Source organism: Lampris incognitus, chromosome 5 (assembly GCF_029633865.1).
Source record: "Lampris incognitus isolate fLamInc1 chromosome 5, fLamInc1.hap2, whole genome shotgun sequence".
NCBI classification, from domain to species: Eukaryota; Metazoa; Chordata; class Actinopteri; order Lampriformes; family Lampridae; genus Lampris; species Lampris incognitus.
In genome coordinates, this window is record NC_079215.1 from 26,924,635 (window position 1) to 26,977,730 (window position 53,096).

General features: G+C 42.8%; 2 protein-coding genes across 5 annotated transcripts; one reads left to right on the forward strand and one right to left on the reverse strand.

Annotated features, from left to right (window-relative positions):
- Nucleotides 1-1,082: 1,082 nt before the first annotated feature.
- On the reverse strand, nucleotides 1,083-13,941 carry LOC130112816 (peroxisome proliferator-activated receptor gamma coactivator-related protein 1-like). 3 transcript variants are annotated; one of them, XM_056280313.1, is made up of 12 exons: nucleotides 13,887-13,941; nucleotides 12,419-12,520; nucleotides 11,715-11,873; nucleotides 10,573-10,659; nucleotides 7,670-9,584; nucleotides 7,448-7,501; nucleotides 3,836-4,889; nucleotides 3,511-3,738; nucleotides 3,307-3,391; nucleotides 3,087-3,208; nucleotides 2,051-2,202; nucleotides 1,083-1,784 (listed from the first exon to the last, which is right to left on the reverse strand). In XM_056280313.1, the coding sequence occupies exons 1-12, from the start codon at nucleotides 13,908-13,910 to the stop codon at nucleotides 1,684-1,686; spliced, it is 4,083 nt and encodes a 1,360-aa protein (XP_056136288.1). In that variant the 5' UTR covers nucleotides 13,911-13,941; the 3' UTR covers nucleotides 1,083-1,683. The 3 variants fall into 3 exon arrangements, with proteins under 3 accessions (XP_056136288.1, XP_056136287.1, XP_056136286.1); XM_056280312.1 differs by lacking the exon at nucleotides 13,887-13,941 and having other exon boundaries at nucleotides 7,448-7,495; nucleotides 12,419-12,800; XM_056280311.1 differs by lacking the exon at nucleotides 13,887-13,941 and having other exon boundaries at nucleotides 12,419-12,800.
- Nucleotides 13,942-20,617: 6,676 nt separating this feature from the next.
- Nucleotides 20,618-45,272, forward strand: ldb1b (LIM-domain binding 1b). Of its 2 annotated transcripts, none has more exons than XM_056279516.1 (11): nucleotides 20,618-20,773; nucleotides 33,274-33,376; nucleotides 35,556-35,600; nucleotides 35,899-35,974; nucleotides 36,080-36,182; nucleotides 36,342-36,514; nucleotides 37,044-37,166; nucleotides 37,270-37,353; nucleotides 39,056-39,179; nucleotides 41,784-41,932; nucleotides 43,107-45,272. In XM_056279516.1, the coding sequence occupies exons 1-11, from the start codon at nucleotides 20,746-20,748 to the stop codon at nucleotides 43,335-43,337; spliced, it is 1,239 nt and encodes a 412-aa protein (XP_056135491.1). In that variant the 5' UTR covers nucleotides 20,618-20,745; the 3' UTR covers nucleotides 43,338-45,272. The 2 variants fall into 2 exon arrangements, with proteins under 2 accessions (XP_056135491.1, XP_056135490.1); XM_056279515.1 differs by lacking the exon at nucleotides 20,618-20,773 and adding an exon at nucleotides 27,746-27,807.
- The last annotated feature ends 7,824 nt before the right edge of the window (nucleotides 45,273-53,096 follow it).

Here is a 53,096-nt window from a genome sequence, read left to right on the forward strand (position 1 = left end):
TTTTTGATGTCGTCATGTGGGAGGTGTGTTGGGAGTGTCTGGCTGGGAGAGCTGGCGCTGGATCGGCTGGGAGGGCTTGGTCTGCTTCGTCCAGTTGCCACAGGGACACTGGCCCCTGCGTGGAGCTGCGCCCGAGGAGGAAACGTGGAGGGCAGTCTGACAGGACGTATTATCGGGGCAGGCTAGGCTAACTGCTAGACCATGCAGACCGGGGGTTCCGACAGTCATCCTGGCTGGCGTTTGTTCCCTTTGACATTGATTTTTTTTTTTTTTTTTGGTTTGGATATATGTGTTAGTTAGTGTTCTTGTAGTTCTTAAATGTGTTTTTGTCTGTATGTTTCACTGCTGTGGGGTGGGGGAAATGACAAAGTGTTCTTGATTCCTGATAGCTGATGGAATCTGGAACTGGATAATAATAGAAAATAACAGAATTTTTTTTTCAGAATACATATTCGAAAAAGTACGAAAATTGGTGAATAAACAGCATTGTGAAAATGCCAACATACTGTAGGTGCCAGTGCGGAAATGTGGGCCTACATCATGTAGTCTCATGTAAGATAGTCATCCCATGCCATTTTAATAATCATACCATGTGCATCAATGAGATTTTAGAGGAAGTTATATTAAGGAGTTTCTCACCAAAAAAGAGACATTGGCTTGTCGTCTCTCATCAGTGGTAACCCTAAGCAATGCAAGATCAACAGTTTTTATCAGAGACGACATAAGACTATATACTGCACACATTGCAGTGTTGCTATTGAAGACACCTGATTGCACAGCATCATAGCCTGTTTCAACAGTTGTCAATGAGCAATACGTACTTTGTAACTTGTTTTCTATGTACCTACAGAGCCAAATGATACGCTGATTAATGATGTAAGGCATTATAAACTTGATAGGCTATCTCATGTTGGGAAGTTCCAATTGAATAAAAATTAAAGAAAAAATGACTTGCTTTCAGCACAAAAGAAGTCCTTTATGTTTCTGAGCCCTTGCAGTTTGTGATGTGCAAAAATGTAGATGTAAGGAGTCATTAACATGTAGACAGATGTCTAATTTTCAAACAGTTTTTTAAGCTCATGCACATTGCTTGATGGTTCATGTTCAGGAAAAGGTCAATAGTGTGTTTATTATACTTAACACTTTGGAGCTGTCACTGAAATACACTTACAAAGCAGCCTATTCCAAAACAAGAGACGTTCGTTTCTGTCAAAAATTTATATACAAATATAAGAAACTTAAAAACACTCATATGCAAGACAATAATACTTTCAAATCAAGTCATTAAAGATATGATAAATTCTTTCAATTAATTGTGCTACAATGTTGTACATGTTTGAAAGTATGTTATTTTTCACATGCATGGTTAAGTCAAAAAATGAAACAGAAATACAGTAAAAATACAGTTACTCGCTGGAGGGACTACATGTCCAATCTGGCCTGGGAATGCCTTGGGATCCCCCAGGAGGACCAGGAGGGTGTTGCTGGGGAGAGGGATTTCTGGAGTGCGCTACTTAGCTTGCTGCCACCATGACCCCGACCCCAGAGAAGCGGATGAAGATGAATGACTGAATGAATGAAATACAGTTAAAATATAAAAGTGTGCTACAGAAGTGAGCATAGAGCCCTCAGGTTTCGAGTGAAGTCGCTCTCCATCAACTCTTGCTCTTCTTCAAATTTCTGCTATCTCTTTAAACATTTCTGGGCTTGCTTCAATAATGAATCAAAGTCAAGTTGCTGAAACCTGTTGTTGGCAGGAGTTGGGTCTGCATCCCTACTGGAATCTAAGGAGGGCAGGACAATATATAGAATAACATTAATGCTTAAACTCCCATAAATTTAAAATCTCTGAATCAAGTATATAAGCAAGTAGAAATTCTGCTGCATCAGTGAAAGGCTTGTGTCACATAAATAAGCCTGTTCATTCAGATGGTCAACATGATTCCTGCCTTTAGTACAACATACATCGCAAAAGTAACAGAACTTGAAAAGATGCTAAGGAGGCAAAGTAAAATCGTGTACAAATGCTTTTTTCACTTAAAACTCGCACCTAGATCAGCATAGTCTGATTTGCAGAACTGTCGTCGCCCACCAAAGCAGATATCCAATGGCAGCTCATCAGGCATTCTCAGTTTACTGCCGTTTTCAACGGCTGCAAATGCATCCGCCATGTTATAGAATGTGACAAATCCATAGTTGTCACTATGAGACACAAAGACAACACATTATGTTAGGCATTTCTATATAAGCCAATACTAATTTGTACTAATTTACAGGATTGGGAAGAATACTTTTGAAAAGCATTTAGTGCCTGAATACTGAATTCACTGTTCTAAATGTAAAATGTACTGTATTCAGTTGCAATATTCAAAATTAGTAACCTATTCAGACTGCATTTAGAATACATCTTCAAAAGGCATGTGTGAAACAGTTGTGCTGTATCATTTATATCATCTATGTCACATTTTTGCTTATTCCTTGGTGGTACTGGTATCTCCATGCCATTGTCTCAATGTACTGACCATCTGCTAATTACTACTGTGCTCAACTGACATGTTGCCTGCCATGGAGTGCTTTTCAGTTGACCTCACCTTGCAATTATTATGTTGCATGAATGACATGTAGGCTATTACAGAGAAGCGCAAGTGCAGCCTACACATTGGAACTGCGTGCAGACACACCACGCATGCATGCACTACATGAACTATGATGCATAGTGAACCTATTGCAGCAAATTAGATGTTTTCTATGTGTTTTATCACTGCTGAGTTGCACATTGCAGCCTACGACTTTCCCTCCATTTGGTTTTCAATTTTCACGTGAGCTCGCCTGCAAATGAAATATGAACACAGTCTCATGTGTAACACCAACGCTGATTAGGAGGAAAGTATTCTAAAAGTATTCTGCTCAAAGTTTATAAGGAAACTGTAATCTGAATATTAGTGTTTTTCAAAATTTAAAGTGCGCTGAATACAGATACTTCATTTCTGCATTCTGAGTACATAACACCATTACAACCCAACCCTGAATATTCTGTACATTGAGGTCAAGAAAAAACAATTATAAATTTTCTCCTGCATACTTACCCTCTGTCCCGGAAGTGAAGTGAAACACATTCTACCTCTCCAAATAGAGAGAAGCGTTCTTTTAGCTCTTTGTGTGTCATATGCCTTTGGATACGGCCCACATATACCACCCTGCGTTCTTCCTGTTGGAAAGATTTTGACCAAGATATTTATTAGTATGAGTGATGAAGAACTAAAAGTGCTCCTAAATAAGCTTAAAAGAAAAACACCTTATACCCACTATAGCTTTTAGTTTCTCAATCCTTTTCTCATGCAGTCTTTTGCACCTTCTGGACTCTGTGTTGCTTTTGCGACAATACATTGGGCTGGGGAAAAAAGAATGAGATGAGCAAACATTGTACTGCAAGATTTAGTGGCGCTAGAGAGGGACACATGTGACATGCTGACTTTCTCCAAATGCCCACTTGAATTATCGCTCACTGACCTGCACACATCTCTCCAGTGTTTGCGATGGTTACGAGGGGATGGTGATCTTGATCTTGATGGAGACCTGGACTGGGACTGGGACCAGGACCTGGACCTTGACCTTGACCTGCTGGACTGTGATGTGGAGTAGGACAACCTGTACCTCCGAGGTGGGGAATGAGTGATGGAGCGTGAGCGAGAACAAGATGATGAGCAGGAACTGCTTTCTGAACGCTTGGGGCGGATCCTGCAACATAGATGGATTTAAGAAAGAGGGATGATGTATATCATGACAAAAAAGCAAAAATAATAACAGTAAATGGAACAATCCAGAAGACAAATACCTCTTTCTTTGTGGAGAACGAGACCTGGACCGGGAGGAGGAACATGATGATGAAGATGATGAAGGAGAGCTCAAGCTTGAATCAGACGGAGGGGACCTTCTCCGGTATTTCTTGGTTGCTTTCCTCTCCCTCCCTCTGTTAGGAGGGCTGCGGGGGAAAACGGGACGGTGTGGCTTTTTCCTGTCTTCACTGATATCACTATAAAGACCAGACTCCTGCATAGCCACGGTGCTTTCTGAAAAAGTCTCTGAACCAGCCCATTGGTCCTCTGAGGGATGCTGCAGCACACATTCAGAGTGATTAACAGGCTCTACAGTGGCATGTGTTTCACAAGATGTAGTGTATTTCTGACATGCAGTAGTAGCATGTGGATCAATGGCATTTGCATGCATTTCATTTGTGAGGCTCAAAGTACCCTTAGTGGAAGAAGCCTGATTTTTACTACACAGCATAGCATTTATAACCAATTGATCCTTAGATACACAATAGTCATGGTCAAGGAATACAGATACAGGTAAACATCTCTGAGCAGAGGTGTGGGTGGCAGGAGATTTTGGGGGACTAGTGTGTGTCTTCTTGGACAGTAAAGGACGGGGGTCTATTAGTTGAATGGCTTTGAACGTGGGACTTTTAGGTTTTGCCAGCTGCTTCCTCTGAGCTGGTGAATGAGAAAGCTGCCAGGGATGTTTAACAGTAGTGTGGTCAGGAGTGCCAAGAATGACATCGATGCTGAGAGATTCTGGTATTTGTGCAGATTCCACCGTTTGAAGAGGTTGTACAATCCCAAGGGGTTTTGCAGTGCCAAGCATTTCTGAAGTGCTACATAATTCTTGAGCTGGAATCTCAGCAGGTACCACAGATGGTATCCCTACTTGTCCATGGGGTATTTCTGGTTCCACAGTTTGAGTTTCCTCAAGTCCTGTAACACTTAACAGCTGCAGGTTGACAGACTGAGGTGGACTAGCCAGTTTGGGAATGCTAGCTAAACCTGGTGGTGAAGTGCAGAGTCTTTTTTCATTGTTTAAGAAGCCAGCACACAATAACCCATGAACTTCTGGAAGAAAGAAAAAAATATCGAGTTACGACTTCACAATCAAACAACACCCTGATATCCGACTGACAACTTTAACACAGTATCAATGGAGTTCTCATGCACTCAACAATTTATCAAAGCAAAATTCAATTAACACACTGCAGGGCAATTCAACTCTGCCTCTGATCTCTTGGCCAGTGCTTTCAACTGGAGAATGAGACAAACCAGCTCATAAATTGAGGTAGTCCTAAACTCTTCTACCCTGACTAATGGCAAATGTTCTATATTTAGACGTGGCTTTGTTAAGTTTGTCTCTCTGCCTTGGTGCTAGAAAAGATGGCGTGCCTGGGTGACTCTGTTTTTACTTTCACTTTGGGTTTGTGTGTTCTGTCAATGTGTTGTAATGTTCACCTTTTATTCTACTACACCCTTAAACCTACAACCTCTCTCCTCCATTTTTCTTGTGAGTCAATAGCCATGTTTCCATTAATTGTCAAATGAAATTTTTTTTTCCTTTTTCTCCCCAATTGTACCTGGCCAATCAACCCGCTCTCTAAGCCACCCCGGTCGCTGCTCCACCCTCCCTGCTGATCCGGGGAGGGCTGCAGACTACCACGTCTCCTCCGATACATGTGGAGTCGCCAGCCGCTTCTTTTCACCTGACAGTGAGGAATTACGCCAGGGGGATGTAGCGCATGGGAGGATCACGCTATTTCCCCCAGTTCCCCCTTCCCTCTGAACAGGCACCCCAACCGACCAGAGGAGGCACTAGCGACCAGGACACATACCCACAGCCAGCTTCCCACCCGCAGACATGGCCAATTGTGTCTGTAGTGGCGCCCAACCAAGCCGGAAGTAACACAGGGATTTGAACTGGCGATTCCCGTGTTGGTAGGCTGCTACGTTACCCAGATGCCCTCGTCAAGTGAATTTTATACAAGTTTTTGAAATGTCACAAAAAAGAAAAAAAAATGCAAATTAGGTGTGTTTCCATCAACTGGTTTGGAACGAATAAACTAGGCTACGCAAAGCGTAGTTTCATCAGAAGTTGGTGGTATAGGCTACATTACGCATGGCTGTCATAAACAGAGTGGAAGAAGTAGAGGTTACAAATTAGAAACAAAACCAGTCGCCTTGGCCAGGTCTTCAGTAATTTGTTTCAATTGGGAAAGTTGTAATTGTTCTTTCATGTCCGCTATTATTGGCCATGTATCATGCTGTCCGGAGATGAAGAAAAAGAAACGCATGTTATGGGAATAGCCGAGAAGTCACCGACAGCATGAACAGCTGATTAGTGACGTGAGTTAAATGTTCGCTACATCATAACTTATTCGGCAATGGTGTTTCCAGATGTTCTGCTCAGACGCTTAACTTGTTAAAATAAACATAAAAGCAACACACCAAAAGCATGAAACACATAACATTAATCATTATAATGCGACACTTCAAAATGCACATAAAATACATTATGGAAACACGGCTAATATGCAATAGCAAACTCAGTCTTAGTATAAGGAAGAGGTGACCTTACCTAGCTTGTGTGGTATAGCCTGTTTATGGCAAAATTTTAGCAAATCTAACTGATGAAACACAATGATGCATCAGCTGTGATTCTGATTCAATTCTGACTCTGTTATGAGAGAATTAATTTAATAAGCCAAACAGTTGTGGTCTCCAAATTCATTTGTTTCTGCTTCCAAATGAAAATGTTCTAGACACCTGTGCCACCAGTGGAAAAGATTCATTGGAAACCTGTGCTTGCTCACCCACTGTGTTACTACTAAAGCTGCTCTCTAAATTACATGCCTCGGAAAGCTGAAAAGGCATGATCACTAAAGGTGTGTTCATATTGGGCATTTTTTTCTAAGTTGCCAGCGTCTTTTTTTTTGCATTAAAACCCATGGAAATGCAAATGTAAGGCGGGTAGGAGGCATCTGCTCTTGAAACAGCACTCCCACAAGTTGACAACAGCCGAACTTTGATAGAAAAGCGCTATGACATGAACCGCTTTTTTAGCAGCCAACCATTCACGCCGAAGACGAGGGTTGATTATGTAGCATTATGCGGGAGCTTTTCTGTTTCGCATGACATCAACAAAAATGGTGGTGCTGGTGCCAGTGGAAAAGCTGGGGCTTGCTGCAAGGGAATAACACAAGCTGTTTGAGAAAAGGTACCATAATACAGGTCACAAGAACGTCATCTGGGACCAGATCAGTTGTCTGTTAGACATTTCTGGTAATTGTTTGCTTCTCATGCCAAGAAAGCCAGAAGTTGTTAAAACAAATTGACGAAATAATAATCAGGCTGGAAAAGGCTGCTGAACCGAGTGGTCCATTGTTATGGAAACAATAAGTGCATCGCACAATCCACTTTTTTTCTCACTTCATCAAAAAAGACATAAAAAACACCCAATGTGAACACCTCCCAAAGACACTCTCTCACTCAGCCCCCACTGAAGCTGGACACATATGAAAATAGAGATAAAAGAAGTTACCCCAGTTGAAACAAAGTGAACACAATCAAATATGACCTCAGTAACTACCTATTCTATAAAATGTGTTACCAGCATAGCTATTCACCTTGTGTTTCCTCAAATTGTTCCAGCAGGCTGGTCAGATCAGGGGCTTCTATTCCTTGGTAGATACGAAAACAGACATGTAAATAATTAACCACCTTTAGTTCTCAATTATTCTAAATGTTTAATACACATAAAATGTGCAACTTCTGGAATTTCTGATGTATCGATCTTACTCATGTCCAACAAATAACATGTACTTAACAGCTATGAGACATCAGCTTACCTGAGTCATCTGTTTGGGTCTTAGCTGTACAGCTAAGATGGACAGGGGAGGACGGTTTCTCAGAGGGCAGGCACCAGATGGATGTTGAGATTTGCTGTATTGGGATGGCTGTGTTAATAGGTGTGGGGGGCTGATTTGGTCCAGAAGGACACTTTTCTTGTTTTGTCGTGTCTGGATTTGAGGATGGAATATACTTTGGAAAAAGTATTTTATCTTCGGTTTGGATTCGACTGCATTGTTGAGATTGTGGTTTTGTGCACTGTGAAATAGGTTTGTTTATTGTTGGGGTCGGGCACTTTGCTGGAGACCCAACAGAGACAGGACTTTGATTTAGTGGATGTTCCAACATTTTATTGTTGTTTTCCTTAGGGATGTATGCGCCCTGTGTGTTAGGATCCTGGTTTAGTAATGATTCCTTCGATTTTGGCTCCAGAGAAGACAACCCTCTTTTAGGAGCTTGGTTGGAGAATGTTTTCTGTATCTCTCGCAAGAGGCTGGTGCTCTTAAGGTTAGACTTCCTGTCAAGGAACCACGATTTGCGTTGAGGTTCAAGGGAGGGCTGGGTAGTGGTTGGTGATGCTGGTTTGCTAGTGCTATCCCTGGATGACTGAATAACAGGCAGCGTAAGAAGGACAGGATTAGGAGGGTCACTACTCAGCAATAGAGATGTTTTTTCTGGAATTATCCTGCTTTGAAAAACATCTACACATGCTGTAGCTGAAAGACTTGAGACTGGACTGACAGGTGAGGGGATTTTGGATTCAGTCCTTGGGCACTTCCGTCCAGTATGATGTAAATGATTTGAAGGTTCAGCTTCCACAGAATTGTCCTTGGAATGTAATGAGGCATGACAGGATGAAGTTTTGTAATCTGAATTTTTGACTCTGTTGGAACGATCATTACAGATTTCAGTGGCAGATGTGTGAAGGTGTTTTGCCTCTGGTCCCCATTTGTTAGGTCTCAGTCCCTGTAAACAGGGGATAGGTGTCAGCTCTTTGGGGGGCTCGGGTAGGGAGGGCCACTTGGTGCTGTAGTTCCGTTGTCTCTCCACCAGGGGCAGTCTCTTCTGGCGGAGCTGTCTATACTGTTGCAGACTGAGAGGTTTGGGCTTTGCCTGTGATGGCAGAGTAAGTAGCGCCTCAGTAACTTCAGTTTTGTCCTTCCTGGTCTCTGCTGGGGCTGCTGAAAGGGTCTCTGGTGCCTTGTAAGTGAGAGTTTCAAGTGGTCTAGCACTGCCAAGTGGACCTAAGGCAGTTATTTCGCTTGGCTGCTCCTTTATATCTCTTGTCAGCTCGTTTGGATTGGACATGTCTTCCGCAGGGGCTTCAAACGAGGTCACCTGAACCGCACCAAAGCTCACTTTTTTCTTCTCCCTGGATGGCAGCGTTATGGATGTGTCCCGATTCACCAACACACTCTTTGGCACCGCAACTGTACGTTTAACCCCCTCTTCTCCTGTCTTTGTCTCTTTCAAAGGTGCCTCGTCATCAGACATGTCAACATTTATCTCTTCGTCACTGTCCCCAGAGGGTTTCTCATACTTCAATATCTCTCCCTGTGAGGATAATGTGTGGTCTGTGCTCAGTTTGTCCCACAAGGAGGAATTGTGTCTGGGTGTGTTTACCCAACCTTTCCCCTCTTCCTCCACGCACAGGCGGAGACAGTAGGGGTGCATGAGTTTCACCAGGTTGACTAAAGACATTGAGGTGAAGACCTGTATTTCAGCCTCTGGTTTCTGAGGTTCAACTTCAAGCGAATCTGTCAGTGATTTCTGATGGGGGTGCAGGACTCCGTGTGGCTGTCGGCAGCCTTTTCCTTTGCTTCGGTCTTCTCCAGTTCCATGACTCCCGTGCGTGAGGACAATATTTTGGGGTCTCAGTCGATGCCTTCTAGGTCTACTAGCATTGGATTTTCTCTAAGAGGTACAAAAGACAAACTTTTTTTTAAAATCAAGGGCAGAAATGCCTTAAAAGTATTTATGATCACATTAATAAGGTTTTTTTAACTTTGATAAGTATAGAATAATTATTTTAACCAAACATAACTATAGCCAGCCTGAGTGTTTATTTTCACTCTTTAACACTAGAACGACCGGGATTTCACCCCGACCTAAAACGACCATGGGCGGTCAAAATGACCACCGGTTTTTAAACTCTATATTCTGTCAAGATAAATACCCAATTGAGATATAAAGGCATTGCATATGTTAGTATGTCTGTTAGGGAACGACTGACACCAGAATTAACATTTTAGCAACTATAATACTATTTTTAAACAATTTAAACTTCAGAGAGACATGGTCGAACTTGAATAGCAAAATTGAAAAAGTGAAAATATTACCTGAAAAACAAAACGGAAAACATATTGCTAATCTACCAAATGCAAAAAGGCCTATAAAATGTGAAATGTAAAAAAAGACATTTACACTCTATATTCTGTCAAGATAAATACCCAATTGAAATATTAATGCATTTCATATGTTAGTATGTCTGTTAAGAAATGACTGACACCAAAATTAACATTATTAACATTAACATTAACATTATGTCTGCACCGGAGAATGCTAGTTTGTTTCTAGGACAGAGAAATTAATGTCGCGAAGGAAATGATGTGACCAACACACATCATAAATAGTGACATGACACGCACAATCACGTGCAAATTACATGTGGTCATTTTGATCGGTCATGGTCGTTTTAGGTAGATCTTATCATAACTTTTTTTTGTGCAATTGATCTAAAACTCATTTTAATGCAAATATATAGAATTTCAGGACCATTCAGTAAGTGGCAGGTCTGTATCTTTTTCTTCCACAAACTTATTAAACTTTGAAAATCCAAAACGGTCAAAATGACCGGCTTGGTCGTTCTAGTGTTACATAGGGATTAGGTTGAGTTTCATACCTTTACTGATGACAAAAAGGACTTGGAGGAACTACAAAGAGGGTCTCTCACAGGTGGAGATCCAGCAAGATTGAACAGTGTTCTCAACTGAAACACAAAGAGAAGAGGAGTAAAATTAAAACACATGGACAGTTGGTGAAGCAGTGGTGCTTGGTTGTCTTTTTTGTTACCTTCAAATCTGATGCACATTCAACAAATCCCCTTATTCTTGTGCATCCACTACTTAACAAATTAAGGTTGTCTGGGGATAGGCGTTATTTTGTGTGATGTTTATTCTAAAATACCTATATATTTTTTTTTGGACTTTTCCCCCTTTTTCTCTTCAATTTTACTTGGCCAACTACCACACTCTTCCAAGCCATCCCGGTTGCTGCTCCACCCCCTCTGCCAATCCAGGGAGGGCTGGAGACTACCACATGCATCCTCCGATACACATGGCATTGCCAGCTGCTTCTTTTCACCTGACATTAAATTTAACTCACGTACACTCAATATATGCAACCCTTTTGGTCGCAGTCTAGCGCTTTTAACAATAATAAAAGTAATGATCTATTACAGCTTGGTTACAATTGCAATAAAACATAATCAAAAACAGTATTGGCATTAGCTAACGTAACCAAGGTTTGCGTTTAAACATTTGGAATTGTCAAAACTCAATTTCTAACCACCTGCCACAGCCACTTAATACCAGCCCATTTTCTGATAAGCCTATGCATGTAACTTTAGTAGTTGGCCTACTTTTACTGTGTTGCATTATTTAGCTGTGCATTGTTGTTTGCAGTCAGTGCATAGAATTGTTATAAACATAATAACGTTGTCCACCATGGTTGTTAATCAAGTATGATAGTTGGTCAAATATTAGCCTTCCCCATCCTCAGCCACCTATGAGTGACTAGATTTATCTTAGATGTTTGTAAGGCACAATCAGACCGGAACAGTTTCAATCCGACAATAAATTATTTTTTCCCTAAATGTCCATTAATTGTGCTGTCGCAGCAGTGCTGCCTTTGAGGGGGAAAAAAATCACTCGCAACTTGAAAAAAAAAATGGTTGCAAAATATGACCAATTGGTCGCAGTCTGGAGCCCTGTTCCTTGCCATTAATGTGTACAAAGCCTCTTTCTAGTCTTTGAGTGTACCCACCGGAGAACTGTTCCTGTGCTCCTGGTCAGTGAGGAGCTCATGGTGGGGCAGTATTTTGAAGGGAGACAGGGCCCTCTCATCATCTTCCACATTGTCCAGTATCTCGGTAAGGGCTGTCAGCAAGCTGGAATCGGTCCCTCCTTCCATTTCGATGCTATCCTGAAAATGGGGAATCAACATCACAACTGTCAACAACCATCTGTACAAAACATAACAGGACCACATGTTGCCAGGACAAAAAGAGAAAGTACTTCTAGAGGCACATAATCTTTCATTATTATTCAAATTTCACAGTCTTGACATGTCATCAATATGGACTACTGTGAATGGGGTTTTTTTTGTAACTAAACTTATTATTATTCGCAACATTGACTCTCTGTCAACCTTCAAATCCCATCTCTAAATGCACCTTTTCAAACTGGCATATTCAGTCTGATCCACGCTTCAATGAGTTTTGTGCAGAGGATGATTTTATACTTATCTGTTGTATTAACTTTTTATTGTCTACCCTGCTTTGTTTTGACTTTATGCCATCTGATACAAGTGCTGCTTGTTTTTTTAACTGTATTCTGTAAGGTGTCCTTGAGTGCTCTGAAAGGCGCCCAAAAATAAAATGTATTATTATTGTTATTATTAATAGGTTCTCTGGAAGAGCTGCCAGTGATGATGAGGTGTGATGTAAAATTATATGAAATAATCCTCACCTCTGCAGCAACAGTTGAGTCTTCAAAGATGGCCAGAATTGAGTGGTCCATACAGGACTGTGCTTCCATCCTCATACCATCCAAAGCATCTTTGCTCACAATCTTCCCATCCCAGAAGATCATGTAAGAATGAAGTACGTAAACGGTCAACTTAGGTCTTTGAATTTTCCCACCAATGCACATAAGCTTGCACTCACACAGACAATCATGTATTCAGCTACGTTCTACTTGACAAGAGTTTAACAGGGTGTACTATATGTCAGACTCTCCCTGGGTGTGCCTACAGGACAGAAAACTGGCAGCAATTAGATAATAACTTTAGATTGTCTTTGCAGACTGCCATTTCCACACCAACGTAGTTCTCTGCAGTGCATAGACTTATTCTGTAATTCAAATATTTCCATGGAAAAACACTGAATTCAGTCAGGCAGAATGTACTTTATTTAAAGGTAGCATGGTGATCTGACCTTGAAATACTGCAGTTGTGTGCTTTAGCAATGCCAGTACTTTGAATGAATACTTTTTGAAAAGAAAAACCCAAGTACGTATATTGTACCATCAAATGGCACGAGTTGGGAAAACACACATGTAGTGCTGGGTGATATGGAATATAGAATATATTACTACCGTGATAATCATAGGGGATTTAACATAATATCCACATATATAACAAGATCTGTAAAACATGCATAGTTTTCAAATACTCCCTTCAGATATTTCAAAACATTTTGTGAAAAAATTTTGGTTACAGATCATCGCTATCCCTAACGTGGACAACATATCGTGATATGAATGTCCGACTTCGATAACCCATGATAATGAATACACAACTACAGACACGGGAGCACATCAAACCAAGCCGGCGGTCTGTGCGTGTGGCTGTGGGGGCGGGGTCTGCCGCTTGTCCATCATCTCTACGAACCAACAAAAAACCTCAACCAGCTTCCCGGGGGCCGGCCGAACATAGCCCAGAACTGAACACGGTATAAAACACGTGAAAATGTTCGAAATAAAACACATCCGGCAAATGAGTAATTTCCGGACAGGATTAAGCGGAAATACAGAGGGCAACCGTTTCGGACATCCACACTTGACTGACATTGTCGATCGATGATCGAGGCTGTCATTTCTCTAAGGACATCGTGTTCCTAATAAAAACACGATTCAAACTTTGTTTTTCGACAAACATGTTTACTAACGAGGCACTATTGTATTTAAAGTGAAATAAAACAAGGTAAAGATGACGAGGTGGAGTCTTTAAAATATTTAGTTATGGCATATGTCCAAAAAGATAAGATCATCTGACCGAGCCAACTCCCAGGCTGCTAACCGAGTAGTACTACTAGCTAGCTAGCCACGTGTTGCTGTGCATGCGGTCTTCACGGATTGTCGTAATGTCTCGGAATCCACTTAAAATTCGCTCGTCGCCTATTTTGAAGTACAGTAAATAAGCAAAGCAGGCTGGTACCTCGTCGAGAGTGTTGTTGGCCATAAACTCGTTGTTACCGGCATTTAAATTCCTCTCATCCCCCCTCCTCCAAGTCGCCATCTTGCACTTCCGCACATGGTCCTCTGACAGGGGCAGGGAAACGTGGTCGATAGTGAAAAGCGGAATACTGATCTGAAATCAGTATCGTGTTTCCCTCTCGATTGGGACGTTAAACGAGCTGACGAGAGAAAATCCGACCCAAGACCAGCTGCACATATGTTTAATACTATTTAAATTTTACGCTCTCCACAGTACTGCCAATAAATATTATGTCAAAACACTCAAGTTTGAATAGCCTTGTCTGTGGAAAACAATTGTTCCGAAATGATGTGCACGAATCCATTGTACTAGAGTGGAGTTCATTAAGGGGGAGGCATAGATAAACGTCAAGGGGCTTGTGTAGGAGTTCAGAGTCCTGCAACAAAATAGACTGGATGACGTAACATATCTTTATACTGAAAGTTGTTACTTGGACTTTTTTGCAAGTGTCGTGTGTAAATTAAAAAAAATCTGCCGTTGAATTTTATTTAATCTTTTATTTCGTCCAGACATCTGGACGTTCAAATGGCAAGCAGGCAGTGAGACGTTATGAACCTGAACGGCAGGTGGAAGCGTACACAAGAATACATTTTAAACACGTATGTTCTAAAGAAAATCTGCAAAGATAAGACTCATTGAAAGTCAGGATTCGTTAAAACTCTCAGATACTAATTATTTCAGAATGAAGTTTTTTTTAATAAATGTAAATTACCCCAATAACTGCATTTAAAGAAATGCATTGACTGCTGACTGATCTTGAAGGTTAATCGTAAATCAGCACTATTTTTTTTATCAATAGGCGTATATATAGTCTTGATCTGTCTATGGTATTTGATTGAACTTCCATGGTTAACAAGCCCACTGAAATGGGTTGACTGACAATCAGCCTAAATAGTCGCCCTCCACCTTGCCATGTCATGAGCAAGGTTAATATGTGATTATTTTTTTTAAAAATCAGAAAAATTATTTAACATTCTGTTAACCTTTATTTTGATCTCACTTGCATGGTCCATCTTTCCATTAAGCATCCTCTCCCTCTGATCCTACATCTTTTCCCTTTTTTCATCCATTCATCCTTACTTATTTCCTGGTCCATGGCCTCTCCTAATCTAGCACTCCTGCTTCTGCCACATCTCTCCTTTCCCCTCCCCTTCCCTCTTGTCTCCCACATCTCTTGAAACACATACTGTCTGAAATGGGGCCAAAGCATTTTAGCCTGAAATGGGTGGGCTGTGAGTGTGTTTGTGTTTATGTGTTTGTGTGTACGTGTGTTGTTGTGTGTGTCTTCAAGATGGGAGTTCTTTGAAAGTGGGTCACCTTTTTCAGCATCTAGCATCCAACCTCCGCGTCATTACATTAACACACACACACACACACACACACACACACACACACATACACATACAAATCCGTTGCCCCCTTTTTCACTCAGGCCTCTGATTTTGGCAGGAAACTCAAAGCACCCTGAAATAGAGAAAAACATACGTTTCTTTCTCCTCTCTCCTCGCTCTCTCTCGTTACGCGGCTCACTCACTTTTTGTTCACACACATTCCACATAATTTCCTCATGGACTTTGGAGCACTGGGCTATACTTTTCCTCTAAACAGGGAAAAGAAGGGAGTTTAAATGAAAAAATGCCCCCCCCCCCTCCTGGCTGTCCATATACTCTCCCACTTGGCTGTTCTTCTCTGGCTCTCCTACCTTCCCTTAACTCCTGTTCCTCTCTCACTCTTGACCTGGAGACAGACTCCCATGGTGCTCTTTTGGTATACTTAAATCTTTTAAAGAAGCCATGAATGATAAGGAGCTTGATATGCTGCTCGCCCCCCCCTCTCTCACTTTTTTTTACTATCTCTTGCTTGAGGTCTATGCACGCACATGTTTGAATGTGCGTCGCTGTGTATCCCACAGCTTAGTCAGTGGAGCATATGACTGTTTTGTATGTGTCTTCCAGTTGTGCAGACTGCTCAGTCACGCAGTCTGTGTGAGTGCTTATGTCTATGTGTGCGTTCGTGTATTTGTATGTGTGTGTGTGTGTGTGTGTGTGTGTGTGTGTGTGTGTGTGTGTGTGTGTGTGTGTGTGTGTGTGTGAACACTTCTGCCCTTTCAGATATAGTGTGACACTAGAAGCAGCAGTGTTATAAAAAGAAAAAGGCAGTCTGATCTTTAACCTGACACCTTCTCTACAGGGAAACAGCCCCCCCCCCAACACACACACACACACACACACACACACACACACACACACACACACACACACACACACACACACACACACACACACACACACACACACACACACACACACACACACCGGTTTGCCCCCACCACACTGTGAAGTATCAGGAGGAAGCGCTGTTGAGTTAAGGAGTCCCGTCGCCACTGCCCTTGGTGTTTTCTCTCTATCCTTTGAGTCTGTTTCCTCTCCTTGCTTTCATTGCAGAAAAGAGGAATGCTTTCCTACACGGCGCAGGGAACATCTGTTAGTGAGAAAGGCAAGGCCTGAGAGGAGGGAGAGGAGGGGAGGGGGGTTAGTGCTGTTTGACACACAGAAAGAGAGAAGGGTTTGAAAAAATTCGAGAGGTGAAGAAGGAGCAAGACAGAGAGAGTGTCTGGAGGAGGTGGACAAAGAAAAGGAGGAAGCGAGCGATCGAGGGGGAAGACGACGATACGCCGCTGGAGAAGATTATCTCAGGAGCAGCGGAGGTGAGAAACTGTCGGGCGCAGGGGAATGACCTACAGGTGCACACGTGTGCTGCACACTCACAAGCTTGCACACACGCATACACACACGCATGCACACACGCATGCACACACACACACACACACACACACACACACACACACACACACACTCAGTAATAGAAGCCGGCATCAATAATGTAGCTGTGAGGAACAGGATGCAGATTCTGCCTTACATAACCTTGTAAGAGTTTACAGAGGACTGGTTTGCTCAGAACAGCCTCTTCCATTCACTGCCCCCCCCCCACACACACACATACACACCCCTCATGCTGGATGCACACAAGATTTCTTGAACCAATTAACCACCACATTTCTCTCTCAGTCACATTTCTCTCACCCCTACAAATATTGAAAACAAAATTTGACCTCAGCCTTTAGAATTGTAGTTTTTGTTTGTTTTTGTTTGGTTGTAGTTCCCTGCACACACACAAAACAAGTTCCCTGTAAAGTACATCGGCCACACTTCCCTGGGTCGCACACAGTCAATGTTTTTTGTAACAGGTTGGCGCTTACGTGACAGGTCTGTGGAGTACGAGTGGAAAAAAAATGGAAACCTGAAAGACCGCAGACTCGGTCGGTCTTAGTCAATTCTCTAAACAAAATGATATAATTGAACCAGCCAAGGCCCCAACTGAACATGTTGTTGAAGTCAACAGGTGTTACCGGGGCTAGGTAGTAAACCAGCTGGGTAGAAATGTGTGCAGGATTGAGTAGTCAGGATAAATCTGATCAAATTGAGTCTTTAAAAAAAACTTACTTGTCCATAACCATTTTATAATTTGATACAATAACATATAGATAGATAAAGAGAGACAAAGAAAGACCAAGAGACAGAGGTAGAAAGAGAGAGGGAACTTTGAGCTTGATTAGTTCGCAATTTTTTTCGCCTCCCTGATATAATTTGTCACATTATCCTCTCACTTCTGGTTTTCACTGTCATTCCTACTCACTTTGCTTTAACCTTCTCTCTGTGTGTGTGTGTGTGTGTGTGTGTGTGTGTGTGTGTGTGTGTGTGTGTGTGTGTGTGTGTGTGTGTGTGTGTGTGTGTGTGTGTGTGTGTGTGTGTGTGTAATCATGCCAAGGTATTAAGTTGTGCATACTTAATATGCATTCATGTTGGAAATTGTAGATTTGTTAAATTCATGTTTGAAACAGTGTTTGTTGAGGAAGTTGATGCATACAGTATATGTGTGAATCACAGTTTGCTTTTGTAAATATCACCGTGTGTGCACATGCGTGTGCATGTGCGTGTGTGTGTGTGTGTGTATAGAAGCTCATCATGCTGTTCTATCCTTTCTCTGCCACATTGCCATGGCGACAGTGCCCTCCCGGGGTAATGGGGGACGAGTGCGCCACAGCTATTTATTCTCTCTTTCTCTTTCTCTCTCCCTCATCCCCTCCATTCATCCGCCACTCTCTTTCCCTTCATTGGGCTCTCTCACTCCCTCTTCATCACTCTTTGCATCTCTCACTGTCTTCGCTTCTCCCACAACCTGTCTGTCTCTTTTGTCTTCTTTTTTTTCACCTCTCTTCCCATTACCCCCCTTCCCCCCCTTTTCCTGCGCTTTCTTCCTCTCCCTGATTGGCTTAACACTCTCCCCCTCAAAATGAGATACTGACTAATGACGGAGAGAGAGAGAGAGAGAGAGAGAGCGAGAGAGAAGACAGACAGACAGAGAGAAGAGGATGAGAGGGGGAGAGAGACATTGACAAAGAACAAGTGCCTTACAAGGGATGTAAAGATATGTGGGGGAGGCAATCTATGCAGACTGTTCCTTCATGCATGTAAGGAGAGAGGGTGATTAAAGGTGCGCCACATAATTCCCCGGTGGGTTTTTTGGAGGGGAACTAAGCAGCCCATGTAAGGTGGTAAAATGGATAAACAGAAGCAGCTTAGGTGTGTACCTTCCCTGTACATGCATGTACTCTCTTGTTGTGTGTGTGTGTGTGTGTGTGTGTGTGTGTGTGTGTGTGTGTGTGTGTGTGTGTGTGTGTGTGTGTGTGTGTGTGTGTGTGTGTGTGTGTGTGTGTGTGTGTGTGTGCATGTTTACGGTGGTGAGGAGGGAATTTGTGTGTGGGCTCATTTGGGGTCGTGACCTATTTAAAGACTTAAAGATTTCAATTCCTGGACAAACACCGTGTGTAAATGTTGTGCACATGTACGTGTGCATGCATGTGTCCACGTCAAACGTGTTGTTGTTTCCAGCAGACACGGGTAACACGTGTTGTCTTCTCATCCATTGCCTCGGTCTGGGAATCGTCACAAACACACACACACACACACACACACACACACACACACACACACACACACACACACACACACACACACACACACACACACACACACACACGAAGTTGTGCAACTATGAAGGACAGACAAACGACATAGAGATCGAGGGAGTAAAGGTTACAAAGTGATAGAGGCAGTTGGAGGAGGAGGAACAGAGAGAGAGAGAGGGAGAGAGAGTGATGAAGATGAGAGAAGGAAAATATGGAGACGGGGTTTAGGGGGATGAATGTCTGATTGGACAGAAAAATGAGGGAGGTGAGAGAGAGACACACTGACATTACTGCAGACAGAAAGACTAACGGAGCGAGAGAGCAAATGAGCGGGACAGAGAGAGAGAGAGAGAGAGAGAGAGAGAGAGGAGAGAGAGAGAGAGAGAGAGAGAGAGAGAGAGAGAGAGGAGAGAGAGAGAGAGAGAGAGAGAGAGAGAGAGCGAGAGAGAGAGAGAGAGAGAGAGAGAGAGTCAAGGCACGTCAATAGCCCCTCCTCTCTCCTCCCTCTTCCTCCCCCTCACCCTCCCCCTGCCCTCACTGCCATGTAGCAGACCTTCGCTGGATGGTAACAAGCCACTCAGACAGTAGTAGCAGCAATGTGCACACACACACACACACACACACACACACACACACACACACACACTGTACATCACTAGATTCCTTTATGACAACGTTCAGATACTCTTGAGCATCATTTAGACGTGTGTGTGTGTGTGTGTGTGTGTGTGTGTGTGTGTGTGTGTGTGTGTGTGTGTGTGTGTCTGTGCATGTGTACATATGCTTATGTCAGTGTGCCTATACGTGTGTGTGTCTGTGTGTGTCTGTGTCACTGTAACAACGACGATGAAAAACAGCCTCTACATCTTTAAAAGGGAAAAAAGACCCACATCACATGGTTGTTATTCTCTCAAATCTGCCTCTCAGGTCACTTTGACAGTCCACTCTCTCCCTCCCTCACTCTAGCACATACACAGATACTCAGTCTCCCTCTCCGTCTCTTTCTCTCTCTCTCTCTCTCTCTCGCTCCCTCTCACTGGTTCTCTCTTGCGCACACGAGGCACTCAGCCTCTCTCTCCCTCCCTCTTCTCTTCCTCCCTCACACACACACATAAGCTCTCAGTCAGTCACTCTCTCGCCGGCTCCCCCCTTTCCTCCTCTCGCTCCCTCTCTCCTCCCACCTGGGCTGTAATTTGCAGGGCTGATGAGGGTGAGGGCAGAGGCAGGACCAGAATCCTTCTCTCTCTCTCTCTCTCTCTCTCTCTCTCTCTCTCTCTCTCTCTCTTCTCTCTCTCTCTCTCTCTCTCTCTCTCTCTCTCGCGCTCTCTCTCTCTCCCTCCAACACAGCGCGCTCTCTCACACACACCACATGCCGTGATTCACAAACAGTGTACAGCTACAACTAAGAGAACCCGATCCTTTGTGCTCTTGTTCGTTTTAACCTCTCCTTCCCTCTCTCTCTTTCTTTCTCCTTTGGTGTCTTTCTCCCCCCCACCCCACCCCACCACCCTCCCTCCCTCCCTCCCTCACTCCTCGCTCCCTGGTGGTGTGTGTGTCTCGTGTGTTTTTGTGTGTGTGTGTGCGTATGCGCGCGCGCGCGTGTGAACCACAGGGATAACAGACGCTCATGTGAGCAGCCTCAGTGGCAGCAGCAGTGACTGGTGAAAGAGGAGGATAGGAGAGGAGGAGAGGAAGAAAAAGAAAAGAGGAGGAAAGGAGGGATAAAAGCCATCACCATTCTGTTTGGATTCAGACCAGACATGTGAGAAGATGTCTGTGGGCGGCTGCGCGTGTCCCGGTAAGTAGCTACCATGTTGGTGGTTGTCGAAAACGGCGGCTCGCTGTTTGCCCAGTGACTGACTTTCTGCTTGGTGTTGTATTTTTTTGGTCACTAAGTGCAGTTGCTGTGGTGTGACCGGGCCAGAGAGAGAGAGAGAGAGAGAGAGAGAGAGAGAGGAGAGAGAGAGAGAGAGAGAGAGAGAGAGAGAGAGAGAGAGAGAGAGAGAGAGAGAGAGAGAGGAGAGAGAGAGAGAGAGAGAGAGAGAGAGAGAGAGAGAGAGAGAGAGAGAGTGGCCCGGGCCCTTAGGGCTCTGCTTGCAAAGGCTCATGGGAGGTTGCCCTTGTGACGGCTGTGAGGATGGAGAGGAGAGAAAACACTAGAATGGATCAACACGTAGTCTTTTTGTCAGCACTTTTTTTTAATCCCCCACCTCTGACAACAAAGGGCTTCTCCTCAAAGCCCCACGAGTCTGTGTTTGTTTAGTTCAGAGAATGTTAAGGGTTTGAGATGAGAGAGGAGAAAAGAGCTCATTGTTTTGCTTCGCCGAGGGCTCCACTCGATTAGCAGTCGGAGGCATCTGGACTCAAAGTTGTTGCTATGAAACCGCTAATGCTAGTCCATTCCTCCGCCGGTTTGTTTGGCCGTTGCTGACAGCGATTGGTTTTGATCGACGGCGGTTCGGGTTAACAGCGGGGTCGAAGTCGGAGTCTCGGATTCATCTTAGGTCGATGCGGCACCAGACACTGTGTTGACTCCTTTTTTCCAACGAAGTTGAGGATATATTCGTGGAAAAAGTGAGGAAAGTTAGGATCCCATTTAAGGAGTTCTCAGAATTAACATGGGGAGGGGGAGGGAGGGGGATCAGACAGCCGACCAAGTGATGTATTCAAAGGGCGAAGTTCACGAGCTTGGCTCAAAGGCTCTCGGGTGATTGATTCATATAGTAGACGTGTGATACGCAGATGATTGTTTCATTCACGTTTTACTTCATACAAGTCGGGATTTGAAACGGCGCAGATGAGAGCGATACCAATCCTTTGGAAGGCCCACAAGTATGTTCTCATTCAGACAAAGCCAAAGGGTTTTATTCAGCAGCCCGTGTTGTTACTCACGCTGACACGACAAATGAGTAATGTACTCAACTGGTTGACTGCGGCTGGTACATAAAGCGTCTTCCTGGAGCACTGTGTCTTTCTCTCGCTGAAAATACACGGTTATGGATTTGTAATGTCCTGGATAAGTAGTTTCCATCGTATCTTTCCCAGCAGTCCTTTCTTCCACCGTTCATAAAAGGAGGTCAGTAAGTGCATACCTGAAGGGGAGAAGGGAAAACAATGGCCTATATGGCGACACAGCGAGCCCATGCTTTCCCTGTTTGCCTTGTCCTGCACCGACGCTGCTGGTTGAAGACAGATTAGAAAGTCACGCAAGCCAGATTTCCATTTTATTTCACGAACGTGAAAAAATCCAAAGCCGATTTCAATCTGTGCATCCTAACGCTGGAGATACGACAGTAATGAGATGGGCTACAGGTGGAATGAATGGTGGCTATGAGGACGTCGTGTGCTGTCATGTGCTCTGTCACAGCAAGGTCTCATCTTAACACATTACACCCATGAGCTGAGAGCCGTGTGGTCACAGTCTGCGAGGACCGCTTCACTTCTGGTGGTCCTCTAATCATTCCATTCACATTTAATTGCCTTACATATTACATCTTTACACCTCTTCTTTGAGCGTTTTTTTTTCATTTTCTATTTCATCAGACAGAAGAGCAAAGAACAGGGGAGAAAGTTCTAGCGATAAACCGAGGAGCCTGTGGTCACAGAGACATACACTCTGCTTTTGATGGGAGGTGTACGTGACAATTGATAAAACTGTGTAGATTTTTGATTGCCCTGTTATCAAGTAAATAACAATAACCACGAAGGATGCGTTAAAATCTGACATATCAACATCAGTTTATCGGGAGGAGCAGCAGAAAAAGTTTTTGAGAGTGGGCATGTCCCATTGGTGTGTGTGTGTGTGTGTGTGTATACATTTCGTCCAACACTTTGACGGATGCAGTATCACCCTGATACGGCCTCCTCTTCTCCGCTCTCTGCCAGGCCACAGTGGCGAGTGTGGTTAGCCCACAAACAGTCTGGATGTGGACGGAGAAGTTTAGCCAGCCACACATCCAAGATCAAGTTACCCCGTGCCAGTTCTGACTTAAATCCTTACTGTGATGGAACAGCTCGCAGACGGTTTGTTCACAGTTTGGGAACGATTTAGCTGACAGATTATTCCATAGGTGGAAGGTTCAGAAGGACAAAATCCACTTGATAATATTGTTTGACGCGCGGTTAACTGCATCGACACACAGAGGGGGGGGGTTGATATGTCTATCCATTCGACCCGGGTACATACATCTTGAGAGATTGAAACAATGGACTTGCGATGTAAACAGGAGGGTGATGAGTTTGGTATCAGCAAGGACAAGCTGTGTGTGTGTGTATGTGTGTGTGTGTGTGTGTGTGTGTGTGTGTGTGTGTGTGTGTGTAGGTGCTTGTGTATTTGCGTACATGTGCGTTGTATTTGCGTGAGCGCACACAGTTTGTCTTGAACACACAAAGTATCGGCTCACGTGGTGCACCTCTGTTCGATAAGCGCGCAAGTGCTTAGTGTCGACGTGTGCGCGCATGTGTGTGCAGTGCCCCGTGGCATTAAGGCAAACTCTGCCACCTCAGCCATTAAATGAGGCACCACAGCGGAGGTGGGAACATTTGTTTAGAGTCGGCCTTAGCTATCTTGCGGTCAGATTGCATTCTTAATCAACTTGGTCATGGAAATTTCCAAAAGGACGTATGACCGCACTTTTTGTGTGCTCCACTTTTGCTCGCATATTGTTTGTTCTCGCTGTAGCGTTGCCCTCGTGATTTTACTTTCATTTTCCCCCCATCTTCCTTACGAAAACATTTTTGTTTTACACTCGAACAAGAGAAAGGTGAAATTGCCATTTTGCGCGTTTCTGATGCAACTGGCGGATGCTGAAGTGCACGAAAGGCTCAGATGCTTTGCTATCATATTGGTAACTACAACCTCAAAGGAGAACTGCAAGGGAACGCTACCTTGCATATTTCTTTTATTTTGGTTTATTTCCTCACAAACAAGTGTGTGTGTGACAGGTAAAAAAACATTCACTGACCTATTTCAGTATAAATGCAACATGGGGTCACTAGTATAGGATCATTGCGACAGCAGTGTGATCCAGTATGATCAGTTCAAGTTCACCCTGACGAGACTGATGCCGTCTTATCTCCTTGTTCACATCTCGTCTCCTGTCTAGTCTACTTTATCTCACATTTGATTTAGGACAATACAAAGTGGGTGAAAAGGCGCTGCTTGTATTGATTATGATTGACTAAAATATTGAAGTACTGACTCGGTCTTTCTCTCTTGGCTCCTCTCTCTCTCTATCTATCTCTATATCTCTCTCTCCCCCTCTCTCGTTTTTGCTTGTTTACATTCCACAGCCATGTTCAACACAGAAGGCTCGTCCTCCTTCTTGTGTGGGCTGAGAACGTGTGTGTGCGTTGGGCCACGCGTGCACACATGTGCCTCAACATGTGGATGATATAAACACTGGGGAAGAGTGTGTTGGGATGTGCTTCCATGCAGCAATGCATTCATGACATGACAGTCGAGAAGGTGTAAGTGCATGTGCACTCCTAAAGTAAAAGTATTTTGTCCTTTGCGGTCACCATCAGCTTAAAATAGAATCCCTTCTGACCTACCTAGACCTTAATGTTACGCCCCTTATCTTCCACCATACTTCTCTTGCTATCGCTCATCCTCTTTCTCCTTCTCCTCCTCCCGCTCCCTTCCCTCATTACCCTTCCCCTTGCTCACTCTTGATTCCCTCATTTCTCTCACATATCCCCATCTTCCCATTACACTCTTTTCCCCTGCACTGTTTCCCTCGCCCGCCCCCACCCCCACCCTCCTTCCTTCTTCAAACCCTCTCTCCTTGACTTCTCTGATTGCTAGCGTATGTTGCCTGGCTGGCTTGTTGGCAAGATGAGAGGAGGGGGAGACAAGGAAAGGGAGAAAAAGAGAGGAGGGGAGTGAGCAGGAGAGAGAGAGAGAGAGCAAGAGAGAGAGAGAGAGAGAGAGAGAGAGAGAGAGAGAGAGAGAGAGAGAGAGAGAGAGAGAGAGAGAGAGAGAGAGAGAGAGAGAGAGAGAGAGAGAGAGAGAGAGAGAGAGAGAGAGAGAGAGAGAGAGAGAGCAGGGGGAAGGGACTGTGCCCTCTCATGCAGAGAGTCACATGGTGTCCCTGATTGGAGGAAAATGAGTAAAGACTGCAGCCTGGCTGAAATGGCAACAGACCAAATGCACAAAGGCTGAGCTGTTTAGCAACGGGTTGCACAACAAGGGAGCCTGGAGAGGAGGGTGTGACACAAGGAAAGAGTGAGGAGGATGGGGGGGGGTGCAGATACAGTAGAGGGAGGCAGCTTAAGAGAGAGAGGGGGAGAGAGAGAGAGCAAGAAAGAGGTGAGAAAGAGAACATAGGAGAAAAAAAGGTGACAGGGGAAGGAAAAGAGCAAAAGCAGACTGAGGAAAAAAGAAAAGGGAGGGAGTGAGATGAGCATTATAGGGGTGGGTGGATGAGAGAGAGCGATCAGACTGTGCTCCTATGTTTTCTGCCAGGCTGAGCGGTGACGTGATTGGCTGAGTGGGGGGCAGACCTGACTCTGAGATCAGAGACAGACAAAAGGCTCCCAGAGAACAGAGAGCGCACCATCAGGGCACTGTCATCTCCCCTCACACAGCCATCAGCTGACAACAGTGACTGACATGTACACCACAAATCTTGACACATGAGGCACTTTTTTTTGCATTTAGTAAACCAACCACTTAGTGACAATATGAAGCTAGTGATTGCAGTTAACTAGCAATAATTACATTCATGACAGTGATGATGGTCTGTTCTATCGCATGTTTTTAATGTGTTGCATTGTCTTTATATTTTATCCTTGCGTTTCCCTGCACGGTCACTGGAGTACGCTACCATTCATTTCACTGTGTGTTGTACAATTGTACACTACAACGTATGATTGTGCACGAGACAAATAAAACTTGAAAATATCATCACATCTGTCACCCTCTTCCGAAAGCACAGTATCTATTTCAGATAAATACTGCGCATCAATTCTAAATTTGTTCCCCAACGGAGCCCCTTTATTAATTTCAGTCCTTTCATCCAACGGCCCATTGCTGCTGTGTGTGACGTGCTTGCCGCTGAAGTGCCCCTGTTGCAGTGTGTCTCTGTTCGTCTGCCAGAGAAATCCCAACACGGGGAATTCACCCTGCCAGTGAGAATAACGTGAGGAATTAAAACAAACACACTGGCTTATTTTAGCCACACGGGGGCGCTGCATCAACAGTACAAATCCAAGGGGGATTGGGCCAGCTCCTGTCCTGTTGATAGTAGGTCGGTTTTAACCCCCTGTGTTCTGTTCTGGTCAAAATGACCCATTTTAAACAACTGTTAACCATAAATACTGATGATATCGTCAATAATGGAGGAGAACTCAAGATATATTGGGTGTTTTAAATAATTTTTTACAGTTGTATTGCTTTAAAAGCCGAAGGTGGCTGGGTTAATATGAGCAGCCAATGCTAGGCCACAGGTAATGAGTGAACCGAATGTGAGAGGTTACTCTTTTGCCTTGTAATGATGACAACAACGCATTAATTTTTAACTTAATATCCATATGAAGTGTGAGGCAAATCACTTCCAGATGCTATTTTTTAATAGATTTTTTAAAAATCGGATTTAGAGCATTATTCGAGTCCTCTTTCTTTATTCCCCTCCAGTAATGTCATGTTTAGTATTCTTCTTTGTGTAATTTTTGTGCTGCCACCGAGGGCCCACGTGAAAGTGCCATTTCTCTGGCAGTGTAGGGCAGACGAGCTTTTCTCCGAGTCCCATTCATCATCTTTCAGTCAGAGCGTTTGTGGTCCAAAGCTCCGTGGTTTGCTCAGTTTGTCCTCATCCGTCCAAGTGTGTGCGATATCAGAGTGGCGGAAAGGAGTGACGGCGCTCACAGGGTCTTCGCAGCGCAGAAATCAGACGGCACTCAGTTTGCCATGTAATCCAATAACAGAATCAAAGAGGTCTGCTTTGTGTATGAAGCGCCACTTGTCTTGGTGTTTCTCTGACAGCTGCAAGGACCTTCAGAGATATGTATACATATATGGCATGTATGCAACCTAGCTGTCCACTGGTAACATTTCTGTGATTTTTTTTAAAAACCTGTTTACATCAGACTTACACATTAATTCAACATTATAGTAGTTACAGCAACAACAAAAAAACTAACAATAGTCATACAAATACAAATGAACTGAAGGCTATCTATGGCAAACACCATTTTTTCTGTAAGAGGAAATGCAGTAAAAAAAAAAAAACTCTGCCTCCCATGATGATGACAGTCTCATTAGCGTGTCCTGTATAGATTAGAGCTCGAATCAGTTTACCCAAACTAATTCTTCTGCTCAGCAACTAGCACAGACTAACATAGGGCTGGTCTGAAGTCAGTGTCTAGGGTTCGGTTAATGGGCGGGGTGACTGAGACGGCCGTTATCATAGCTGTGACAGATGTGTATGCCGTTTAGTTTCCTGTTGACTTGTGAGTGGATGGGTAACATACACACATTTGCACGTACAAAACAGACACCGACATGCGGATATGCATGCATACACACACACATACATGCGCGCACACACACAAACACAAACGTTTTTGCACTGACACAAATGCATGTGCACAAGCGGTCATGCACACGCAAAACGCAACAACTGTGGACACACACCCTTGTGCCCCCTGAGCCTGGCAGTCTGGATATGGGAGTTATCATACAGAGAGTGAGAGAGAGCAAGAGGAAGGGGAAAGAGAGATAAAGAGAATGACAGAGAGCATAGAACTACAGTAGGATAAGTGCAGTGGTGTAGAAAGGTTGTATTTTTAGGTGAAAAATGGCAATGTCAGAACAACTTGATACTGAAGCAGGTGAGTGTCTCTCTCTGTCCTTTTCCTTTCCCCCCCCCCCCCCCCAATGCCTGCTTCTGTATCAGAGAAGAAAGAGTGTCAACCTAAGAGCCAACTAAGTGGCTGAAATAGAAAACCGCTTTTCAACTTTCTCCCTTGATGTGCTTTTTAGAGAAATCTTGTAAATGTTTTACCACAACCATGTTTTCCTAACAACTTTTGAACCAAACGGTTTGAAGCCAGTTTCATATTTGGGTTTAACTGTAAGGCTACTTAAAACAGCATACAGTATACTTTTTGCCATGAAACACGTATTATACACAGAATCATTGCTTCAAGGTTGGTGTGAATTTGACTACACGTGTAAGTAGAACGAGACTAGACAGCTAAGGTTGAGTAGTTGCATGTGTGTACGCATGTGTGTACGCAAGTGCGCGTGCACGTCAGAGCTGCTAGTTGGGTGTTGGTTGGAGATAAGGCCTGCCTGATGCCTGAGAGCATAAGAGACGGAGTGTGTAAGCCCTCCAACCCTTATCCTGACTCCCTTCACCCCAATTTCTCTGTCACCCCCGCCACACACACACACACACACACACACACTGGGGATTAACCCCTGTCATGTACCATTTCAAAGGGTGAGCTTTGAACACACACATTCACAAACACGCAGACATGTAAGTATGTATGCACACACACACCCACACACCCACACACACACACACACACACACACACACACACACACACACACCAGGATTAACCCTTGTGTTTCCATTTCCATGGATGACGCTTAGCCCCTCTTCAGTCGTGACACTGCTGACTGCTCGTGTTGCCATGGCTACGAGGCCCAGTGAAAGTAAGATAGGCAAATCCATGCAAGTCACCAGCTACAGACACTCTTAAACTACCGCTGACCACGCCCCCCCTTTGGATTGAACATACAAAGACGTTAACAAAAAAGAACATCGTAGAGCGATGGAAGCCTTACCAACTACAAAGTGCTCCCGACACGGGCTTTCCACGGTCAAGCCAATGGGAACGGCCAACATCCACGTGTTTTTGTAGCCAGGAATGTGAGAGACAGGTCTTGGATAAACTCCACGTGTAAGGCCTGAGAGGTCATTCTGTGTTCACACCAACCGGCTTGGGACCAGTTATGGGCTCTGATCATATGGCAGTAACTTACTTATCTTGATGAAAAGAGGGATCTTTGGGGAGGCCACTTGGTAAATGCACCACACTGAACATAGCGGACTGGGGAGCTTCGTTCCCGAATGATAATGATAAAATAAAAAATAAAAGTTAAAGTACTAACTTTTTGCCGTCCTCTGCGATGGAATTTACAACCGGATGTTACGTAGCACATCACAAAACAAGAAAAGATGGATTTTGACATACAATTTTATAGGTATATGAATTGACAGAATTACTGTAAAGAATTGAATGAAAATTAATTTGTTTTCTGCAAACTATCACATCACCATAGCAACCCATGTATTATTATTTTTTTTACCTTTCTGCCGTTCCTCGCGTAGTTTGTGGTTTTTCCCGTTCCGTTTTGCCTTTCTGCCGTTTACCGTCTCCCGGATTCCATATGAAGGGGTAGGAAAAAAATACGTGTATACTTCCTCCTACTTCTTTTCGATCAGGTAACAATCTGATGCATACGGAGATTTGTTCATTGAGTTTGATGCGTGGATTTGTTGATAATTTCAGATTATTGGCAATGATTTATCTGTATGTTATATCCTGCTTATTTACATGCACGACATAAATCATCATCGACAATGTGTGAATAGGGCATTTTAACTTTGGACGGCAGTGCCGCCTGCCGTTGTCGGCATAACTTGCCGGTGTCAACTGATTATACCGTCCTGCTTTCATCCACAATGACTTCCGGTTTGCCGTCTGCGTTTACCGGATTCCATGTGAATGCAGCAGCATCAGAGAGAGAGAGAAAGAGAGAGAGAGAGAGAGGGAGAGAGCGAGAGGGAGAGAGAGAGAGAGAGAGCATCGCGGAATTATCAGTTTGGTTTGTAAACCAAAGTGCACAACAAATGAAAATGGGCCAGATCTTTGTTAGGCACGCACTAAAGTTGATTTCACTGGAGGCCAGGCTAACTTCTCCCAACCAATTGCTAACCATCAGGCGGCTGATGAAGTATAAACCCATTTCACTAACGCCAAATGACATTTGATAGATAGGGGGATGACTTTAATGCCACGGCTCATGTCTCGATTCTGTTGTTTGCAACGATGTGATGCGCGCTAATTAGGCCTAAATCAAACGTAATTGCAGTCAACAGTTTCGGTCGTCGTTATCCACGTTTACCTCCGGTTGGGTGTATTAGGCCGATTTTCAACCGTGCCAATTATAACGGTAAAATCACGTGTGTATGTGTGTGTGTGTGTGGGGGGGGGGGCTTACCAAACAACCTTTATGTGCGGCTTACACCGAAAGTGGGGGAGGGAGAAAGGGGAGAGGGCGGTTGACGGTGCTCGCCTCTTACGACGGGGAGAGGAGCTAATGCATTGCAGAGGGGAGAGAAGGAGGAGGGCCTACAGCTATTGTTCATGTCCTCCAGTGAACAAAGGGCTCATCGGGGTCCGTATGTAAAACCCATAGCAGCCTTCAGCCTACTCACAAGGCCTCATGTGGGAATAAGGGAATAAAATATAACTGACTCTCGCGTTTTGGGCTTCTTCATTTTCCACCGTCGCGATTTGAGAAGTGATTTTTTCCGTTTTTTTTGTTTTGTTGTGTTTTTGTTTTTTGTTTGTTTGTTTGTTTTGTTTTGTTTGTTTGTTGTTGTTTTTTTTGGTATCCTAATCTGTGAGACGTCTTCGCTGTACGTTGTGCGTCCGGCCGCCAACCACCGTACAAGCGGGCCTATCCGTCTTTACGCACGGAGCGTGCACACGGTCTCTCATCACGGATCTGTAAACATCAATTTTGTGATTGGACTTCTCCGGCAGGTAAAGGGACGGTTTTTATGAGACACATGCCCTGCTAAAATACACGCATCTACCGCAGCATATAACGTGTTTTTTTGTTTGTTTTTTTGTTTTTTGTTTACATGCTACCGCTTGGTTTGTTTCGCGTCTTTTCACGGTGGGTTTCATTCTTTCTTTAAAAAAAAACGCTTTAACACCAAGATGTTAGCAACCTAGCTAACACTGGCTAACTGGATACCGACAGCTAACTTGGTTGCTAACGTTAGCTTTCTGTGGGATGGAGGCACCGTAGGCCTTACAGGACAGTGTTTTGTGGAGTCAGCGTTTTGGCCATTGGAGTTATTTCGGTTGTTTTTATCACGGTTGTTTGCCCCCCCGGTGACATTCAGTGTTATTATTGTTTATTGTAGCAATAGAAGCGTTGCTAAATCGTAGTAATCCGGTGGATAACTATGTGGCTATCTGTTAGCATTATTGGCTTGTTACCTTGCTTGCTTGCTTCTACATTAAGGGAAAGCCATTACAAATGTAGCCTCCCTGTCAATGTTAGAAACTGGGTTGGGGGGGTGACAATGTAGTTGTGTGATCGTCAACTTTTACATTTTGTTTTGCACGTTACCTTTGTTTCAAAAAGGCATTGTTTGGGATTAGACACCCAAACTAGCAACCATGGTGGATGTTTGGAGAGGTTGGAATGGAACACGATAAAAGGCTGTTCCTACCATAAAATCGCTTAGTGATATTTTTTTTTGGGGGGGGGGGCTCGCCCGGCTTTCAATTGTCTGATTGGTTTATGCCATTCATAACGCTCTACAGTTCACAGAAAGTGTCAGCTCTGCTCTGAAAGTAAGTTAACGTGGGTTGCCGTCATGTAGTGTATAATGTCAAACCTAGAAGTGTGTCTGTATGAGAGAGAGAGAGCATAATTCCCAGTAGAGGAAGTGGAGTCTTGCTGATGTGATTGTGACGGCCTGTCATTAACCACCAACAGTAGAGGAGGGAAGCTAATGGAGCTCTCAACAACTAATGGACACATAACTATTGATTATTAATTTATTTATTTTCCCATTTGTTTTCCTCTGGTGATACAGCCTTCATTGCCAGCTCCTACTGTAAACAAATTGTTTACAAAAAGTGAAGGCTAAGCCCTTTGTGGATGTGTTGTTCTTGCCATATAATTGATGGCAAACCCATCCTTTTTGAAGGTAAAAGCTATGATGTCTCCATAGAATTCAAATAACTTCTATTAAGTTAACACACATTACCTCTGGGCTTATAACATATACGCTGGACTTTGTGTAAGGTGACTTAAATCAACAGTGGTGTAGTTCTGCACTGGCTGGTTCTCTCTTTTCACAGCCAGGATAACAATTTAGAACTGACATGAAACCTAAGATTCAAACATTTCTAGAAGATAAAGCCCAATTCCTGGATTGGGTTCAATATGCTATGAAGCTGGAAGTGTAATGGAAGGGCTGTCTTTGATCAGTGTTAACATGCAAGTGTGTGTGTCTGAAGTTTAGGGATCTCTGGAATTTATTTGACCACATTCTTGTCCCTTTGATGTCAGATTTATGGTTGGACTCTGTTAGTGTGTGTATGCTTGTGTGTTAAGCATCTATCCATGTTTGTATGGCTGTAAGCAGTAGTACATATATTTATCTAATTACATTTTTCTCATCCAGGAGTTTTTAATATCTGTAATAGAGTGACAACATACGATAAACTGATAGATCATAATGCTGTGGCATCCCCAATTAAATCCCTATTCTTATCTGCTTGGTTAAATACCAGCTGCTGTTAATTCAACTCAAACTTATGCCTGCCTGTCTGTCTTTGAGTCTGAATCACACATATGCACACACAGAATGTGTGTGTGTAAGAGTGCTTAATATGCAGAGACAATACAGAGGGACATTAATGAGGCGGGGCTTCACCGTAGCGATGGCAGAGGTCGTGACCTAGTGGCTGCCACGCCTCGATGGCCTTTATGGTAGAGCTGGGCAATTAGAGTAAAGAAGGGGGCGGGGCTGTGTGTTTGTAGCATCAATTTTTTTGTTTTTCTTTCTTCACGAGTTTTTATTTATTTTCTTTTATTTATTTTTGGCAATGTGAGTGAAGCCAGAATTTGTCTTTTGATATTTTGCGAGATTAAGGTACCAGCTTGAGGTTTGAGTTTCTGTTGCAATACTGAGGAGAACATTTGGAAAATGGGGACCTCTCCTAGTCACACTCTTGTTTTGCGCCTTTATGCGACAAGATTGTTGTATTGGGGCCAACCTGTGAAAGAGTGCAGCCAACTGAAACTGGGCCATGCTGACCAGCTCAGTCACCATGTGAATTCGTCTCTCACGATAGCCATTCACCAAGTGTCTCCAAAAAATTGTGGCACAATAAAATTCATGTAGCTTTTAGAAGCTTTTTGCCTAATGATCAGTGTAAACCAGTTAAGTCCAGTTAGGATGGAGACCATCTCTCCATGTTGTCTAATTTGTGATGATACTAAGCAATATTCTTTCTCTATCTCTTTCAGGCTGTTCCTCCAAGTCGTTCAAGCTGTACTCCCCCAAGGAGCCCCCCAACGGTAGCGCCTTTCCCCCTTTCCACCCTGGTACCATGCTGGACAGAGACGTGGGGTGAGTTTTTTGTCCTGTTTGTATCTCTCGGCTAAATTCAGGTTGACATCTTGTTGAGTTGGGTCTAGACAGGCAGTACGTTTCTCTTGCTGGATCTAACCAAAAGGAAGTGGAGCATGCAGCCTCTTGGGAATATCTGTTGTTGTTGTTGTTGTTGCTGTTACATGCAGGTTGTGTTGTGGTATCATTTGCTGCATTACTGTGCTCTGGGCTGACAGTGCAGGATGTATTTTAAAATCAATAGGGCGGGACTGCTTTATTATGTCAGTACCACAGCAGGCTTTTTAATGCTTTAGCAAGAGTCCTATGGGTGTTAACTTTTTCATGTCAAACCTTTAAATGTCCTTCGTATGCAGCTATTTTTCTCATACTGCACACTTTTATGACTGTACATGTCTAAACAATATATTGTTTCAGAATTGACGTCACAATATGTCCTTGTGCAGTAGTCACATTGGGAAGGATGCAATGTAAGGAAAACTGGGTCAAACAGTCATGTCAGGCCCAACTTATTGCTTGATAGAAAACAAAATCTAGTACGTTCCACTTTTTTATGACTACTCTTGAAGAAAATTATTCTGGTATATCTGACAAATAATATGATTTAGTCTGATTTAATGACTTCTTGGACAACTGCCTTATTTCCCCCTCTTAAATCACCCTAATCATTGCTGGAGTGGTAGATTCTTTGCAAATGGAACTTGGAAAGTTAAAAGAGGCATATATTTGCTGAAATTATGTACCTTTCCTTTTCATTCTTTAATATTACAACATGCATCACAAAAATAATGCAGTGTTGATTTTTATCAGCATCATTCAGCCCTAGTCTGGAGAAATCAGATTTCTGGATGCCTGGTATAATCAACTTTCAGTCTAAAATCTTTTCAGTCTGGCAACCAAACCTCTGCAACGCAAAGCCCATGGGTCAACCATGTTTTCCTTGGTTCTTCTGATGGGCACTGTGCGTAGTTGATTGAAAGTGGATAGTGGTATGAAACTGAAAATTTGTTCCAATCAAAATAGGGGAATTTAGTTGGCTTTGGCTTTTAATAGGCGGGAATTATTTTGGCCTTCCTCAGTCTTTGTAGTTTTCTGACACACATGATACATATGGCTTGGTCCCTCAAGATGGTTGATGCGTGATGTAATCCAACGATCAAAATCAGTTGCAAATAAAGTTTTTTAAAAGGTAAGAAATCTGGACACAGCAAACTGAGTCCAGGATGTGGATTATAATCATTCTTTTTGTTAAAATATATATTTAAGTAATGCTGCGGCGTATTTACAGAAATTAGTCAACGGGCATGACTGAAGGTATGTGAGATTCAAGTTAGTGGCTCTCCAAAGCTGACCAGCAAGTGTGTAGGATAACCAGCTGCATTTTGAATGTATTTGAATACAGGTTGGAGTACAAACTAATTTCTTAAACCAGTTTTAAAATGTTTTCATTTTCAGTGTAAGAAGAGAGTGATTAAGCATTAGCAAGGTTAACCAGATGCAGCAGCAAATGCAATGATCTTTTAAGATGGCAGGTCAAGATTAATTCACTACTGTTGTGGATTTAAAAGGAAAGGGTTTAACAACTGTAGATTTTGCGCAAATTCACAAAGCACCCATATTATGTTCCGTATCCTGACAATAAACACAAACTTTTAGAGATGAATTGACTTAAGCTTCAGAAAAAAAATGTGTCAGATTTATAATTAAAACTGTCTTCTGTCTTGTTCTCATACAAATAAGCCCTTTCGTAAACACAAAATACAAAATATGGGCAACTTAATGGGATACATCGACATCCAGAATTTATTAGAAGTTATTTGCCCTGAGGAAAACCAGATATATTTTTTTATTTGTCCACCTCTCTCAGATAGGTGAAAATGATTTGACTATAATTCACTGAGCTGGGAGGAATGAGATGTAGGCTTCTTTAGATATAGATTGTCGAGTGTGCACTATGCCAATTATGGCACCTTTTTGATTCTGCTTTTCAGATGTCAGTGTGTATATTTGAGACATATGGCATTACTGACTATGTCCTCCATGTCATCTTGTTTTTTTTAAAAAAAATTTTTATTACTGTCTCAGGGTCTTTAAAGAAAGACAAGGTGTTGGGTTGGGACTGAGGATACAAATGTTATCCATATTGTAAATAAATTCCTTGTGATTCTTGTTCCCACAGTCCCACACCGATGTACCCTCCCACATATTTGGAGCCAGGAATAGGGTAAGATCTCATTATATTCTAGTATCTGAAGTTTTTTTGTGATCTCAGAAAGTGAGTGCTACCTGTGCAGATAAAGCCATAGGAAATTTGAGTTCTTGTCTGACTTAATAGTTTGTTTGTTTTTTAAAAACATGTCCACGATAAAGCTGGAACGAGGAATGGGGAAATGTAGGAGCCCTCTTTTTGATTGGACAATGTCACATCAGTCATGGTACTGTGTTAACGCCTCCCTTCTCTTCCTCTCTCTGTTTTTTGTGCTCCACTCCTCTGTCTTTCCTGTTATTATATGATGCTCCAGGAGACACACACCATATGGAAACCAGACAGATTACAGAATATTTGAGCTCAACAAACGACTACAGAACTGGACAGAGGTACACACACATATGTGAACGCATGCACCTGCAAACACAATCACCTTGAATGTTGTGTCAATAGTTGACCCCCCCCACCCCCCACCCCATCTGTCTGGCATGTAGGAATGTGATAACCTATGGTGGGACGCATTTACTACAGAGTTCTTTGAGGATGATGCCATGTTGACCATAACTTTCTGTTTGGAGGATGGACCCAAACGCTACAGTAAGAAAACGCCTCACAGGAGCACATTCTTCTTCCTTGTTCCATATCTACATTTCATTTGTCTTTCAGCAGCAGGTAGTTACCCACTTCCACTGCTCTACAATACAATGATGTTTTGTCCTTCTCAACATTCTGCTGTTTTCACTCCTTCCTCACCAGCAATTGGCCGGACATTAATTCCGAGGTACTTCCGGTCTATATTTGAGGGGGGTGCCACTGAGTTGTACTATGTGTTGAAACACCCAAAGGAGTCCTTCCATAACAACTTTGTCTCCCTCGACTGTGATCAGTGCACCATGGTCACCCAGAATGGGAAACCCATGTTCACACAGGTGTGCATGTCCAATTATTTTTCCGTTTGCCAAGGAAATTTATATCTAGGAAATGTAAAGGGCAAAGTGAAGAGATGGGAAGTGTTCTGGACTGACCATATTGTTCCAATCCCAAAATGAATTCATGTTGAGGCAAGATTTTGCCATACAGTAAAAGTGGGTCTCTGACCAAAAGGACTGCTTTATGAGAATCGGAGCTGGAATAATAATACTCCCCCATTTACAAAAGTTATTGCCAAGATGCTCTTGAGCCAGGCACTGCCCCACTTGTGGAGCTTCTGTGTGTACATGGTTGTAACTGTTAATGTGAATTAGATTGTTCCTGGAAAAAGCTTAATAGTGTGCTATATGGCCAGATAAAATGGTTATAGATGATCTTTAGATACGTTAGCAAGTTCACTTGACAATTACACGGAGATCCTGACATTATTTCCTGATTTTATGCTTTTAATCTGTAACTTGACTTCTTGTGTATTATAGCTTCAGTTCATCCCTTTTATATATAGTGACCTCAGCCTTCTGACACTAGGTTTGTGTTGAGGGCCGCTTATACCTGGAGTTCATGTTTGATGACATGATGAGGATAAAGACGTGGCACTTCAGCATCAGACAACACCGTGAGCTCATCCCCCGCAGTATACTGGCCATGCATGTGAGTGGATAACAGGTGGACTGGGAACCCACTCAGAGGCACATGGTTTTGGAATGTGCCATCATTGTGACTTGTGTGGAAATGATTGATTTTTTTTTTCCAGGCCCAGGACCCACAGATGTTGGACCAGCTTTCCAAGAACATCACGAGATGTGGCCTGTCCAACTCTACCCTCAACTACCTCCGTGTGAGTAACACACCTCTGTAGTGCAGAGGTCACAAAGTGATACCAGTTTTACTCCCCCGCCCCTCTTGTCTACTGATTATGCACATATTTTCCATTCACCCCCGCCCCATCAAAACCTTTAAACTAGACCAGCTTTCCTTTTACCTCTGTGCCACCACAGTATATTGAAAACACTCTCCAGAGACTCAGATTTTTGAATTTCATCATTTTGACAATGGTATCATTCTTTGATAACACATTTCTGGAAAGTTGAATTAGGATTCTGCTTTGGATGAAAATGGTCCTAACTTTTCCAAGGGGATCAGTTTTGCAATTTCTTCATATGCAGTGTGTGAGGTAGGCTTGTATCGATTAGCAATCGGATCGTATATTGACAATTGAAGGGATGATCGACGATTGGTTCTTCCTACACCGATATCAAGGCGATGTTTTTTTTTACTAACTTATTATCAGACCTGAGCTGTTATGAAAATAATCTCTAGAATCTGCACCCTATTGTGCATTTAGAGATGTTTCTGGTGGAGTGGCATGTCCGCCTGCTGAGCCCCGTTAATCAGCACAAATGACAAGTGAATTTTGAATCCTTAATTACAAACCAATTTGCTGTCTCTTCCATGGATCCGACACCCTGCACCTCCATTCTCCATATGCCAGCTCACCAAAACTTTGCTCTGCGCTCCATAAGAGTAGTTAATGTTATGGATATGATTTGGATTGTGATATTAAAGATAAGATAATAATGTTAAACGGAACATGATGCTGTGATATTGTTACACCAAGCACAGACAGACTTTTAATAGGGAGGCATTGTTTGAATAGAGGAGACATTGTTTGAATAGAGGAGACATTGCTATTAAGATTTTTCTATATTTAAATATTTTAAATAAAATGTTCACACTTTATTTAGTTATTTATTTTACAACTGTTTATTCACGTAACTTTAACTGTATTGACAGTTTTGCAGCCTCGGAAGGAAGGTGAAACCCACACGTGTGAAAATAAATTAGTGGTCTGTCTGTCCTTCAATGGCACACATCTTTTAAATTGCTTGCAGATGGGCTGTGTAATATTTTTAGGTTCATTTTTGGCATCTGGGTAAAACCTATAATATTCCCAAATACAAGATGTTAGGTTTTTCTTTGACACTAAGCTTAAGTTGTTCATGCTGGCATTTCACTTACGTGCTGTGACGTAACCCCCCCCCCACACACACACATACAGTCTCTCTCGCCCCGCACCCTGGTGATCTCGAGTAGCCACCACTAGACGATATGAAAATAGAAACAATCATCCAACCTTAGTGTGAGTTGATTACAAGTCAGCTTCGTCTCAAAATAACCTCATTCCTTGCCCAAGCAAGATTTTTTTTTTCATAAGCTTTGTAAACTGCTGTGTTTTACGACACAGTAAAAAGTTAAAGTATTTTCCATGAGTCTCTAAAGGTGAGGACTCATGAGGTTATGGGTTTAATAGGAGCTGTGGGTTGAATTACTACACTATTAATTTCTAAACCAGCTCAGATGATAACCGTATGGGTTGATGTTAAGAGGTTTAATGTGAGTGGACAGATAGCATTCACAGTTGTATGATCATTAAGGTCTTTAAAGGCTGCGATTAACTATCAGTGGATCATTCTAGAAATAACCAGTAGTGACTAAATGTTTTGTGTTCCCCACCCTGCCACAATGCTTCACATCCCCAGCTGTGTGTGATTCTGGAGCCCATGCAGGAACTGATGTCCAGACACAAGACTTACAGCCTGAGTCCCAGAGACTGCCTCAAGACCTGCCTCTTTCAGAAATGGCAGAGGATGGTGGCACCACCAGGTAGGTGTGACCCGCACGTGCGCACACACGCACACACACACACACAGCCATGGCTGCTGTACTGCCTGCCCTATGTGCCATTCGGTCACCGTGGTCTTTTGAGATGGGTACCGAAACCGGGTATTAAATGGGAACCAGTACTTAATTATTAAAGACCGTAGTATTGATAAGCTCCAACGTTAATGGTTCTGCTATCAGTATTGGAGAAAATAAGGAAATACGTTTCCTATTTATTTAGGCTACATAAATGTTGTCTTGCGCCTTTTATCTCACCAACTCTGTTTCTAATTTGCAACAGGATTAAGACATTTGTCTATGATGCATTTTTGCTACTGCTAATCCAGAAGAGAGATTTCTCTCTTGGAGCAAAAAAAAAAAAAAAAAATCTCTCTCGGAGCCTGTTGTATGTGCGAGCTGAGGGGCAGGGCCAGCTCTCTCTGCCTCTCTCTGACGCGTGTGTGTGCATGCACGCACGCACGCACGCACGCGCGCGCGCACACACACACACACACACACATGCACACACACACAGCCTGCTCTTTGACAATGGCGGAGGGAACTAAATGGTCAAAGTCTGGTTATACTTCACTAGAGTCGATGCTGACAATGCTCGTTGCCACAAGTGCAACAAGTCTTTTGCATGTAAGGGCAAAAACACAAGGAGTCTTTCGAAACATTAGTGAAAGTGCATCAAATACTTGCGTAGAAATGCACAGTTTTCGACTGCCTAGCTCGTAGTTCATCTCTGATTGCCCCATCCACATCAGGTATGTTATTTATGCTAGCAGTCTAGAGTCCACACAGAGTTAACACTAGAACGACTGGGATTTCACACCTACCTAAAACGACCATGGGCCGTCAAAATGACAGCAGGTTTTTAAACTCTTTATTCTGTCAAGATAAATACCCTGTTGGGATATTAATGCATTGCAAATGTTAGTATGTATGTTAGGAAACGACTGACAGATCTTATAACTTCTTTTGGGTGCAATTGATCTAAAACTAATTTTAATGCAAATATATGCAATTTTAGGAGCACTCATGGAGTGGCAGGTCTGTATCCCCCCCCCCCCCCAAAGTTATTAAACTTTAAAAATCAAAAACTGTCAAAATGACAGCCTTGGTCATTCTAGTGTTAACTAAATTATACAAACATGGGTTAATGATTAAAAGTAATGCTCTGTCCAGTCGTGAGAAAATAATCTTAATTCTGTTTAATTTTTTTGTTTTTTCTCTTAAAAAAACAAAAACAAACAAAAAAGAACCAATAAGAGTACCGTTAAAGTACCGGATCGATAAGCAGTATCAGCACCGTTAAAATCTTAACGATTCCCATCCCTAGCGGTCTTAGTGCCCTGACCCCAGGTGGCTGGTTATCGCACACAAACCCACTGTCATGTGGACTCTTACACTGTATAGTCTGCTCCCATTTGGTGCCTTAGCATGTTTACACCAGCCATAGAATATGCATGTATTCCTAGTTGTTCTGGAGTCTAGTTTGTTTTCTCTGCGTGCGGTGCATGGCTTTCACGAAAATCCATTGGGGAAATACACTGTAAACATATAAACATCATATCTTAGAACCATATAGGCCCAGGCTTCACAATGTACCGTGTCTCTTTTTGTGGTTGTTGGTTTTTTATTACCTATATGAGCAACAATGTGAATTAATGGTAATCGTAGAGATGATACATGTCCGATCATCCTGTGAAATATCACTTTCCAAGTGAAATTGGTTTTGTCACCAAGTTATCGAAATGAAAACGTATATTAAATCATTTCGGGTTGATAAAGAGAGACATGGAAGTTCTCTCTGTACTGGCTCCACAATCAGTTTAAACAACATGCTGACACTCCCGATCCGCCTGTTGTGCAAACCCAGCGTAGCGTTCATCAGATAACATTAATTATTTTTTATTAAAATATTAACGTTAACAGACATCAGGTAGAGCTACTTAAGCAAATCTACTACTGCTAACTTCGCTAACATTAACTTGACTTAATCCTAGTTAGGTTGCAATCTAGTTAACTGACTTGTATTTCTAACCTGCTTAATTTATCAAACAATAGCGACCAGTTATTCAACACTATGGACCAATTAAGAAGGCACTGCAACGCTGACTCACTCACACACAAACACGCAATGCGTGCATTGCACCTCAAACCCCAATACTTTATTTTCAGAATAAATTAACTTTTATTTTACTTGTTGTATGTTATCTATCTGCAGAATAAATTAGTGTTGGGTTCAAAGTAGTTGTCATTCTTTATTTGATTACAGGAATTATATAGGTATATGCAATATTTAGTTCTCCTCTGAGTATAGGAATTAAAGGGACAAGTGCATAAGTAATGTTATGACTAAATAACCATATTTTTCCACTAAAACAGGCACACTAGGTGTTAAATCATGAACTTCAGCTTCCCTTGACCTCAAAATCATCAGGACTTAATGGCCCTTTTGCCCTTACGTGTGGCTTTGTGCCCTCAAAAAATGTGATGGAACGTCACCAAAATTATGAAAATTTCAGGGTTTTCACACATAAGTACGCACAGTTGACAGGTGAGGTATTTACTAACATTTTTTAATTTCCCCCTCCCTAGCTGAGCCGGCAAGACAGGCCCCAAACAAGCGACGGAAGCGCAAAATGTCAGGCGGCAGCACCATTAGCGGAGGAGGAGGAACCAACAACAACAGCAACAGCAAGAAGAAGAGCCCCGCAAGTGGCTTCCCTCTGTCCAGCCAAGTTCCAGTTAGTATTACAGCACCATCTACTGACATGACTGTGCTAATACAGTGTTCTCAGAACTGCCCCGATTATGTCCTAAGTTCTGTCTATCTTTCTTAGATATTCACAAAAACAAAACAAAAAAACACACACACAATGCCATAAGTAACAAAATAACAATGTGCTATTATTAAGCCCAATCAAAATCAGATTCACCTGCTTGACAGTACAATATATAACACATTTTACAGAATACTTTTCATGTATTCTTTGAGATCATGCTATGATTTTGTTATGTTTTCCTTGTTCAATGTGAGCAGCCCAACAAGTCAAATCCCTTGAATGTGTAGACTAGGGCTGTCACTTTCAATTTGAATATTGAAAATAAATTCAACTTTGCATACTAACAAGCATTTCAAAAATGAATAGAGGGATTTGATATTCAATAAACAATTAATTACTGGCCACTGGATAGGCCTGTATTTAATCCTGAAATTTTGAGACTTTTTTTTCCCCCCTCCAATTGTATCCGGCCAGTTGCCCCACTCTGCCGAGCCGTCCCGGTCGCTGCTCCATCCCCTCTGCCGATCCGGGGAGGGCTGCAGACGACCACATGCCTCCTCCGAGACATGTGGAGTCGCCAGCTGCTTCTTTTCACCTGACAGTAAGGAGTTTCACCAAGGGGATGTAGCGCGTGGGAGGATCATGCTATTCCCCCCAGTTCCCCCTCCCCCTCCCCCTGAACAGGCGCCTCAACCAACCAGAGGAGGCGCTGGTACAGCGACCAGGACACACACCCACATCCAGCTTCCAACCCGCAGACACGCCCAATTGTGTCTGTAGGGATGCCTGACCAAGCCGGAGGTAACACAGGGATTTGAACCGGCGATCCCCGTGTTGGTAGGCAACAGAATAGTCTGTCATGCCACCCGGACGCCCCTATATTTGACATATAAATTCGAACTTGCCTACATTTTTGTTCCAAATATCAAACAATTTTTTTATTTTTTTTATTTAGTTAAATGGACAACCTTAGCATAGACTTGGCTAGGAAGATGGTTCTGTGTTAGTATTTAAATTAGGTGATGCATGAGCCCCTGGTCTTTCACATGACCCATCACTCTCCTTGTTCTTACTGAAGCTATGCCGGTTGATTTGTGCCCTCCAATATAGACAACAGTTTGCCTCTGTATTGCAGGATGTGATGGTGGTGGGAGAGCCCACGCTGATGGGAGGGGAGTTTGGTGACGAGGACGAGCGTCTGATCACACGGCTGGAGAATACGCAATTTGATGCAGCCAACGGCATCGATGACGAGGACAGCTTCAATAACTCACCAGCGCTCGGCGCCAACTCTCCCTGGAACAACAAGGCCCCCTCCAGCCAGGAGAGCAAGAGCGAGAATCCCACCTCACAGGCGTCGCAGTAGAGTGCAGAACCCCGCGACTGTAACACCCCGACCTTACCCAGACATCGCTTCAGAGCCCAAATTAGTCAAACCACTCAGATGCGGGTGGCGCGATGGAGCTCAGAGTGCCAGAGGCTCAGTACATCTTCTCCTGAAATCGTTGCTGCTGAGCTCGGTAGAAATTTCTTCACGTTAAAAGTTTCACAGTTTAAGTGGCTTCCTAATGCTCTGACTCTGTGTCCCTCTTCCTCATCCCATAAGAGAATGTTCTTTCTTTTCTCAATTATTTTCACAATTTGGAGAGTGACAAATTTTAAGGATATCTGACATAGGAGAGATTTTTTGCAGGGGAAGATTGCATAGGAGAAAGTGTGTCCATAGTTATGTATGCATGGAAGAAGAGGTGGGCGTAAGGGGATGGTGGTAATGGGGTTTTGAGATCATGGCAAGATGCTTAGGAACAACTTGCCAAGCTATTCTATTAATATGGATCTCAATTCTGGTCTGCTCTGCCAATGTGTAAGTTACACTTATTCATTGTGGCTATCGACAGAGAGCGTGCGTGCGTGTGTGTGTGTGTATGTGTATATATAGTTTGGTGAGTCAAAACCGTCATTCTGAACATAGACTGTTGCGTTGCCATTGCAGGTGGACCAGAGTTCAGAATCAGTCTGTTTTAAGAAACCATTGAAATTCACACACCAGTGGAAGAGCTCAACTGTGGCACTAGAGATATATCTTACTCATGCACTTGTGCATACACACACATACATACATGCATATATACTCCACATAAAGATTGAAGGATTTAGAGCCTCCTAGTGCCCATGCCCTCTCTGATGAGAGTGCAGCAGTTACACCCCTCTGAACGGAGAGCATTTAAAACCCAAACACACACACACACACAAAGTTACACATTCTAAGAGTTTTTATACCAGTATCTATTTCCCTAGAATGTTTTTTTAATTTGTATTAAATTCCTTTGTTTCAATTGTTGATTTTCTTTTTATTTTCTACCAATATTGAAAAGCTACAGACCAAGGAACAACATAGGACTTTTAAACTCCCTCCCGAAAATATATTGTTTTTATCTTTTATGTTTATAAAAGAGAAATAATTTAGTGTGGATGTTTTTAATTTGTCTTCTTTTTGTTGTTCCCTTTTGGAGATTTGACTTTTGTGTCTTTGTGCTTGTATATTTAAGGTAGTAGCAAAGTTCTGTCTGACTGTAATAAAATGTATTCTTACTTAGATTTACCTAAAGCCATCCCGATCTAATGTAAAGAAAAACAAAAAAGGAGAAAAAACTCATGAACCTTACCCCCACCCCTACAGCCCCCCATCTTTTTTAAAACTTGTGTAAATTAAATTACAAAACCACGAGGGTACAGAGTCACCATTGAGAGGTAATTTTGGAATGTTTCAACTTGATCTGTTGATTTTTATTTATTTTTCAAATTTCAAGGACGTTTACTTGCTTGTATATTGTGTCATGCACATAGAATATTTTTCAGTTTCACAGTTGTCAAGATTTGTCGAGCTGGGGGTTCTTAACTTAATGTGAAGTGAATTGATTTACTAACCAATGAATTTTACAAGTGTTTTGTCAGTGGCAAAGGTTTTCAAAATTTTGCCTAATTTTTACTAATTTATGTGGTGCCCACAGGTCTCGGAAAATCTGAATAAAACCAACTATGTATCCATCTCATTTGGCCCATGGCTGGTAGTGGTGAGAAGACTCGTGTTATTATTATTATTATTTTTTTATATTGCTGTTTTATGGCAGTTATTTCCAGCAGCAAGTTTCAACTGAATTTTAATTTTAATGGTGACTTGTACCCTTTGAAAACCCTGTAGAAAAATCATTGTTTTATATATATTTTTTGATTTGGTTAGTTTTTGCCCTTGATAATTAATGTATGGTACCAATAAAAGATACATTTTCACTTTAAAACATCACATGGTTTGAACATTTCTCTTCCCTTTTGATTTAGTTAATTTGCACACGTTTGATAGGTCTACTGTACATTAACATAGCGTGCATCTGGACTCTAGTCAGTCTGGTAGCGACCTGTCCAAGGTATCACAGTCAGTGCTGGGTGTTCACTATGACCTGGTAAGTGTCTGCTGCAGAGCTGGGCACTGAATTGCTATATCAGCATGGTGATATGAGGCTAGATAAGGTGAAATAGTAATGTAGGTGTCATTATCTGACGGCACGGTGGTCCAGTGGTTAGCACTGTTGCCTCACAGCAAGAAGGTCCTGGTTTCGAACATCGGGCCGTCCCAGGTCCTTTCTGTGTGGAGTTTGCATGTTCTCCCCGTGTCTGCGTGGATTTCCTCCAGGTGCTCCAGTTTCCTCCCACTATCAAAAAGATGCATGTTAGGGTTAATACTCCTGTGTCCTGTCTGTGTCCCTGAGCAAGGAAATGGAAAGAAGAACTAGAGTTGGTCCCCGGGCGCTGCAGCTGTCCACTGCTCCTATACAATAGGGTGGGTTAAATGCAGAAAACAAATCTGTTGTAAGAATACAATGACGAAATAAAGTGGCTTTCTTTCTTAAAGGCTGTATACATTGTGTTGTGAAAGCACCTGTTGTCATCACCCCCCCCCCCCCGCCCAATGACTCACATTATTGATCTCGAGGTATTCAGTCAAAACTATGAGATTTGATGGAGGTGGGGGGCTCTCTTAACGGTATTGTGTTTTGTGCTACATAATACTGTGTGTTGCATGTGCGTGTGCGCACACACACACACACACACATGCACCTTGTGTTGCCTACAGCACAGCTTCTGCTATCCTCCAGCTCGTACACAGATGAGCCGGGCAGTCCTCATTCATCCTGTTGCAGCAGCTCTGGCTCTTGTAAATGTGAGACAGAAACGAAAAGTTATTTGCAAGAATGGTCACTTCCCTCTCCTTTGTGTTTTGTGGTTGTGCAGCAAATGGATCATGTGGTGACTGAGGGGTTAGAGGTCACGGAGAATAGGGCCAAGGAGTAGATCTTTATCGTTTAACTTACAAATAATGTAACCAAATATCTGTATATGGTAGATAATGTATAGAAAATAAAAAAATAATAATGACTTTTGGGGGGGGGGGCCCAATTGTACTTGGCCAATTACCCCACTCTACCGAGCCGCCCCGGTCACTGCTCCACCTCCTCTGCCGATCCCGGGAGGGCTGCAGACTACCACATGCCTCCTATGGATACATCCGGAGTCGTCAGCTGCTTCTTTTTACCTGACAGTGAGGAGTTTCGCCAGGGGGACGTAGCGCGTGGGAGGATCACGCTATTCGCGCTACAGCAGCGACCAGGACAAATACCCACATCCGGCTTCCCACTCGCAGACATGGCCAATTGTGTCTATAGGGACGCCCGACCAAGCCGGAGGTAACACGGGGATTCGAACCACCGATCCCCGTGTTGGTAGCAACAGAATAGACTGCTACACTACCCGGATGCCTCCGGGAATGAGTTTAACCAAAAATAGAATAAAAACACAACTACGCGAACAATTTGGATTTGGATTTCATCTCATAAGCGCTAAAGTATTAATTAAAATTTAACGATAAAGGTTTTACCTTTTTTTTTCCTTCCGTTTCAAAATGTTTGGGTTAGAGTGAGCTCATTTTCATAAATGAATGTGACCTTTTCTAAGAATTAAAAGTTAATATATTTGTTAATATATAAGTTAATATACACTACCGTTCAAAAGTTTGGGATCACCCAAACAATTTTGTGTTTTCCATGAAAAGTCACACTTATTCACCACCATATGTTGTGAAATGAATAGAAAATAGAGTCAAGACATTGACAAGGTTAGAAATAATGATTTGTATTTGAAATAAGATTTTTTTTACATCAAACTTTGCTTTCGTCAAAGAATCCTCCATTTGCAGCAATTACAGCATTGCAGACCTTTGGCATTCTAGCTGTTAATTTGTTGAGGTAATCTGGAGAAATTGCACCCCACGCTTCCAGAAGCAGCTCCCACAAGTTGGATTGGTTGGATGGGCACTTCTTTGAGCAGATTGAGTTTCTGGAGCATCACATTTGTGGGGTCAATTAAACGCTCAAAATGGCCAGAAAAAGAGAACTTTCATCTGAAACTCGACAGTCTATTCTTGTTCTTAGAAATGAAGGCTATTCCATGCGAGAAATTGCTAAGAAATTGAAGATTTCCTACACCGGTGTGTACTACTCCCTTCAGAGGACAGCACAAACAGGCTCTAACAGGTACTATTTAATGAAGATGCCAGTTGGGGACCTGTGAGGCGTCTGTTTCTCAAACTAGAGACTCTAATGTACTTATCTTCTTGCTCAGTTGTGCAACGCGGCCTCCCACTTCTTTTTCTACTCTGGTTAGAGCCTGTTTGTGCTGTCCTCTGAAGGGAGTAGTACACACCGGTGTAGGAAATCTTCAATTTCTTAGCAATTTCTCGCATGGAATAGCCTTCATTTCTAAGAACAAGAATAGACTGTCGAGTTTCAGATGAAAGTTCTCTTTTTCTGGCCATTTTGAGCGTTTAATTGACCCCACAAATGTGATGCTCCAGAAACTCAATCTGCTCAAAGAAGTGCCCATCCAACCAATCCAACTTGTGGGAGCTGCTTCTGGAAGCGTGGGGTGCAATTTCTCCAGATTACCTCAACAAATTAACAGCTAGAATGCCAAAGGTCTGCAATGCTGTAATTGCTGCAAATGGAGGATTCTTTGACGAAAGCAAAGTTTGATGTAAAAAAAATCTTATTTCAAATACAAATCATTATTTCTAACCTTGTCAATGTCTTGACTCTATTTTCTATTCATTTCACAACATATGGTGGTGAATAAGTGTGACTTTTCATGGAAAACACAAAATTGTTTGGGTGATCCCAAACTTTTGAACGGTAGTGTATCACCATCACACTGATAATAAAGTAGCAGCTACTTGCAGTGCCAGATTTACCTATAGGCTTGGCAGGCTGAAGCCTAGGGCCTGTGGAAATTGCAGGAAAGTAGAGGTGGACAATTTCTCTCATTGACTACACAAATGCATGTGTCATTTATTCTTCAATACACAATCACAATCTTGGCAACATGGCACTGCTCCAACCAACCTCGTCCTCACTCCGCCTTTTCTACCCGGAAACCCTTTCTTAAACGGCCCGTGTCTACCAATTATGGTGAATTGTGTCCATATAGTCCGCTACATATGTCCCCCCAGAATTCACCATAATGAAAAAATAGTCAACATGAAGGGGGGGGGGATGGCCCGGCCATAACGGCTTCGCCAAACAAGTGTGGAGGCCGGGGTGCCTACAGGAGGGGCCTTAAAGACCCCGTGGTGGCTTTGGGGTAGGGCGGGTGGTGGAGGAACCTTAGGGGCCTTGTTGGGGGGTGGGGGCAGGGTAGCAGGGCGCCCCTGTCGTGGGGTCTGGGCAAGTCCAACAGGTCGGTCCAAGTCCAGGTGAGCCGGTTTGAGGCGATCTACTGAAATGCGCTCTTTCTTGTTGCCGACTTCCACAACAAAGTGCTTGTTTCCGGTCTCAAGGACGTGGAACGGCCCATCGTAGGGAGACTGCAGGGGTCCACGGGAGGCGTCTTGGTGGATGAAAACATATTCTGCCATCTGCAGACTTGCACGGATGTGAGACTGTGGGAGGCCGTGTTGCAAAGTAGGGACCGGTATGAAAGCTCTGGCGTTATCCAGGAGTGAGGTCTGTTGATGGGCTGAGGACCAGGGAGTTGTGGTGCTGGGGACGAAATCCCCTGGGACCCACAGCAGCTGTCCGTAAACCAGTTCAGCGGATGAGGACTGGAGGTCCTCCTTAGGGGCGGTCCTGAGGCCCAGCATGACCCTGAGGCCCAGCATGATAATTGCCAAATAATGGCAATTATCTTGGTCCTTTAGAACTAGTAGCAAAATTTGATCCATTTTTACTGGCTCATATCAATCAGTATGGAAATTCCACATAAGGAAATCCCTATTTGTCAAAAACTGTATGTGAGGAAATGATTCGACTAATGGCAAAAAAAATTCAAGGGCGCAATTCTGGCTGACATGAAAAAGGCTGTATATTTCAGCTTGTCAGTAGATTCTACCCCTGACATTTCACATACTGATCAGTTGTAGCAGACTCTATGGAAATAATTCACCATAATCGGTTCTAGTCACTTTAAGATTGTCATGGGTGTGCCCTCCTGCTCTCGTCCGTGACAAATGTAACCCGGTTATTTTGGTTTCATAAAGTTTATTATTTTGGTACAGTTGTACTATATTGAAATATGTATGATTATATGTTTTCCTATTTGACTTGCCTGTTGTACGTAAAGCCAGTAAGGGGGAAGGATCACGGTGAGGGGAGAGGAGGAAGAAGAGAGACGGGGTGAGATGGTAGATTCAAGGCTGATGAAGAGGAGACAGTTGGAAAATGTAGCAAACGTCAGTTTTATAGTTTACAAGTTTTTTTTCCTATAAATGTATTTCTGATTTTTCCCTTTTTCTCCCAATTTGGTGGCCAATCGCTCCCTATTCTAATTCAAACACCCACCCTTGTACCGTATGCATTCGCCAACTGTGGCGAATCCAGGCCAAATCACTGCTTTTTCCGAAACATACAAAATTATAAAGCTTCTGCAGAAGAGAAAAAAGTTAACTGCCTCGGCCACAGATTTTACAGCGTCAACAAGAACTAAGTTCAAACAATGGGCATTACAGTGCACATAAAAACCAAATCTTGCAGTACTTTTGATCTGTGCAGCTACACCAGAATGCTTACCACTCATGACCGAAGCACCATCATACCCTTGCCCCACAAGATTATTTCTCTAGTCTAGTCCATGTTTTTCAAAGGAATCAATAATCATTTTTGAGAGACCTGCAGCAACTAAGCTTTCAGTGGACTTAAACTGTAAAAAGCTCTCGTGGATGGTCCCATTCTAATAGTATCTCATAACTAAAGACATTTGTTCCTTTTTCTTCAAATCTTTTGTTTCATCTGCAATTACACTGAACACTTCACTTGATTTCACTTCTCTCATTATTTCACTTTGTACCATCTCAGCTAATGTCTCAAGAACTTTGTTCTGCATTAGGTGGCTTGTATACTTGGCATTGCCAGTTTCATTCATCCTCTTCTCTATGAGAGGGTCATGCTTTGCGATTTCTTCTAAGAGTGTTAAAAAATTGTCCTTGTTGTGAGAGTCATCATCAGACTCTCGATGACCTCTCTGTGCTATATTTTGAGTGGCAGTTAGTAAGAACACATCTGCAATAGTTTTCATGTAAGTACAGTTTTCCTCAACTTTCTTTCCTCATTTATGCTATCCACGATTGAGGAGTTGCTTTCTCTGGCCCTGTTATGTTGATTCCATGCATATATTGCATTAATATGATGCTCTGCCTTAGAATGTAGCTTAAAACCAGATTCTTTGAACATTGCCTTTTTCCAGTTACAAAAGCCTGAGTTTGATGTGAAGGTAGATTGAGGTGTATTTGGCAGTGAAAAATGCCTACAGGCAAAACAATAGGTTGAATCTCGACTAACAGAATATTCAACCCATGGGTTTTCTATGTACCAAGACCTGTTAAAAGCCCTCTTCCTTGTACCATGCTGCGTCCTAGGAAATGACTTCAAAGATGGCTGTATAGGATCCTCGTCTCTGGATCTTGATATGTCTGGAATACACATAAAACAATGTGTCATATCTCTGTGAAATGTATAATTGAAGAATCAACAAGATTGCATACTAACAGCTGCCAACTAAAATTTGCAGTTTTAAAGTAGAGGCCTACCATTGGGTCCTCCTAGAACAGCACTCCTTGATGCAGTTGCACTTGGAAAGGGCTCGATGTCTTCCTCAGAAGCAAAGGTCTCTGTGTCATCATTAACATAAGAACCATCAGTGTATAATCACAATACAAATGCCACAGCCATTAAAACAAAAACACAAGAATCAACATAGTAAAGTGAGGCTCAATCTGACAAAAATCAACTATTGTTGCTAGTTGAAACTAAACTTACATTCTTAACTGGGCATGTGACTGGCTGCCTGGTAGATGCGCTGACCTGATGGTGGAGAACTATGCTCCTGGGCCTGTGAATTCTGACCACACTGACTCTCAGCATTACTATCCTCGGGTAGAGAGCTGCTCTGGGGACTCTGACCACCTGATCTGATTTTTTCTTTTTTATAAAGAAATCTGAAATTCTCTTTCTTTTCATGACTTTTTTTTTGGACCCTATGCAAAACAAGAGTGGCATTAGCTCTGGAGCACATTTACCCATCTGAAATAATCAGGGACTAATCTTAACCATCCCACATAAATCACAAAATGAACTCTGATATAGCGCAGTTAATACATAATATATGATATTTCAGTAAAATTGTGTAATATTTATGCCGGATGGTCAAGATTAGCCTGGGATTGTTTCAGATGGTTAAACGTGCTCCACAGCTAACGTTGATGCTGCTGTAGTAGGCCACGTTGAGTAATGCTATCTAGCTATAATTTATCAGACTAATCTTAACCATCCGACATAAGTATCACAAAATGAACGCTGATATAGCGCAGTTAATACATAATATATGATATTTCAGTAAAATTGGTAATATTTATGACGGATGGTCAAGATTAGCCTTGGATTGCTTCAGATGGTTAAACGTGATCCACAGCTAACGTTGATGCTGCTGTAGTAGGCCACATTGAGTAACGCCAGCTAGCTATAATTTCTCAGACTAGTCTTAATCATCCGACATAAATATCATAAAATGTACTATGATACAGTGCAGTCAATACACATTATATGATATTTCAGTAAAACTGTGTGATATTTATATAGGATGGTCAAGATTAGCCATGGATTGTTTCAGATGGTTAAACGTGCTTCACGGCTAGCTAACATTAATGCTGCTGCTGTATAGGTAAGATTTTCGCTAGCTATAACTTATCTAGAGCACATTTCCCTTTTTGAAACAATCAGACGCTAATCTTAACCATCCCACATAAATATCACAAAATGACCTAAACCCAATGCAAGCTTTATTTAAAACTTACTTCAACATGTGTTGTTCTTTCACGTAGATCCCGTTGTATGTAGCGGTGTGAACTCTAGAAGTATTGTCCTCGTCCTCGGTATTAAAAAGATGCCAGCGAATAAAATTTTGGGGTGGCACCTGGGGTGGTCCATCAGATATCAAGGGCGGCACGTGCCACCCTGGCCACCCCTCTGGCTCCGCCAGAGTCAGGGTCAGCAGCAGGCGTGGGACAGTAAAGGTCAGGTGATCTGGGAGGATGGGTCCGATGGGGAAAGACAGTTGGAGGATGCAGATGAATCTAGTGCAGAGAGTGTAGAGCAGGTGCCTAGTAGGCCCCAGAGAAGCACGCGGGGTAAAATCCCCAGTAGGTATAAGGAAGAGACAGTTAATGTGTCCAAAGACAATGTGAGAGTCAGATCTGAGCCAAGGCCAAAGAGAGCTGTAAAGCCAATTAAAAGACACACGCGTTCGTGCAGTCAATGAGAGAAATGTCCGTCTCTACTTTCCTGCAATTCCTACACAGTTGACTTTAATTATCAGATATGTGTCATCTGAAGATGGTTTACCAAGTGAGAGATTTTTAACTTCCCTTGAGTTAAAAGACCACACAGGAGAAAGCATGGCTGACTTAGTGTGTAACTATCTCACTACTAAGCTTGAAATTGACTTTAGAAAATGCTGAGGGCAGTCTTATGACAATGCTGCTAACATGGCTGGTATGTACAATGGTATGCAGCAAAAAACCATCGAA

Coding starts and splice junctions, on each gene's coding strand:
- LOC130112816 (XM_056280311.1), bottom strand. CDS start 12,601: ATGTGCATTGGTGGGAAAATTCAAAGACCTAAGTTGACCGTTTACGTA. Junction 3,209..3,306: donor TTGAGAAACTAAAAGCTATA/GTGGGTATAAGG, acceptor TCTTTCCAACAG/GAAGAACGCAGGGTGGTATA. Junction 2,203..3,086: donor CTTCACTTCCGGGACAGAGG/GTAAGTATGCAG, acceptor TGTGTCTCATAG/TGACAACTATGGATTTGTCA.
- ldb1b (XM_056279515.1), top strand. CDS start 27,774: ATGGCAATGTCAGAACAACTTGATACTGAAGCAG. Junction 27,808..33,273: donor ACAACTTGATACTGAAGCAG/GTGAGTGTCTCT, acceptor TATCTCTTTCAG/GCTGTTCCTCCAAGTCGTTC. Junction 35,601..35,898: donor TATTTGGAGCCAGGAATAGG/GTAAGATCTCAT, acceptor ATGATGCTCCAG/GAGACACACACCATATGGAA.